The sequence below is a fragment of the Mixophyes fleayi genome, chromosome 3 (assembly GCF_038048845.1).
Source record: "Mixophyes fleayi isolate aMixFle1 chromosome 3, aMixFle1.hap1, whole genome shotgun sequence".
In the NCBI taxonomy this organism is placed as follows: domain Eukaryota; kingdom Metazoa; phylum Chordata; class Amphibia; order Anura; family Limnodynastidae; genus Mixophyes; species Mixophyes fleayi.
This window is the reverse complement of record NC_134404.1, coordinates 168,313,470-168,385,558: the sequence shown is the minus strand read 5'-3', so window position 1 is coordinate 168,385,558 and position 72,089 is coordinate 168,313,470. Positions and strand designations below refer to the sequence as shown.

The following is a 72,089-nucleotide window of genomic DNA, read 5'->3' as shown; positions in this document are numbered from 1 at the left end:
CAGTCATCATTTTTAAAACCACATACCTTAATTAATGGTAGATGAACACAAACGGATGTTATATGGTATGTATAGACTAGATTGATACTATACCACACAGTGGTTGTGCATATGAGGACGAGCAGTAACCAGAGAGAGTTTATTTTGCTTAAAGTTGTGTGTATTAAGACTTCTAAGCAATAAGACAATCTGGACTTTACCCTAGAATAATCAAAATTTTGGAATGGGTTGAAGTAGTGTTATGTCTTACCAAACTTTTAGCCATTATTATATCTAGTGTTTTTAACCAATCCAAGGGAGACAATAACTGTACTTACATAATGCTGGGCTTGATGTGCATTAAATGTATGAGTGTGAGGTATTTTGATTTTTCTTTCAATAAATTTGATTGTCGGGGTTTATTTTTAAAGATAAGTCTACCAGGACTTAATATTAGTAATAGTCTTTCCCAACAATGTATTAAAAGGATATTAGGCTTAACCATTTTGGTGATCTGAATTCTTATAAACAGCCAATAAAGAGAATGTTGATTGTTAATGTTTTGTTTATTGTATATTCTATGCCAGGTTATCCAGGAAGATATCAGCAACCTCCTCAGGAATTTCTTGCTTATGCATCTGCAAGAAAGATATCAGGATAACATTTTGTGGAAAGGATTGATCCGCCCCAATATTAACTTAATCTTAATGCAGTCAATGTCTAATAAACCAAAGCATTACAAATTAGGCTGAAATAAATATATTATGATATTAAGATGTTTCCAACTGTTCATTTCTTCTATTACAGATTAAAGTTTTCTCATATTAAGGGAAAAGGAAGATTCAATATTCTCTCATGCAATTAAAGCATGTGTGAAATCTTAATAAGCTGAGATGTTAGGAAATATATATTTCCAAACCCCACACTGCAAGTTTGCCTCTAATAATTGCTGTTTTAAATCCCGTTGGCAAAATGGCCAAAAATCTGTGATTTTATAAATATGTGTGTGTGAAAAGTGGATTTTGGAAGCTGAGTGAAAGTCAAAATGGATTCCTGAAGTTAAGATGGTGGTTAAAATAGGTTCTTATAATAGCCTCATATTCAAATGTACTATAGACACGATGAACTTGTGTTTGATAGTGTCCCTTCTAGAGTTTAAATGTTGGAAATAGTAAAACATATCCTTTTCCTCTGTATGACTATATGTATTGTGATTAACAAATGTATCCTGTTGATGTCATTCATGCAAAAAAAGGAAGAGCTTTGGTCATAAAAGGTTTTAACAAGGAACTGTTCTTACTAACTCCAGATGCTCTATACATAAACAATGTCTTAATTTAATTAACTTTAGGACTATAGAAAGCTGTCATGTGTATGTATTGTAACAAAGGGAGGAATTTAGCTTGCAATCTGCAGGGAAAGGGTGCAAGCAGAGTAACACATTTGTGCAACAGTGCACCTAGTTTGAAAATAAGTAGGTGGAGGACATGTGTGGAAAAATAATGGTATAGAGTCTGATTTAACTTACATGGTTTGGAAGTGCCTTTTCCCACAGCTACAGGGCCTGTCTGCAGTAAGAGTAATCAAACAGAAGCAACTGATGAGATCTCCCTTTTAAAGGGAAGGTGGGAGTATCATCTTCCCATCAAGCTAAGGCTGAGGGATGAGTGTCAGGTATAAAAACCTGTTTGTTTTACTGTTCAGTGTGACCGATGCTAGGAAAGCTGGTCGGTGTCTAGAGAGCTAGTCTGTGTTTATATAATGTTTAGGGTCAAAGTGATCTGTACGGAATATTTATGTTGTCAAGTACTTTACCATCCTGACATTAAAACAATGTAAAATGGCAAGAAGTTGATTGTGCTTGTTTCACCAGAACTGTGCTCTTGTCACAGTATCTTTATGGTGTGAGATCGTGCTCATGATATGGTACTCAAAATAGTCAATGAATTTCTGAATAGGCACTAAAAGTTAATTCTCTTGTAATGGTAGAAGTTATGTTTTCCTGGTTACATGTTCACTATCCTGCAGTAATGCATGCTTTGTTCGTTACAGTACTTGCTCCTGTTTCTTATTAAATTAGGATAAATGCCAGCTCATAATTGTATGTATACTCATGTTGGGATGTCTATTCTTGCTTGAACTAGACATCTGTGCAGCACATAATAAAAAAGGTTTGTCTTTCATTTGACTCTGCATCCAGGAATATAAATTTTTAGAGATGTTCACTGCCCCCGTGTTCTGGTTTTGGTTTTAGTTTTGGATCTGCATTAACTTGGTGTTTTGGTTTTGGTTTTGGCAAAATGCCCTTATGTGTTTTGGTTTTGGATCTGTATTTTTTAGAAAAATTGCTAAAATATGCTAAAATCACATAATTTTGCTCTTTTTTTGTTCCTACATTATTATTAACCTCAATAACACTAATTTTCAACTCAATAGCATTCAATTTTGACCACCTCACAGGTCACATTATTATTTTCATACACTTTCGGACAAATACTGCAGCGACCTGGCTGGATGCTAAGCGACAGAGCAATGACTCTAACACACGGCAGTTCCTAGCACATCTAGGACACATTGGCACACAGCAGTGTCAGTGAAGACAAGTGTTGCAAGATGGAATTGTCCTTGGATCATGAAATCAGTTATGTTTCATTTGACCGCTCCACCCGTTCCTTGGATAACTGTGGTAATTCTACTGCTAATACATGGCTATGAGCGCAAACCCCCCCGGGATGTGTGCTTTTATCAGACCCACACCAATCCAGGGTGCCAGACAATGCACTAAAAAGAACCATTGTAATTCCCAGAAAAAAAGCAAGTTCATCACTAAGCTTCGAATGAGCCCCAATTCCCACAAAATTATAATATAGTTAGGTATATTTCATGTAAAGTGCAGCTTACAAACACTTGATGAAACAGCAGCAAAGTGGAAGATAATACATTTACACGTCTATTTAGACATCCATGCTTGCATTACTTCTGCAAGCAACATTGTTCTTTGTTAATAAAACTGTTGTCTTTATACTGTTTAAAATAATTCTCCACCATTCTTTGGATGTTAATAGTTCATAGTAGGATCAGGTGGAGTTACAACAGAGGTGTCACTAATTCTGGTCAATTCTTCTACAGTAGACAAGACCAGATGTCAAAATGTTGTGCTGAGTCATTTGCATCATCAATGGGCATCTAAGATTTTTGCTAAGCACACAACAGTATATAGCACATGTAGGTAACATTGGCACACAGTGGTAGCTGAAATTTAAAATGGTGCAAGATGGAATTGTCCTTGGGCCCTCCCACCCATCCTTATGTTGGATCTTAAAAAGGACATGCACACTTTAACAAACCAATCCCTTCAGCCACAAAAGTGCCACTTCTTGTGGCTGAAGTGCTTGGTTTGTTTGGGCCACCACAAAACAAGGTAACAATGGGCTTAAGGCACCTAAGGTAACAGTGGTGTTAATGAACTCTACTGTGGCAAGATGTTGTCATCAGCCTCATCCTCACCTTCAGGAGTGTGTACATCATTCTCACACATAATTAATTCATCACCGCTGGAATCCACCGTTACAGAAGTCTCAGTATTTTGATGTAATTGGCGGGAAAGGTCTTCCTCTTGGAACTTGAAGTTAATTTTTATGAACATCATCTTTTCCACATTTTGAGGAAGTCGCTTCCTACGCCGATCGCTGACAAGGTTCCTGGCTGTGCTGAAAACACTTTCCGAGTACACACTGGAGGGTGGGCAGCTTAGGCAGTGCAAAGTGAGTTGGTACATGGGTCTCCAAATTCCCTTTTTTTCCTCCCAGTATGTAAAGGGACTGTCTGATGTGTCTATTTCTATGCTGTCATGAAAATAATCCTCTACCATCCTTTGAATGTTTATAGTAGGATCAGGTGGAGTTACGGCAGAGGTCTCACGTTTTTTGGGCAATTCTTTTAGACCAGACCAGATGTCAAAATTTGGTGCAGAGTCAACTACATCATCCCTGGGTGTCTTGGGAAAGCTCTGCACCACCAAGTTTATTGTGTGAGCAAAACAGGGAATGTGATGGAGTTCACCCAGCTATAATGCTCTCACAATATTGGTGGCGTTATCAGAAATGACATATCCTGAGGAAAGTCCAAGCGGGATAAGCCATGTTGCAATGACATCCCTTAGTTTTTGTAACAGATTGTCAGCTGTATGCCTCTTAGTGAAGCCGGTGATACACAGAGTAGCCTGCCTCTGACAAATGTGACGTACTTGGGTACATGCTGCTGCTTATGCTGCTGGAGAAGGCTAATCACAAACCCAGTGGGCTGTCACAGTCATATAATCTTTAGTTTGCTCAGTTCTGCTTGTACACATATCTGTGGTAAATATATCAAGCTGAGAGTTTTCCAGCAGGTTTAAAAAGTGGAGATGTTGCCTATAGCAACCAATCAGATTCTAGCTGTCATTTTGTAGAATGTGCTAAATAAATGATAGCTAGAATCTGATTGGCTTTCAAACACGTTTAAAAACTCTAACCTTGATACATTTACCCCCAGGTGTCAAAATTTTGTGCTGAGTCAGCTGCATCATCCCTGGGCCTCTTGGGAAAGCTACTTTTTTTCCTAGCAGCAGTTGAGTGAGAAACTGAAGAAGGAGATGCCGTCCTGTCACGTAACACTTGAGCTGTAATCTTGCTCACTAGGACCTCCTTGCATCTCTTCAGATCTGGGTCAGTTGGAAACAATAAGAAGACATAGCTCTTAAACCGAGGATCAAGCATAGTTGCCAAAATGAAGTGATCCAATTTCAAGATTTTGATAACTCTTGGATCCTGGCGAAGCGAATAAAGTACTTGATCTACAAGTCCAACATACTGCACGTAATTGCTTTGTTTCATCTTCTTCAGTTTCTCAAGCTGCTTTTCCAAAAGTCTAATTAAGGGAATCACTTGACTCAAGCTAGCAGTGTCTGAACTCACTTCACAGGTGACTACTTTGAATGGTTTCAGCACCTTGCACAACATGGAAAGTATTCTCCACTGCCCTTGACTAAAATACATACCCCCTCCCTTTCCAATGTCATGGTTTGTGGAGTAGCGTGGATGGCTTTTCGCTGTTCATCCATCCACAGAAGCATATACAGGGTGGAATTCTAACTTGTCACCACCTCTTACTTCAGTTGGTGGCAGGGCAAATTAAATCGTACTTGAAGCTGTTGCAATCTCCTACATGCTGTTGCCGAATGTCGGAAATGTCCAGATATTTTACGGGCCACAGACAGCATCTCCTGCACGTCCCTGTCATTTTTTAAAAAGCTCTGCACCACCAAGTTTATTGTGTGTGCAAAACAGGGAATGTGATGGAATTCACCCAGCTGTAATGCTCTCCCAATATTGGTTGCATTATCAGAAATGACATATCCTGAGGAAAGTCCAAGCGGGATAAGCCATGTTGCAGTGACATCCCTTAGTTTTTGTAACAGATTGTCGGCTGTATGCCTCTTAGTGAAGCCGGTGATACACAGAGTAGCCTGCCTCTGACAAATGTGACGTACTTGGGTACATGCTGCTGCTGTTACTGCTGGTGAAGGCGAATCACCAACCCAGTGGGTTGTCACAGTCATATAATCTTTAGCTTGCCCAGTTCTGCTTGTACACATATCTGTGGTTAAGTGTACAGTGGGTAGAATGTCATTTTGTAGCCCAATAATTACATTTTTACGAACCTTTTGGTAGAGGTGAGGAATAGCTTTTCTAGTGAAATGGTGTCGTGATGGAATTTGGTAACGAGGACACGACCTCAAGTAACTGTCTTAAACCAGCTGCATTAATACTGGATATTGGACGCAGATCTAATGCTAGCATAGTTGCCATGGCGTCCGTGATCCGCTTTGCAACTGTGTGACAGCTTTCATACTTGCTTCCTCTTGCAAAGGATTGTTTAACAGTCAATTGTTGTAAACTACTAGTAGTTTTCTTCTTGGTCTGCTTCTGGGATGAAGATTAACCCCCAGCAGCAGCAGCAGTGGGACTAACACTCAAGAGTTCTTCTGAGGAATCCAGGATAGAGGAGGAGTCTCATCTAGCCTTACCAACTTGGATGCAGGAGTAACTCCAATCGCTACTGAGGATATTGATGAAGATGGTGTTGTGGGAGTAGATTGCAGGCGTCGGGATGGAGGTGAGAGAAGGGACCTAGCTGATGATGGACTGCTTGTTGTTATTTTTTTAGCATAAGTTTTTGATTTTCCCATCAGTTTGCCATTAACTCGCTTCAAATGGTGTAACATGGATGAGGTTCCTAGATGATTTTGGTCCCTACCTCTACTGACTGTGGCTTTACAAACGCTACAAATGGCTAGACAATTGTTGTCAGGATTTGGGAAAAATAATTCCACACATAAGAGGTGGATTTTTTGGTCTTATGTCCAGGCATGACAATGGTCTTCTTCTTAACACGTACAAGAAATGCTTCTACCAGTGCAGGACTTACACAAACAACATCATCCTCATCAACATCCTCATTAGCGCCCTCGTCGGCTACACAAATATCCCCCTCATCCTGTTGCAATTCCAAAGTGGCATCCTCAATAGGTGTATCACCGGCTACACTTGAGTTGATCAGGCACACATCTGCAGAAATGCTGAAAGGGGCCTTCTTTATGGGTACACTATCAGAATGGTCAGGATTACACATAGCACTCGTGTTTAGACTCTCCTCAGCGATTTGTCTAATTTACTGAATCTGAACATACATTTTCCTATAATGCCTTACTGTTTTCAGCTTGGCATTCACACGTAAAAGTATTTAGACAACACTTTTGGAGTCTGAATGACAAGGTTTTGCTTGGTCACGAGTCACGACTGATTTTACAAGAAGAGGTCTCAGTGACAGTTGCAAAACTCACAATCATAGAGGAAGGTGAAATCCTCATTCTTTCCTTGCCACTGCGTATGTAGAGTGGCATGTTGGCAATTTTTTTTTCTGCAGATAACTTTGCCTGGATTACAGGTCTTTTATTGCTTGACCAAGGTGAAAGGTGTTTTTTTACATTTTGGTTTCCCTGACTTACAAACAATATGCACTTTAACATAGGCTTTAGCAGAAGATGTAGAGGGTTTACTATAATCATGACTGGTGCCAGCAGCTGCTTGGTGCTCCTGCTCTTCTGTGTACTGCTGTGAATCCATTTTGATAACACCGTACACTGCAAATTCAGAAGACCAAGCCTGCCAGCCCTAGTATTTGTATTTCAGCAATGACAATGAGAAATGGAGCTCTCCTCTTTGTGTGTAACATATTTAATACTGTACAATCTGACTGCAGATTTACACCAAGCCTACCAGCCCTAGATTTTTTGTATTTCAGCAATGACATTTAGGAATGGAGCAATGGAGCTCTCCTCTTTGTGTGTTACCTATATAACACAGTACAATGTAACACACACAAAGGTTATTTTTTGTCAGAAGCCAATTAACCAGCCAATATGTCTTTGGAGTGTGGAAGGAAACAGCAGCACCCGGATAACACCCACGCAAATACAGGGAGAAGATACAAACTCCACACAGCCATGGTCAGGAATTGAACTCATGACCCCAGTGTTGAAAGGCAGAAGTGCTAACCACTGTGCAACCGTATTGCACTTAGATTGGAGGAGCAGTGAGACATGCCTTTACTGAGAGCGTACTTCTCACAGCACTGAGGTCTCCAAAGCCGTCTGTGCACAATAATGGACCTCCATGCTTATCCCATCATTGGCATCCATCCATTGAGCCCACACTTGATTTAAGCAAACAACCAACCTAACAGACCGTCTCCTAACTGGAGTGACTTGTAGGGATCTCCCGCTCCCATCACACCTCTGCTAAGCCGCAGCATATCAAGCTTGGATCTCCTCTTGAATTAGTGGAACAGATACAGCCAGCAGCATGACCCACACTCAGTGGATTTCCTTCTATGCCATCCCCTGGCATAATAGTAGATGTAGACTATGCCCACTTGCCACTAGAAGCCACCATTTTAAGTTCCCTATGGACTACACATTCAACCTTCCGGGTACCAGGGACTTGCTAGACACTAACAGGGGTTTCCTGAGTCAAAACTTATAGTAGATGAGTGGCTATTTGTTTGCACTGAACATGGGTTTAACTAATTCATTGCTGCTTTAGTGTTCATATCAACATCGCTTTAACAGTCCTGCATCTGTTTTCTCTGCAGTAATCCACTGTATGCAGACTGGATTTCCTCAGTGAGTCATTTTAAAGTCCCAGCCTTTATCAACCCTCACTGACTATTAAATTTGACTTTAAATCATTTATATAGCTCTGCTTCCATCTAGGGGCCAGCAACAATATTGCACACTATGGGCCTTATTATTATTATTATTAATTATTATTAATTTTTATTTATAGGGCGCCACAAAGTATCCGTAGCGCCGTACAAGGACAAACAATGGCACAGTACAAGTACAAAGAAAGTAACAAAAATAAATTTTGCAACTTGGCAAAACCATGTTGCCATGCAAGGGGTGCAAATTAGTTTATTGTTTTGCACATAAGAAAAATATTGGCTGTTTTTTTCACAATGGACACAAATATTTGAATACAAATACTTGCTTTATTTTTACACTGACATTTAAAGTTGAACTAGGACATGTCCTGCCCCAATTATAGCTAGCACTATGTGTAGACCCTAGACCTGCTTTGTGTGGGCACCTCAATATATAAATATAAATAAATACATATAAATATATATATATATATATATATATATATATATATAATAGAATATATGGAATAGGAGTGGGAGGTGAGACTTATAAACTATCGCTAATTGCTGATGATATATTGCTCATCTTAATCCGTAGATCCCCCTTCTAAATTGAAATAAAGTCTCAATTCGTATTTAGCTATCTAGAGGTATAAATTAAATGACTAAATCTAAAGCTCTTCTACTACATATCTCAGATAATGATAAACATCTGTTGTAATAAAATTATAATTTTAATTTGTGAACAAAAACAGAATACTTAGGTATTTACATCACCGCCTCCTATTCTTCGCGCTATAAAGAGAATTTTCTCAGGTATGAGGGAGGTACGTTATCTTTTGGTTGGTGCTGTTGTATTTCTGCTTTTAAAATGAACATCCTACCTCAAGTTCTATATGTATTCCAGAAAATCACTGCGTGTGTCCCACGCAATGCCCTTTAACAAGTATAGAAATCCATAAATAATTTATAGGGACAAATAAACCATCCAGGCTGAAGTTCTCCACTCTTATTAGATCACCTAAAGACTCCTGGATATATCTAAGAATTATTACACTATTCACCTGTGTCAGCTATTGACCTGGTTTTCATATATATATATATAATACACACACACACACACACACACACACACATACAAATTTTGGAGGTGTGCTCCCTCACACATATTGAAAAACTTAGATTTTAAAGGCAGTAAATATATTTGGGGGGTGGGGGTGCTGCTCACAGTCAAGCAGCACTCTGTTTTTTGTCCACTAAGTATTTCAGATGTCAGTGACACTGACCATCGCACAATTACCTTCCATTTCATTTTAAAAGCAAAAAATGATGTTTTTTGTCCACTGATAATTAGTTTAATAATATACTATTACTACCAGTAGTCACTGATTGTCTGCTCTTCACTCTCTCACACCCAATCAGCACACAAATCCAATCTGTAAATAAACTGTTATGATTTGTCCAGTAAAATCACAGCTATTCAATATACATTGTCTCTCTCACCTTGTCCAATTGCTCTGACCTCCCCACTTACTATCAATTCTAAAATGGCAGCTGAGGAGCGAAGGGAGGAATATGTAGAGAAGATATATAGAGAAGTGTGACCTCACATCAGAAACTATTAACATAATTACAAACCCTAATGTTATCCTATTTGAACTTATCTTGGATACTGAGTTTTACAGTAAATTGTATCAACTTCTGGATACTATTTACTTGAAATTCTTACAGCAGTGAGGAGTATTTTAATAAAGCAAGAAAATATCCATGATTCCATACAAATTAATTTATTAGAAATATATTAACAGGGACCATAAGGTGTACTCAGTACGTTTTAAACTCACTTGTTCACAATTTCACTAAGTATTATTAATAAAAGTTATTTATTAAATACGATAATTGGGATTTTCGGCCAATGAGTCACAGGACAGGAACTGAGACAACTAGTGCACCACATTAAAGCCAATTTTTTTTCTTCACCTTTTAATAGATTAAAAACTCGCAAGAATCGACATTCTCCTGGAAATTATGTTTTTCCTTGTTTTCGGATTCAAATTCGATTCTGTTTGATTTTTCAGAATCTGAACCGCTCATCTCTACTCGGAACATCTGTGTCATTCTGCTTCCACGTAACCTTCACACCAAGCTCAACTCTGCTTAATATTGAACTTAACTAAGAAATGCCATGGGACTCCACATCCTCCCCCTCTCAAGAATGGTGTCCCTCCCACTCAGTGTTATACACTTTAAGGCCACAGGGGGCATTACACTTAGAAAAGGAAGTATAAAAAATGTCGTACTTAACACACATCCACACATTTCTATACTGTTATTTTACTATTTATTAAATTACAAAACACGTTACATGCTTTTATCATTTATTTTATGATTAATAAATTAGTTTATTTTTCTTTGTGTTTCTTAGATTGATTTGAGCTACATCCCACACAACGTTGTAGGATATCACTAGAACACCTCTTTCTGGTGGCTCGAAGAGACCGGTCTGATTGGATTTACAATTCTGATTTCCCAAGATGCTGGGCGGCATTACTGGGATCTAACAGCATCCTTGTTTCGCAGAAGTCCCTGGTGTGTGTATCAGACTTCACATGGTCAGCTAGGCGAGACACTCTTCTACACAGCAGGTTCAGTATAGAATCACATTCTGCAAAGTGCCTATCAAAGGCTTGAGACATATACATGTGCACTATGTACTGTAGCGCTTCATATGCATTCCTAGTAAAGCCATAGCCACTGTCTGCAGTAGGTCCTTGGTGCTCCTCTCTTACTGGTTGGCTAAAGGTATTCACAAGTTCTTCAGCTTTTTCACTATTTTGAATATTTCGATCTGCTTTAGAAGCAACATCTTCCTTTACGTCAGACATCTCCTGAAGTCTATTAGCGCTGTCCTCGTTCTGCTGAGGAACTATGTACATAATAAATATCGTTTTACTTACAGAAGCCATTGGTTATGTATTGTTTTTATATAGGTAAACTGTCATAATAACATTCAGATAACTATTTCTAGGAGCATTTACTGTTATTATTTTTATTATGACTGTAAGATACAATCTTGTATATAATTCGGAATACTGATTTACCCTATAGTAAAGTATCTTATTCAGCAGCAGACCCTCTGGTATCAAGACCACACTAATATGCAGAGACTTATAATTGTAAGATGAATCATACTATATTAAGAATGTATTGAAGTTCTACAGTTAATAATATGGTCATAGCACAGAATTGGAAGTCACATGACCAAACATTCTACATTATAAATATGATGGATTTTATTGTGATGGGTAAGTTGTAATGATTGTTGATATCAATTCTCATCATCAACCATCTTATATTTTGGAATGCATCCATATGTCACTGTCCATAACTTCTTAATCAGTAAAAGGCATGGTAACTACTAAATTAGGAATGATAACCTTAAAATAGTAATTTTAAAAATAACTACATTTTTCAAAGAAAACATAGTGATAGGTTAATTGGTTGCTATTAAATTGACCTTAGTCTCTCTGTGTCTGTGTGTGTATGTTAGGGAATTTAGATTGTAAGCTCCAATGGGGCAGGGACTGATGTGAGCGAGTTGACTGTACAGCGCTGCGGAATTAGTGGAGTTATATGAATAGCTGATGATGATGATGAAATCAGCAGCTGGATGCACATCACCTTTAGGCTAGTGACACATTGGTAATTTGAATGCCTACATATATCCACACCCTGGAACACAGTGCTTACATATACTAGTTGCACATAGCAGGCAGTGTAAACGCCCTTTGACTGTTACACCACCACTGATACCACTTATGAGCGCTGCTGGCAGTGTGTATAGCGCGTACCAGGAACTCAGGGTTTACAGTGCTTATTACATACAGGTAAATACAGAGGGTATGTGCCAAATTCCAGGAGGAGAAAGTAGGCAGGCGTTCAAAGTGCCCGTGTGTCACTAACCTTAATCCTCACTTTTCTCTTTCCTATGTGATAAAGGATGACATAACTTCAATATTTACCACAAAAGAATAATTATAAGTAAGATAACTGACTATCTAATTCTGCATTACATTGCTCGGCACTCCTTAGGTTATATACTCCTGTGTTCCTGTGTTCTAGTGTCACTAGATGAGAATATACAGAAGAAATATCCAGTTACTCCTGTGTGTATGGCTGTGGTAGAGACAGAAAAGCCGTCTACTCTTTGTTTAGGATAAAATGTAGAATTCACATTTCAAACAGATATTAAATACAAAAACGGCTGTAATATAATTTCCCCAACTATCATTTTTCTTGATTCTGCTTTCACAATCTATCCCGACATGGAAAAAGATGACTCCATCAAAGTCCATCACTCCGGAATACGGCTACTAAATAAAATGCTACACATTGAAATAGTCCAATTTGTGATATCATTACTTTAGAAATGGCTTAAAAAAGTAAATCAACTAATTCCCTTTGTAAATGCTGGTTTAACATCAAGCTACCTTAACCTACCTTGTAAAATATCGTAAGTATTAGCCATATTTAAGTTGCTTTTTGGAATATATAAAAAAATACAAGATACCATTATATACAATCCCACTTGTAGTATTGGCAGATTCGGCATTATTATGTGAGTCAATCTTACCAATCCTCAGTTCAGAACCGATGTCATTTCAAGAAGGGTAAAAAATATAGAGTCATAAAGTACATACTATTAGCTTTGAAATAGTAAAAAAAAAAAGCTTAACCCTATTCTGGAAATTTCATATCAACGTCCCCCCTTCTGGACCTATGTGCTCTTACCAGTTGATGAACTCAGAGATTACTGGCAAATTAGAAATCAAACAGTATTATAATGATTTGTTCAGAGCATTTATCATAATAGTCATTATTACATCACCATTCCGTTCCAACCATTCCTTCATGCAAGATAGAATGTTTGGTCATGTGACTTCAAATTAAGTACTATATGCACATGTTATTGAATGTGGTAGTTCAATAAATTGTAATTCACTTTTTATTACTTGACAATGTAAGCTTACAAGACTGGAATGGACTAAAGTAAGATATCTTGAAAGATATGTCCATGTAAACTGATTATTTTATATATACAGTATATATATATTATACTTCCTCTGTATCTGATCACCACAACACTTGTTGCTGATCTTCACCTTTCAGATCAATAAATCTCCTATAATATATGGCAGGAGAATGTTGAAATTCTGTGTTTCTGACACACATTGGTTTTTCATGTGTCACAAGCCCTAACCAATCAGTGCTTTAAACACTATTATTAAAATTGTTACAAATAGAGATGTGCGCAGACCCCTGAGATTTGGTTCTGCTTCTAAAACAATCTTCATGTTTTGGTTTTGGCCAAAAAACCTCATGTGCTTGGTTTGGATATAGATTTCATAAACAAATTGTGAAAAACAGATAAAATCATGTAATTTTGAGCTGTTTTTGTTGCTACATTAGTATTTATATAATTATCATTCATTTACAATCTCTTTTTTAATGGCCACCTCACCACTGTCATTATTTTCACTATTTTTGGCCAAAGGCTGTGACCTTTGACAGAGCAGCAGCTCAAATACCTGGCAGTTTAATAAAAGATACAATCTCTATGAAACACGTCGGCACAGTAGTGGCAGATAGGATGGCAGTTTACCAAACAGAAAAGAAATAGGTCCACATTAGGCAAGGACTCACTTCAAATATTATATATAGCAGCTTATTAATATCCCCAATCCAGAAAAAAATCCTATCTTGTTCTACAATTCTAAAACCACTTTTATTGGTAATAAATGTAAAAATGTGCTCACACTTCTACATTCACCAGGTCAATTACGGTGAAATATTAAAGTAAAGATTAAGAAAGTGAAAGATTAAGAAAGTTAAAATTTATTTTGTCAAACCCTTAAATGGGGCCGGACTAAAAGTTCTGGTAGGTTGGAGTCCTCATAAGTTTACTTATAATCATATATCATTTATACTTTCACCAATCTATTATCCCTATGTTAGAGTTGTGATGTGTATTTGTCTAATAAACTTGATCTATTTTACACTATCTCATGTCTATATTTCTTATCCATGAATACACAATACCCTCAGAACTTTTCTTGTCATCATCAGTCTACTCCCTTCCTTATTTCAGACGAATATAAAAGAAATCTAATAGGAATAGTAAACGCTCCCTGGGTTTTCAGACTAAAGATTTCATGTATTTAGACCCACAAACCCCATCTATTTATATATAGTTTGATTGTCCATTGTGCTTATTGGAAATTTCTAACACTGTCAGATAATCCACCATTGCGCTTCTTATCCAATTTGTCTGACTATAAAACAAATCAGATATCAGTTCTTATACTAAATTTGAATTGCTGTTTATGATATTATTATAGTCATATAGGGCCTGATTCATTACTGATCTTATCTGTCGTTTTTTGAGGATCTTAAGAAAATCTTCACTGAGCATGCCTAGAAAAGGGAGATAAGAAGGAACTTTCACTGTGCAACTTAAGATTTTCTTAAGTTAAGATGAAATCCAGATAAAAATTATGACAATAACAGCTTATTTCAGAATTGAAAATGATTATAATTACAATAGTCCAATATAGTTCACACCCGAACACCTCCTTAATGACAAAGTGGCAGCCTCCCTTCAAAGTTGGATGGTAAGCTAAGTAGGGTTGAATAGTGACGGATAAGAAGGGGTATGGCGCCTTTGGTGTATTATTATGGGTAAGGTAGCCCAAAACACCAAGGTATGTGCATGTGCGTACCAGCTTTTTACTTGAAAACAACTCATCAATGTACTGGGTAGACAGTTCTGCTGTGGTCACGTAGGTCCGCTGTATCTCATAAGTCCATGCAAGGACAGAAAAACCCCAAATAGTGTGATACCATTACGGAAGTATTTGCGTTATTGTACCACCACCCAGATATATGCGTAGCAGATAATATCATATAAGTATGACCATAAATATTCTCTTCTACATGGATTCAAAATTAAAAAGACGAGATAAAAGCACCATGTGGCCGCGTACCGAATATATAAGAAAAACAGCTTATCTGTAACTTAATTCCGTGACATCCGTCTCAGCTCATCATGGTGTGGAGACAGCTTGTCTATTACTTGGTAGTTCTTTATCACACTCAGCCGCAGCTAACAGGTATCACTCAGCAGGTATATAATAAAAGTAGAAACACTATATAGTGTATTTTATCAAACGTAGCATTTATTAAACAAATAAAAGTGCACACTCACATTGTGTGAAGTATTACATGTTCATCTTAAGGCCATACATGTTAAGTGCAATGTTCAATCTCTCAGAAGTTCGTGAGATAGCTGCCAGAGGCCTCCACACAAAAGTTACCAATCGGTTTCAACTCATGAACCGGATAGAGAACAATTACCTTAATCATATGGCAAACAGGCTCAGTCTCTCATATGGAAAACAGGCTTAGTCTCTCAGTCTCAACGTGTTTCGTCCTCAAACAGGACTTCATCAGGAGAATCAATGTTGTGTGTAATAGTATAGCATTTTATAGTGTTGCGCGCCGCCATTTTGTGCATGCGAAGTAAGGGTTGTACCGTGCATGCGCGGAATGTAGCGCACATCGTGCATGCACGGCACTCATACCGCTGCGATATGCGGTTATTTGGCTCCAACTGAGTTCCAATGGGTCTATGTATGTACATAGTTTGACCGAGGGATAGGTGATGTGGGCTTGACTATTTGGTATAGAGACAAAAACGGAATGTATAATATTGGTCGACCATCTTTATCTGATGGGAGTGACTACGGTGTCCATGTGGCTGAAGGAAAGATGGACTTATAAGGCGGCCATCTTACTAAAGGATATTACAAGGATGGGACAAATATTGAGGTGATGAAAAAGTATAAACTAATCCTAAAGAGTACTGTGTACATCTTTGTGACAAAACAAGTGTGATACGCTAACCATTCTGTGTCTCATTTCTCACATAATGTGGATTATAGTACTTTTTATAGCCCTTGCTTTTGTTCCCCAGCTCACCAGACTACAACTGCATTGTTCAATTACATGTGGTTAAGGGGACATTGTAGTTCAATGTAAATATGTATATTGTGTATTATATATTGATGACTTGCAGTAATGTTATTCATTGTCCTTAAACTGAAGCCAGGAGGGTTATGGGTAAATATCAGGTGGTGTCCAGGATACAGGTGAGAGGGCTGGAGCTGCATTCATTCTCCCCCCTCCTTCCTCTACAGGAAGCATGGAACAGCTGGGGACCCTGTGACATCACAAAGTAGTGTAAGGGGTTAATTATAGCAGGGGCTCACTGCTACCTTATGCTTGGAAGTAGGGGAAGCCAATTAGCATCAATTGTTCTCCTTAGGAGTAGTCCAGACGTTCTGTCTGCATCCCAGCAGGGTGCTTCTGTGAAAGGACAGCTCATCTTCACTGCCCTGTCCAAACCCACTAGTCCTGCACTGACCAATGGTTAAAAAGAATAGTCCCAGGGGTTTGCCCAGGGAGGGGAAAGACTGTGGAAATTAGACCTGAGATATAAGGAACGACTCCAAGGGGAACGGGTGTCCATTCTGGGATTTCATTCATGAAGGTGCAAGATCTAGTTTTGAGTTGTCGTTCTCTAACTGGAGTCTATATATGCAGCTGAGAGAGATCCATCCATGGGTCGTGAAGTCTGGACAACCAGGTAACTATAACTCCTTAAAAGTATAAAACATACAAATAAAATACATATCCCAAATAGGGTATTAAACCACAGCCCATGAGGGGTGAGTGTATTGAGTTGGTGAATGCAATACATTTCTCTTTTTGATAGCTTTGTTTGGATATCACCCCCCCTGGGACCTAGAACCACATGTTCAATCCCTTTAAATATAACGTTACTGGGATCTGCATTATGTGTGGTCAGAAAATGTTTTGAAACTGAATGACTTTTTATTTTATTCTTAATGTTATGAACATGCTCCTGTATTCGTAACTTTGTAGGGCCCCCCGCGAGGAAACAGGGACTGACGCAACACAAAAGAACTTACCTTGTAAACGATGGTCACCTCCAGTCCTCCTCCGATATCCCAGCTGCAATCCGATCCCAGCAGATCCGCAGCCGCAACCCTTGTCACCTCCAACCACGTCCCTCTAAGAAAGAGACAGAGATTACGGCCGTGCCTACCAGGTAAGGGCTGTCCGAGAATACGGCAAAGAACGAGGACACAGTCAGTCCAAGCTCACTTGCCGCCTCCTCACTTTGCTCTTGCCAAGATGCGGGGGACTACAGGCACTTAAGACCAGGACTAGTCCCAGGACTAATCCCGCCTCAAGTACCTCACACACCTGCCGGTGAGGGCCTAACCGAAAGGGGGAATAGAGCGTGATACTCACCAGGACACTCCCACTTCAGATCCGGTTCTCCTGCACCTCTCCGACACCTGCGGATGACAAGGAACACACAGCCTCCCTCTGCACTGTCAGTGAGACTAAAATGGCACCTACAAACTTAACTGACTACAACAGCGACCCGACCCCAACAACACTCTAATGGTCGGCAACGCAACTAAGTCAAACAACTATGGCTAACTAAGTGTGGTGCACTAACGGAACTGCTCACTACACACTACGGGGAACACCAGCCGGTGTTCACGGACTAAACCGGAGGGCGGTTCCTAACCCCCTCACCCAAGTCTAACCAAGGAGACTGTCTCCTCACTATGGGGTCACCCACAGACCCTAAGGACCGGTTGCTTCAAGCCCGGCCAAGGCTCAGTGGAACAGCCCACTAACCCGCGGGCCGACTGCCGCACGGAACAGCCGATCGAAACTGAACCGCCCGACCGCCTGTACTCGGGTATCTCACACGTGTCCTTACGTCCGGAGCCACAGGTCCACCTGCACGGAACCGGCCTTGGGGACCCTCAACCAGAACCACGGGCCGCCCCTGGAACTGCCTTAATGTGTGCTGCACTGCCACCAACTCACTTAGCCACCCCCTCTGGGAACCAGTGTGACCCCGGGGACCTAAGGGACAGGAAAACTACGTGTGTTCTCCCCTGACTATGTGTACGCTGGTAACTACACTTGTCCCCCCACAGCACGGGTTAGCACAGAAAAACACAGGAACAAGAGCCTACCTTTAATGGGGGCCTGACATCTTGCCCCTGGACACAATTATGTAGCACACCCCAAAATACCGTAATACAAACAATACTCGCCAAACAGACTAAATAAATGCAGTATACAGTACTTTACATGCTACTCACCCGAGCACACCGCTGCTAGCCAACCAGCCGGTTGCTACAGCACCACAGGAGCCTCCGCTCTACTGTACCTCCTAACTCCGTGTGCTCACCTCACACAGGACCGCGCCTACACTCACGAGGCTCTCACGCCTCTACCCCACCACCGGGGCCGTCTGCCCTTCACACCATGGGCCTCTTGCCCAGTTGCACACAGAGCCTTGTGCTCTGATTAATGGGCCTCAGCCCCCTCTCTAACTCAGGGCTCTGAGCCCACTAACTAGGGCCTTGTGCCCTGCTACCTAGGGGTACTAGCCCCGGCCTACTCAGGCCTTGTGGCCTCCCTAGCTCTCTACTAGGGCCTTGTGCCCTTTATAGCCTATGGGCTACCAGCCCCTACACAGGCCCTGTGGCCTTCCTATGACCACTAGGCCACTAACTGCCTAAGGGCCTTGTGCCCTTGTACCTGGGGCTCTCACGCCCCCTGCTTAACCAACTAACAGGGCCTTGTGCCCGTTAACAAAAGTATTGTGGCCTACTGGCCCACTAATTTCATCGGGGCCTAGTGCCCAAGTCCCTGGGCCTTGTGCCCCTAATTTACTCCGTCCCACGGACCTTGTGCCCGAACGTGGCCACGGGCCTAGTACCCGAATTTAACATTGAGACTACTTACCTGCTCTGCGCAGGAATCTCAACTTGCCACGCCGTCTTCTTCCTTCTCCGGGTCTTCCAGACCCTCCAGCCGGCGGCGCCACTTCTCCTCTTTGGCGCTGGGTCTGCTGCTGCTGCTGGGGCGGGGGTGCTCTCAGCCCTTACAAGGGCTCCCCGCCGACGATCTCCGCTCCGCCGGCTTCTTTTCTTCAACTCCGGACGTCCCACGACGTCCTTCTCCCTCCGCCGCCGACTCTCTTCTGGCAAAATGGCGCCACCCGGCGACTTATAAAGTTGCCGGCGTGACATCATCAGCCGGCGCGAGCGCTGATTGGCTCACGTCGGCGCCAATCTTTTGAACGGCCGGGCGCGAGCCGCAATTGGCTCGCGTATCCGGCCGCTGATTGGCCAGCGCGGAAAGATGAGCCCTGATTGGCTCATCCTTCTTCCGCGGACGGGAACTGCAGGAAAGAAGCCACGATACTCACCGCTGGATCGATTGACGGGTGAGTAACCTCCTTCTTCTTTCTTCACCCTCTTGCTGGGCACAGGAAACAAAAACATCTTCAGCCCCTCCAGGGGCGCAACGACACCGGAAGTCTTCGCCCTCTTCACGGGCACCGGGCACATCTCTACAACTTGAGTGACCTTTCAGTTTTACCTATATATTTAAGTCCACATGGACACTCCAGAAGATAGATCACAGACGAGGTTTGGCAATTCATACAGTGTTTGATGTTATATTTAACACTTTTGTCAAAATTGTAAAAAAACTTTCTTATCAGGGCTTGTGTATTTGCAAATATTGCAATGGTTGCATTTAATAAATCCATGAAAATCCAAAAAGGTCTTATTGGTGTCATTGCGTATTTTAGGTAACATGCTTGGGGCTAGAATGTCTTTTAAATTTCTATTTTTCCTGAATATAATATCCGGTTTATTAGGTAGGATGTTTTTTAAAACAGGATCCATTTTCAGGATCTGCCAGTGTTTGGTAAGTGTGGACCTAATCCTATCTTCACAATTATGGTAATTGGTGATGAAGGGAATGCTATATTTCTTTTTATCCTTTGTCTTATGTCTTTTTATCCTTTGTCTTTCCTCCTTCTCTATGTCAAGATTAAAACTTTTCTAGCCTACATTTTTCTTTCATGTTTTATGTTTACTTCGGAGAATAACTATTTTCTAATCATTTAAAATTATTTTCAGTTTATACTTTTCTATGTCACAATTAAGCACCCCCAAACATTTTGCACCCCCCCCCCCCCACACACACACACAAAGCCTTGCTCTATAGGCTGCAGCCTAGTCAGCCTATTGGATAATATAATCTATTTTTTAGATTCTTCTATTTATGCTTGTAATGTTTTAATATTGTTAATAAATTCTCTATAAAGCTAGTCACGCACCGTACGCATATTATAAATTTTGTTTATTATTTTTTTGCTTATAGTCAATGCAGATTCCAGCACTCTAATTACCAGTTGTTTGTGCCTCTGGAAAATTGTATTGGGTTGCTTAGCAACCGGCCTCAACACAGTACAGCTGCTTGTGATGTCACAATTAGAGGCTAGGACTATCTGGCAGCCATAGAGCAAGCAGCATAAGCAGCATTAGCAGCAGTCTCTATAGATTATATTTTAATTCATAAATACAATATAATTTATGTATTTGTTAAATACAGTGTAACATCTAATGTAGATTTCCGGTAACATCGGAGACAGGACTATGGCAATGGGTATCAGTCTTTATGACTTGGCAAATTTGTCCATTGGTACCCCAGAAGTTGGGACTGTTAATTTCACTGCCCTTCATACTCTGCTTCATGCCATACTTAAGCATCTGAACATCAAAGATGTCAAAACTGAATTCCAAAAAGGAGATAGAGGTATGTACAAGCAACCCGGGGGGTTGGTTACTGTGGAAGAGGGGCAGAATAGCAGGGTGGTCAATGACTTCCACCAGCTAGAGCACAAGGTCCTAAAGATGGAAAGGCAGCTAGAGGCATTAAATAAATTGCCCAGTGCACCAGACTTTCTGTGGAGATCAAAAGCACAGGACGAGAGCCCCACTGCAGTGGAAGAAATGCGGCAGATGAAGAAACAACTTGAAGCCAATGAGGACGAAATGTCTAAGTTAAATAAAAACATTGGTGTTCTTCCAATATTATATCCCAGCCACCCTCCAGTTCAAATGAACATATTTTGTTGAAAGGGTGGCAGTTTTCTAGGTGAATCCTGGTAAGCACTAATCCAGGTGGCAGGATAAAATAACTTGGAACCAGAGAAAAACATCTGCCTCAAAGCCTTGTCCCCCTTAACCTAGCTACATACTTATGTACAGATGCAAACAGTAATCTGGTTTAGCAATACTATATAGTGCATTTCCCTACATTGCCATGCATGTATAACCATTGAATCCTCAAACAATCATCTGCTTTGCAAAACTTGTCTGAAATGCTTTGCCCTCTGAATGTAATGCTGATCTGATGAATGAGGTAATTCAGTGTTACCATCTGTATAATTATACCTTACATTCCTTTATGGCCTTTTGGGTCTGCTTTTGAATTTCTACTTGTGGGCGCTTATAAGCACAACTTACATTTAGGGTCTGTGAAGGATCCAATGAGTATAAATAGACAATGTGTTTCTTATAGCGATCCACAGATCACAATTTTGAGGTCCGCTTAAACTGCAGGCAGACCTATATTTACCTCTGACCCTTAGTACCCTCTAATAGTACCATATATCATTATTTTGAGGGACTCTATGGTGTATTACTAGACATACTAGAGGCAAATGGCAAACTCTGCTAAGCAGTAGAAAATTGCAAAGACGGCATTTTCCTTTAAATGCTAGTGCGCATGCGCCGACCGAAAGTATTGGGCATGTGCACAGAAAGCCCTGTTCCTGTGTAATATCAAGGAACTATTATCATGTCACATGGAGGGATCACATGATCCCTCCACACATGGGCTGTCCAGCTCTGCTCTTCGGAGCAGAGCTGACAGCAATGAACGTTTTCAAGTACAAAACTGTACGCCAGCTTCAGCTGAAAAAAAGAGAAATAAATGGCTACGATATCTGCTGCGATGCAATGATCATAAATGTCAATTTAGCTTAATTTTGCAGTTAGTATACAAAAACTAATGATCTAACAGAGGGATACTGTTTGATAAATAGGCCCCAATATGAAAGACTTTGTGACAGACAAGAGAAAAATTAGGACAATCTTAAATATCACAATTACAGTCTGAACCTCTCAGTAAGCTGACAATCCATAACACAAACCTAACAAATGTATTGATTTCATTGCGTGATTCTGAGGAACCCAAGTAATTAATAAATAATAAATTGTATTTGTGATACTTTAATTTGTTACATGTACCATTGTAGTAAAAATAATAAGTATTCCCTATATTGCCTCAATATACCTGTGTATGTCAACAGTTAGCCAACATGTCACAGAGCCCAGTTCCTGTAGGACATTGCATATCATCATGTAGTCTTTTAAGAGATGGTACATGTAACAAATTAAAGTATCACAAATACAATTTATTATTTATTATTTTAAGAGATTCTCCAGCTTATAAAGGTCATCATTACTCACATTTGCCTGGGGTGACATGCCTCATGTGCCCCCAAAATCATAGCCCAGGGTACCAATGTTACGGTGCCAGTTGTCGAGAGTTCAGTTGAAAATATGACTTTAGGATTGTGAAACCAATCATAGTGTTACAGTGCACCTTCCTCAGGTCAAACCCTGTTTTTTATACCATTGACTGGAGCTCACTGTGTAATGACATCTGGTCACTGTGTAACATGGTTCCAAGCTGTCAGGCACACGGTGGGACTGTATGATTGGGAAGGTTACAACATTTTAAACAACCTAAATTATTTGTGCATTGACCAAGAAGTTTCATGTTTATCCAGAAAAGTAAAAAAAAATAACCTGCAGACCTTAAATAATAAAATGTTCACCTGTGGTTGCTGCTGCTGTACATTTATACACAAGTGTCTACTAGCACTATCAGTGTATTCTCTCGGAAGTAAGGTGCGACTTCTTATCCCATCAATCTATAGACTGCATGCATTAATTATCCAAGCTGTCTATAGAGGGGCAGGATGATAATTTGTTGTTGAAAGTAAACCTCTCTTTTCTAGTTTCACCTAATTGACATGCTTGGAGAATACATGTCCCAGGAGTACCACTAGATACTGGAATATGAATACAAAGGGCAGCCATATGTGGTTTCTATGATCTAATATATATAAGCCTAGCGGCGTGTGTTAGTCTGTGTGTGGAAAAAACAAAACAAGCTGCAGCGCCAACTGCTGGGTGGAGTTATACACTGACCTACTAAATTCTTAGCATTATCTAATATATAAAAGTAAAAGCCTAGCGGCGTGTGTTAGTGTGTGTGTGTTAATGTGTGTGTGTGTGGAAAAAACTATTTTCTCAGAAAGGGCTCATCCCTGAAATTTGGTATACTTATTTGAGAAAAAAATTAGAATAGTGAAGTCAGTTAACTTCCATCATCCCCCCGTCCCCCCGTGGGAGAGGTAGTAAAGGCTAAATTTACAAGTTGAGGGCTCAAACTCATTTTCGTGAGGTAATTTTACCTCATGAACACACATGTGTAGCGGCGTGTGTTAGTGTGTGTGTGTGGAAAAAACTATTTTCTCAGAAATGGCTCATCCAATTGACCTGAAATTTGGTATACTGACATTATTTGACAAAAAAATTAGAATAGTGAAGTCAGTTAACTTCCATCATCCCCCCTTTCCCCCGTGGGAGGGGTAGTGAAGGCTAAATTTACGAGTTGAGGGGTCAAACTCATTTTCATGAGGTAATTTTACCTCATGAACACACATGAAAAAGGGCGCTTGCGTCGGGAAGTAACGCTCTTCCCCTGAGGAGGCCTGGGCTAGGCCCAAATGCATGACAAGAACCTTTTTAAGACCTTAAGTAGCTTGATTTGACTAGAATGCATGAGTATCATGCACGGGATAACTTGTTATACTATATACTGTCTTTGGTGACTACATAAGTACTTTTTAATTTCTTTTGTGGAGAAGCCCTTTAAAATGAAGAAAACCTCTGTGATTCAGCATGTACTCTAGTACGATGACTAGCATTCTCAGATCCATCAGAAAGATAAATATTCAGTCCATCACCACCAGTTATCAAGTCTACTGCTTAATTAAGCCTGAAAACCTTTCTGATTTAGGTGGGTCGGCGAGCATGTGTAGATTCACCAAGATAAGGCAACATTTTCTCTGTAAATCATGACAATAGAAAACCAGCCTTATCGCCATATTTTAGTAACTGGATCTGCTAATGTTAGAAGACTGCAAAACCGTAAGGTTGTGAAATACAAGTCTGTAGGGCAATATGTTACTGTTCAACAATAGGAAAAATACTTGCACTTCTGGCTATACACTGTGTATTTTTCAGTGGTATGATCTAAGTTGAGCTTATTATGTTATCTGAACCCAGCTGGAGAAGCTGGAGCAGCGAATGAGTCACTTGGAGTTGAAAACAGCAGGAGAGAGAGATGTGGACACGTTTCAGATTGATTTGGAGTCTATTAAGAAGTGTGTGGTAAGTAGACAAGTGTTTCTCTGAGTGGCATAAAAGAGCACAGGAAATCCTGCAGCAGTTTCTGGATTTTATGATTTTAAGTGCAGATGCAAGTGAGGCCCTGCTCTTCAAAATAGGATTTAAAAAAAAAAGAAAAGGAGTGGAGGAAGGGGAAGGAGCAGGACAGGAGGGAAGGAGAGAAACAGAATGTGAGGGGAGGAACTGAAGGTTTCTACCATCTGCATTTAAAAGTAAGGTGAGGTGTGTGCGTGATCAGGGGAGGGCTGGTAATTTTTTTTTGCTGGGGGACAAGACTCGGCTCAGCAGTCTATTAGGAACACTTTAAACTAAAAAAAATGCAGGTGGCCCTGTGACCCAGCCCAAGGTAGCCTAATATGGGACCGGCCTGGGGGAAAGTTGCCCCCTTGCTCCCCAGCCCAGCCAGCCCCTGTTTGGGATGAACAACAAGTTGACTGTATACCATCAGCAGGGGCATCATGTTCTAGACTAATACCCCATTCATACTGCACCAAAATCCCGGGTTTTTGCCGGGGCAAGCTCAAACGACCCGGGTCTTGGTGCAGTATGAATGGTACAAGTCAAAAATCCCGGGTCTAAAAACCCGGGTCTTCAACCCGGGATTTATCGAGCGGTAATTCCCCGGGTTGCACAGAAAACAAGCTGATTGGCTGTCTGCCTGTCTCTGGAGGATGATGTCATCGGTGGGAGCCCGTGGAAGATTGGAGAAGGAGTTTAGGAGAAATGGTGGATGGTGGAGTGCAGATCAAGCTGAAGCTGAATCAGAGATTGTTGGAGAAAATTGCTTTTATTTCACTGAAAAAGTGTGTATTAACAGCAATTATGACACACTGGATGGAGGAAGAGGTGCGTGAGCTGCTGAATGTCAGAGTGGAGGAAGAAATTTGAAGGCAAGTGACTGGGACTGTGAAGGATGCCACAGTGTACTACAACATCGCCAAAATACTCACACAACGTGGCATAAAGAGGACACAGCAACAAATCCTGAACAAATTGAAGTCCCTGAGGAAGCAGTAGACTAAAGTCCATGACCACGTGACATTCTAAAGTGTTGCATCCACTGCTGTTCCTCAAACGCTTCCACAGTAGACCAGAAAGCTTCTCCGTGGCTACGCTCTCTGGCACGCATGGTTCGGTTACTGGCAGCACTGAATCTCAAAATTGAGGCAATGCTGGCCCTGAGAAAAGCTCTCCTCCTGCGCATATACAGACACCGAGTTTTCTTCTGTTGTGCCATAAACTTCGCCTTCCTCCTCCTGAACTGGGACTGTGCAAGAGTGCACAGTGTCAGCAGCTGCAGCAAACTCTCATTTGCTGCATAAAACAGCAAAAACACACTAGTAAACATGAACTCTGGGCTACACAAAAGTGAGTCGTTGGCCATGATGAAAAGTAATGTGGTAAACAATCACCACCCACTTTTGCATCATCTTTATGCATCAAAAAACCAGTCACCTTTCAATGACATCACCATTTTTCAGCCAATGAAAACTGCTCTGGTGATGACTCCCACAAATTGCCAGGGCACAGACTTGTGCAGTATGAATGGGGTCAACCCGGGAAATTCCCGGGTCCGAGGTGCAGTATGAATGTTGTTTCTGAGCTGGGACGCTCCGAGCCCCGGCAAAAACCCGGCTTGAAAAACTCGGGATATTGCCGGGGCGGCAGTATGAAAGCGGTATAATAGACAGAAATAACAAATAATAAAAACTAAAAAGTCTTATACTTTATTATTATTTAGTAACGATATACAATCAATCTTATGAATCCCCATTAAATATAATAGGGAAATATTTGAAAATTGAAATATGTCAAAATGTATTCATTAAAAGTTTCTTCTTGAATATTTTTGAAGGAAAGGGACCCTCACCTTCTTTTAATTTATAAATATTAAGACATTATTTTCACTTTTCTCTTTTTTCACAAGCACATTTACCATATGTGAAGCCATTGGTTTTCTAATATTTTATTAATATTTGTAATGAGGACTCATAAGATTGATTGTGTATGATATATTTATATTTAATAAATATTAAAGTTTGGGACTTTGATTTTGTTATTGGTATTCACAAAGAGTCTAATGGGTATATTTACTAAACTGTGGGTTTTGAACAAGTGAAGATGTAACCTATAGCAACCAATCAGGTTCTAGCTGTCATTTTGTAGTAATAAATGCTAATTGGCATCTGATTGGTTGCTATAGGCAACATCTCCACTTTTTCAAACCCGCAGTTTAGTAAATATATCGCCCTAGTGCCTTCAATAGGAATACATGTGTTTTTTCTTCCTCTTTTGTGAATGTTAAATGGATTCAGCACAGCACCCCCACATTATAAATTAGATTAATTTATTGTGGGGTAAGGTTCTATTCTAGGGCGGGTATACTTTTGTTTTTCATGTGTAGACAGGGAAAACAATGAAAATAAATTAAAGTTTTGTTCATTTTATTGCTCCTCTACATTACTGTTAATTCACCAGTCAGATATCTTAAAGTACCTGACACACCTACTCACAATGTAGCCAGTGATTCAGGAGAATGCAGCAAATTAAATTATAGGTGTTTCAGCATTCTGAATTAGAAAATCTGGACAAATTAGGGTGACAGCTCCACCTGCAAAAACCGCTCCCAGATATGCCCAAATTGTGACATGATCTACCCATGCCATGACCATTTTGGATGTCCTCGTATTGCCAGACTCTGTCCCTCCCCAGCCACAAAGTAGTGTTTTTAATGTGCTTGTTACAATGAATGTATCACATATTTTTACATTGACTATATTGGTGGATCTTTACAGGTACATGGACATTGGTATCCACCGGTTATAGATCATATTCTCCATGTGTAACCCAATTACTTAGTGGAGAGAGTGTACTGGTGTAATTATTTATATTGTGCATTGCAACAGGATAGTTTTCAAATGATAGGTTTCCTTTTGAAAGCGAGAAGGTGGAGGGTTGAGGGAGAGCACCATCAAAAGGAGAAATATGGTGATTTATGGAGGATGAGAGAAATGCAGCATTCAGAAATAGTAGAACTCATAGATAGATAAATGTAATCACATTGGACATAGCTCATTTATAAATTATCTTCATTTCTGTGTTAATAACATGTAGTAAAAACTATTCTCTGCCCTGTGTGTGTTATTGTAGAAGGTCCTGGAGGACAGCTTCGCTAAGTTCCCCAGTCCAGATGAACTGAATAGTATGGTCCATTGGGAAATCCTGCGTGAGCTTGATGTGAAACGCCCAGTAAGGGAAAAAAATTACAGTTATACCTTTAACTACATGTAGGAATGCAGAATGTCACCCTTATTTGCCCTAACCTTAACCAGATCTTAAATCTGAGAATCGGGGACATTTATAATAATCACAGTCCCATTAGTTGTAATTCACTGAACGACAATGAAGTAAAGTGTTATATTTAATGACATCAGCGCATATTAGTAGCTGCTATTACTAAACTGCATCCTGGATTCAGTTCAGAATTTGACCATATAATAAGGGAATAGTGTGCCTGCAGGCTCCAAAGATGGACATCTGGCCCTGATGCAGATAGAGAATATATTAAAATAGATACCTCTTTTATGTAATAAGTCTCCCAAATTACACAATATAAATAATTGTCAGTAATGGTGATCTCTCCTTCACACTGCCTAAAGAACTGTATACTTTAAACTTTCAGCTGCAACAGTTGCAGAAAACAATGGATACGGGAGTGAGCCCCATATCAGAAAGCGTTAGCCAGAGAGATGAGAACACCAGTGGTATCACTCTACAGCTAGGGTACATCAGGTGAGTGAGGAGACCGGGGGCACAGAGTCTTTATGAGAGAGTGGTGCTATGTAGTCAATTGGAAATGTGAAGTGAAAACAGGAGAAATGATAATAAAAATTGGACAATATAATAGTGTAACATAAAGTCAGATATAGAACAGTTAAGAAGTGCGCGAGAGAATGAAGAGAGCCGGGGAAGCCGTATTTGTACATTGGGAGTATCTCTAAATACAACTTTGTTTCTCCATCCTAGTGTCTGATACCCATTCTAGTCATTCACTGTGTTGCATGGTGCTTGTGAATCTAAGAAAATTAAAGAGATTGCAGAGAGTATATTTCCTTAGAATTGTTTAATTGGACAATATAGATTATTTTCTGTTCTGTCACCAAGTGCTAACATTCAAGACACTGAGAAGGAGCTGAGGGAGCTGCGTGACAAGAAGGAATATGAAAAAGCCAGCGTGGAGCAGTCTGCAGCTGATAAACCCCTACACCTACAACAACAGGTCAGAACAGTAATACAAACAATAGACAGTAGGGGGTAAATGTACCAAGCTGCGAGTTTCTGGTGGGTTTGAAAACTGGAGATGTTGCCTATAGCAACCAATCAGATTCTAGTTATCATTTATTTAGTACATTCTACAAAATAATAGCTAGAATCTGATTTTAAAACTCTGTTCTACATAATCTACAAATGTGTTTATAGCTTTTAAGATACCGAGGTCCAGCACCACAACTAAGGGCACTGCTGTCATCAGGGCCGGATTAACCCTAGGGCTAACTGGGCTACAGCCCAGGGACCACGGGCATCGAGGGGGCCCTTGAAACTGCTCAGCAGCATTATTGCGGTCCTTCCCCGGCGCGCTGTAGTCTCCTTACTGAGGAGATCTCGTGAGTCTTACTCTCACGAGATCTCCTCAGTAAAGAGCGTACAGCGCGCCGGGGAAGGAGGGGAAGGAGGTAAGTGCCGGGGAGAGGGGCGGCTCAGATCACCGGGGGGGAGGGGGTGGCGGCTCAGATCATGGGGGGGGCCCTCACGGGGGAATGGAGGCCCCCTTAGCCCATGGGCCTCCATTCCCTTAATCCGGCCCTGACTGTCATACACAGGCACATGCTATAACATTAAAAGTACATCAGTTCTTGAGCCTTAAGGGTAAATTTATCAAGCTGCGCATTTTCGGCGACCAATCAGATTCTAGTTATCATTTATTTAGTACATTCTACAAAATGATAACTAGAACCTGATTGGTTGCTATAGGCCACATCTCCACAAACCCGCTGAAAACTCGCAGCTTGATAAATTTACCCCTCAGACTTTTCAGGATAAGGGTTTTTTTTCCATTGTTTGGCGCGCTTTGCCTAAAATATAGTAAAATACACGGCATCCTCATATTGCTTCTGTATAAACCCAAGGACTTACTATACAATACATAAGTTATATACTGCATTAGCTTGATTGAGAAAGTAGTATGAAAGTTCCACATGGTTCCATGCAGTTATTCAACTTCTCCTTATTTCTCTATTTCCCATTTCCTCTTTTAAATGTGTCTAATGTTTCCCACCATTTAATTTTGATGTTGCATTCCTCATTCTTCCCATCTTCTCTCTGGTTGGTCAGAAAGCCGACAAGTGTGCACTAGACAGTGATATGAGCCGGGAGGAGTTTGATGCCACCACAGTCCAATTGAATAACTTAATCAAGAATGTGATAAGCAGAGAGATTGGCCAGGAGCAGGACTGGCAGAAAGTTCTGCAAAAAATAAATTATGAAATGCAGAAGAAAGTGAGTACATCTATGTGTATGTATAGTATCTTGGGAATTGCTCATCCTGTTAGGAGTTGGACACTAAAGCAAATTGTAAGTTTTTTTTCTAAGATTATAGCACATTTAAAAGTGACTGGTTGTGATGACAGACAAGGATTATCCCAACAATGGGATTTGAATAATTGATTTAGTAGTGTAATAATGTATATATAATTTCCAAGGGTATATTAATTATGATCACTTAGCCTGTGTATGGGTAATGTTAATTCACAATGGAATCTGTGCTGCTTTTCTAACACTGGGGCAAACTGGAAGTGGTTTGTTTTGCATATGTTAAAGCTGGACATATACTGGAGTAAATGACACCAATTTAATTGCAATAATTCCTTATTGGAAATTTATTCTTACAACATATTGAGAATTTCATCCAGTATAAATAACAAATAAAATGATCAGCTTTAAAAGAGTAAACCTTCCTTGCAACAAATGCAGACACAGTCTTTGGAAATTAAATGAGTATGTACCACTTAGCTTTCTAACATTTATTAAATACCATTAACAAAATGTTAGCAAATCGAATGTTTATTTAATTTGATTTAATCTCATTTTTTGTTATGTTGGAATGACCCACTCTGTCCTCCTGAATATCCCCCGTAGCTATTTCCACTTCAGTTTCCACACCTCTCAAGATGTCAGTTATCTAGTGGGAGTATTTGCTCCTGGTTGTTTTACTGTAGAACTTGTGATGAGTTGCTCATAGAGCTGGTAAAGTGTAACCGGCACATTGGTGTTCTCTTGAAGTACTGACAGCAGCCATCGTGGTGTTTTCAGCGGGTTAAGAAGAGAAGGTCTGTCCTTGTTCTCATCTTTATTGTAGAACGTGCCTTGCTAAATTGTGGGATTGAGAGTAGTGACTGTTATATTTTAATGTCTCTGAACCAAACACCAAGGGAAGGTAGAGAGGAAGGTCCAAGTTTATCAGTATAGAAGAGTGTATGTCAGTGTCTATCCTAGTGCTAATACTGTATGTGCTATGTAGACTGATACACTGAAAGGATTATGTTTGTGACTGACGTTTAGAGTTACATCCATTATAAAATATGGTTGGTAATTAGGACATTTGGGGCAGTCCCCTGTCATTTCTGTCTGGGAATAAAGATCTGATGAAATAGCAGAAAACAGGATTCCTGCAATTCATGTCATATTCATATCTGAAGCTTTATTTCATTTGTCTACTTGCATATTCAGGATGTTGTACATCCACCTGCCTATATAACATACACAAAGATACCTGGATACAGATATGTGCCTATTGACTATATTATTCCACTTTACAGTTGGACCGCATGGCATTTAACACTATGAAAAAAAATGTAGAAAAACAGTGGAAAAAAATCTTCCATCTGCTCAAGAAGCGCCCTCCACAATATGATAACGATGAGGCTGCCGGTATCCGCAAGTAAGTATTGCTGTGTGTAGACAGCTAAGGATAATCCTGAATTTGCAGGGGGTGCTGCGGCTATGAAGCCCGGCAATAACGCCCCCGCTCCTTGCAGAGGCCTTGTTTCATGATACGCCAGTCCAGTCTATGCGATCTGGGCATATGCACATGACCATGCATGCTCAGAAGAGGCCCCCACTTCAATGTAATGATGCTCAGTGGGGATCCTGTGGAAGGGGCACTTGCCGCAGCCCATTGCTCCCCTGCCTATAACACTGGGAAAGCAGGGCTAGACAGTCACTGAGCTAGTTATGTCACCTATTAATTAATTGTATTTACTTCTGTCCTCACTCTGCACCATAGGTTGGTGTATAAAAATGGCAGAAGAAATTAAAAGTAATTACTAACTAGATGACGTTCTACACTCAGCATTTACTTAACCCCCAGCCTGTGATATGACAGTCACACAATAAGCATCTGTATTGAATGCAGGGATCTGGCAGTCAGCGACTTATAATTACAGTTGTAGCAACATTCCGATCAGTATAAGGGAAGTTCTCCCTAAAATGCCCAGGTCCCATACAGAAGTGGGTTAATATATAGCATAGAATGTGTAATATATGATTCAGTAGGAATTAGGAAAGGAGGTTTAATAATATTACACGACCAGCAGAGGCTGTTATTGTACACTGTCTATGGATTAACTTGACACACAAGCACTTATTTACAGGCTTTCCAATTAGTTGCAATGTAATGTTCAGTTTGCACTGAACTACAGCAACCAATCAGACACATGCATTCATTGTCTAACGGGTGACAGGTAATTGCTGATTGGTTGCTGTTTCAGCACAAACCTTGGACCTAATTGCAAGTTTACTAGTTAATTTGTACAGTCTGTGGCTAGCACATGGTTATATCAAATATGCCTTCCACTTAAATTTTACTGGTTTATTTGGGTTTCTTTGAAAAGTTTAATTTGTAATAAACTGATCTTAGAACCTACAACTATAACCACCTGGTCCTCTACTCACAGCACTAACTTGCAGCTAGTATTGGGCAAATCTCCTGAGGTTCCATTTTTATTCATTTGTGATATGTGAACAATAATTAAGTTGTGGTAATTCTTGATAAACAGAATTAGTTATTTTTGAGATATTTTATTTATCTTTTTTTTCTACAATTTGATTTCAACAATTTTTCCACTGCAATGTTTATCGATTCCCCTCTGGATGCATTTTTTGCTATTTAGGTCTTAATTGGATCAAGGACCAATTATAATTGTATTTGTTAATATTAGAGCCACCATATTGCAGACATAGAATGGCAGCTCCACAGTCTGACACCTAGGGACAGATTTAGTTGATCGTGATGTTAAAAATTAGTGCTCATTTATGCTTGCACCTCTATGTGGTGCGAGTAAATATGAGCGTTATTCCTGTAAAAAAAAAATCTGCGCAAGGTGTCTCGTGGCTGTTCCAGAGGCACCTTGCGTGGATATTTCTACAATTGAAATCCCCCTTTAGTGTTCAAATTACCATGAAATATGGAAGACAACTTCCAACACCTTTTGAACTTTTCAAACATGGAAGAAATTAAAGTTTTCAACATGATATCACTTGATGTAGGGAAAAAGATTAGGTGTATATGTCTAAAAACAATGTAACGTGGATTGGCCTGTGGAGGATAATCATACAATCATACGCTATCATTTCATACTTAATTGAGAGCAGTTGGGGTTGCACAATGTTTTAACCTCTACATCATTTACCCCCAGGCAGTTGATTGCAAGATTTAATTGTGACCACCCCGTGAAAATGGCGGTGCTAGGGCAGTAAGTGTTTTTTTGTAGACATTTAAATTATTTAACATAACACGTGTTCTGCCTGTGACCTATGCTGATTAACATATGTATTCCCTTGTTCGACTCATTTTTGTGAACAGGCAGATACTACCCATCCCAAGCCTTGCTCGGCTACAATCTCGTCGTTCCAGCCGGCTATACACATTATATGACCTCGAAGAAGTCCAGCAGCATGGCCGCAGGTTAGTAGAGGGAAGAGGCATATGTCACATGATCAGAGGCGGAACTAGCAAGCTGTGGGCCCCGGTGTGGGGTGAAGGGAACCGGGGCCCCCGAGCATCTGCATCTGCCATGCAGCAGGCCCCATTATCTCGATGGGGCTTGGTGCACAGCACCTGTCCCACCAATGGTATTTCCGCCACTGCACATGATCCATGACATTTTGCTGCTTGTAAGTAAACCCCGTCCCCTATTATTAGCTGTAAATGATTGGCTGATTAATTATCAGATTCTGATTTTTATGAAGATCAGAAGTGGATAAAGATATTCATATATTACTTTTTATAAATTACCTCAATACACAAAGCTATTGATTTATTCGGTGAATATTTCATGGTATAAACAAATACCCTAAAAGCCACAGGAGTTCCGTGCCCATATTAACGTAAAAAAGCTCAGGGCGCAGAACCCATAACCTCACAAATTACAATGATGTGGGCATCACTTAAATGGTCCTAAACTCACCAGTTATACAGATTGATACAGGTGATATAGATAAACACACATGGGACATTATTATATGTATTATATATGCTCTATATGGAGATATACATCATTTTTACAATAAACTATTTTTTTCAGCATTAGCAGTAACATGTTTTCTTTGCATCAGGTTCTGAGTTGGAGAACTCTTATCCTGCAGTAAATGTTCTGTCACTGAATTAAAGCCCCTCCTGTAGATTTCATCAATTTTTCAGAATGTTTTTTACCAAGATTTATTTAGATGATTAAACGTTTTTGGAATTTTATTGTGAATTGTATTGTCAGAACGGTATTTATTCCAGATTTTTAAGCATACCAGTTCTACCACTTATAATATTATATTGTACCCACGCATTAGATCCCTCCTTCTGTCCTGTGCCCATACATCATTCCTGAAGCAGATGTCCCCACCTATAGTAAATATGAGGGGAGAGGGGATTATATGTTGCAGTATGTTCTCACTGACTTTTTTTGTTTGTATGTTCATGTTTAAGAAGTTACATAATTTTACATGATAAATAGCAACTTCAAATCATTGAAATTTCTTTAATAAGATGAAATACAGTGGAGCATAAAGCAATTGTATAGAATCCATGACCGTATGCGCCAGGACATGGAGAAAGTTTAGCTACATTACGGGTGATCCATTAAGGCCAGCACTAGCAGCATTAGAAATCAATTGTGTGCCCATTGGGCAATACTTTTAGTGAAATGCTTTTTACACCATCCACATGAATTTTATAGTGGAAAATTTACTGCGGCTAAATGCCCCTTCCCAGCCCTGATCACCCCCCGAAATCATAGGCTGTAATAAGTGTCCTTTGGGTATGAAGACGGAGCAGACAGGGCTGTGCTTTCTGGTGTATGGGCCAGTTCTGGGCATGCGCAGACTGATTTTGAGTATGATACGCTCAAAATCGGCAGATACGTGCCTTTATGACTTGCGTCCAGAGTCTTATTTAATTAGAAGGGACAATTTGTACGTAAATGTACTGTGACCATAGTAAGTAAGTAGGCCAGTCCTGCTTGTAATAGACTGTCCCATCAGTCAGATCTTTTGTCCTGACTACCGGAATTCTAGGAGGTATATGGGACTGGATCATGTATAAATAACTTATGGTATAAATTTATTTAAAGGAAGTAGTGCAGGGTGCTTATTTATATAATTGCACATGCACTTATTTTTGATATTCTGTATATTTTGGTAAGGGAAATCGTTATTTCTGACACCAGGGTAGAAAATTAGTTTTTCCTGTTTTAACCTTTCTAAAGCAAATGCCTAATTCTGATGTATATATCTGATACAATGAGCCTTTGTGGATGGAAGCCTTTTGTGTATTGTAATGTGGGAAAATGGCTTGTTTTGGTTTGTGATGTTCTGTGGGAATGTGTATTCTGAAGAAAGACCCCATATGTTAATTGGGTCTTTTGATGTGTGAGGTTTCACTTGGAGACAGGAAGGTTTCATTTAAAATGTGCTGCTAGATTTCCTGCGTCTAAAACAAAGATGCAGGACATCACAGCATTTCTAGAATTTCACAGATAAGTGTAAATATTAGTAGCTTTGCAATGCATGTAAATATATGTTTTGGTAAACAGGTTAAAACCTGATTCTAAAAATAACCTGTGTCCAAAGCTGTATAAAAAGCACTGTACTGTACACTGAAATGTTTCATTCTGATGTTCCATCTGACCTAACCACTGATACCTTTAATCAGTGGAACTGTCCTTCTCAGGGCACTTGAGGGCAATAAAACATCACTCTTTGCTTCAAGACCTTGCTTGACAACTTCTTCAATATTGCTGTAATCCTGTGACCTGCAGTTTACACCCTAAATCCAATCCGTTCACTGGCTGTTCCTGTGGAAGGACCCAGCTCTCCAGTACCACCGCTCTTCCGCTACCCTGCAGCTCTGGTCAGAGTGATAGGCCAGCGGGGATCCATCCACAGCAACCCTGATCCATAATAAGAGGTCTGGAGTTACCAACCCAAATGTACCAGCACAGGAGTACACTAGCAGTGAGAGTTACCCAGAAGGAACGTGGTTCTGAGCGCCATAAAGGAGCTCAGTGGTGGCAGCATTGTAAGCCCCTCCTACTGCGGCAAGAGGGCGCATTTGGGATAACGTAAGGAAATGGTGGCAAAGTAAGCCCAGCCGCTTCCCAGCAACAACAGACTGGGTGGCATAGGCGGTTCATCCTGTCACAGTATATATTTTATCAAAATAGAGGACAATTAGAAAAATACCTATTATTTTCAAACCACGTAATGCTCCAGCATACTGCCTCAAGCAATTTGTATGATCAACAGCACCAATTTGGATTTTTAATGGGGGCCACATGTTGTAATTTATAGATATCTGTGAACTGAGGGTCTCTGCTTATTTGATTTCAGGATGCGGCTTGTGGTAATGTATTGTGTATGGGGAGAAAGACTGGATCCTTACCCACATTTAACTGAACATATTCTGTACTCTATAAAATCTCATACCACAATCTAAGATGATACCATTGATTCTTCTATTCCTCTCATCCTTTGACATTTATTAAGTGGCTCTACTGAATATTTTCCGTCCTCTGCCTGAACTTTGCACCTCTCCACAATGGCTGCAAAGCTCTTGCACACATGTTGCTGTGATTTTGACCGTCACTAGGCATGGCTAAGTAATATACAACAGTATGAGTGTGCTGGAACTATGAAGAGGACTGTATGAAGTGGTGGGACTCATTTCATCCTCTCTGTCTTTTATCTATTACATAGTGGCGATTATGGATATACATCAAGCGCCCGCAGCTGTGGTGGAAAGCACACGCTAACCTTTTCGCGTTGTACCAGACTGCAGGGCATCAACACCCCACAGGGCCCTCAGGAGAAAGAAAGTGTGGTGGGTGGCCTGAAGGTAAGTGAAAGGAGAAATGAGTGAAATAATGATAATATAGACTTGCTACCATAAACTGAAACCCACGTAAAAACCTGTTACAATTTACTCGCTATACTCTTTTATCCCTGTTTCTTTACCATATTTCTCTAACTTATTATATGTCTTTTCTTGCCCTGCTTTTAAGGCATATTTTATCTACTGCATCATAAACTAGAGCTGCTACGATTTATTCCCCCACATCCTGCGTTATCCTACTCACTTCTCTCTGCTGCCCAAATTTTCTCACATATACTCTTTGCTCTTTATTATTTTTTTTTAATTCCAAAATTCCACCAGCAAAGGGAGGCAAATATTCCCCGTTTGGATGGGCAGAAGTACCATGGCGGGAAGGATATGCATTTTCCAGACATTTGCACCAAGGATGGTAAGGAACAAACTAATTTTTACTCATCGTTAAGAGAGTTCAAAAGGTGGGAATGGTGTGCTAGGGGGAAACCTGGAGGGAGGAGAACATTTTTACCACTGATTCTGCAGACTCCCTCTGTGGTAGGAAGGAAGTTACATAGTAAGATTTAATTTCCGAAAATGTAGAGGCTGATATAAATTGTTGTCCTATGGCAGCAACTAAACAACAACTTCTATGTTAGTTTGACTGCATTTTGGCTGGTAAACTGCTTAGAGCTGCTACATTAGGAATAATTCCGTAATATGATCTCGAGGAGACAGAAGTGTGAGATGAATCAGGAATCCATGCTGTGGTGTTATTGGGTAAATGCAGATGAATATATTAGAGAAAATATGAAAAAATCATATAAAGTTATTATTGTGTTTTATTTATATATAGATCAGACATATTACGCAGCTCTGTACAATGAGGGGATATAAATAAGCTAGTTACAATACTATGAAACAGAAGGTAAAGATGGTTCTGCCAAAATGAGCTGGTGAAAGTTTGTATGGCTAATGTAAGGTAGAAGCATTACCAGACACCGGTATTGAAGCAGCCATTGGTGACTGGCATCTACCGGTGGTGTTGTATGGTATGGTTAGAATGAGCAGCGAGAGTGGAAGGTGGAGACATAGGGTTGTGAAATGGAAGAGTCAGAAGACCACAGACAAAATATTTGTGTAACCTAGATGTCTATCCTGGTTCTTCTTTTCGCTCAAATGCCAAACTGGAAATGATCATAAATACATGTAACCCCTTTACCTTAACCAGGGAGCTTAAGAGAGTGGTGGACCACATACGGGGCTGTTTCTGCTAATTCAGTTACGCATCTCAACATGGATCACAACTTTTCAGTGAATGGTTGAAACATAGAAATAACAGGGTGTTAACATGTAACAGGCAATCAATGTATTTATAATCCAAAATGTTATAGATATGAAGACCACACAGAAGTATATAAGCAGCTCAACCTCAAGCCAGTCACTCATGCAGCAGAATCAAAATAGATCTGGAAACAATTTGAAAATAGAGGGGCTCTTTCATAGTGTAGTAATCTCTGGATCTTCTGTCATGTAGACTATGCAATATTAGTTATGTCAATGCGATCAGATATGATTTAGAGCAGAGATGTCCAAATTCAGTCCTCAAGGGCTACCAACAGTTCATGTTTTCAGGATTTCTGTCTGTAGAAACAGGTGAGATACTGACCCAGCCAAATACATTAACTCACCTGTGCATGATTAAAGAAATCCTGAAAACATTAACTGTTGGTAGCCCTTGAGGACTGAACTTGGACCACCTACCTATTAACACCTACCACTTAGTAAAACCTACCACCTACCTAGTAACACCTGCCCCATACCTACTAACACCTACCACATATCTGCTAGCTGAATGAGCTTGCATCTCAGATTAGGATACAGATGGTATGTCACACGGCTCTGTGCAGATGGATCTTTGGTAATGTGTGTGACATGAGTGACAGAACAGAAGCTGGTAATAATAAAATATTATTTGTTTTTCTTTAGGCAAAGAAGGAGTGACTTGAAATATTTTGAGATTATCTGGGGGGAATTCAATTATATTAGCACCCCAATAACTTTATTATCGTTATTTTGGTAAATTCAACACGGCTTTCTGCTGGCGGCTCAGGGAGCTGCGAGCAAAAAGCCGGCGTTGAAATTACCGTAATAACGATAATAGTGCGCAGGCCACGTTGCTTTTTACAGTAACGCGGCCAGTTGAATTCAGTGTGGCTTACATATTACTTCTTCAAAATATACAAGTTGTTTAAATAGGCTTCTGACTATCAGACAACTGCTCTCCTAAAATAATCTTTGGTTGGTTAAACAGATTGTCAATATTATTAATGTTACATTTTTTGATCATTATCTTGATTTAAATGTCATAGGAAATTCCAAATCCCGTCGCAAATGTTCTCAGGGATCCCAAATAACTCTGCCCGCATTGGGTGGCAGTACTTCTTCTGACAGCCTTCATCAGAGTGACAAGTCCAAGAGAAACAGCTCAGGTATCTTATTTATGTACAGATAATGTAATTAAAGAAACAAGTTTACTGCAATTGAAGAGAATGTAGCATAACAGTCATTTAGATTTCAACGTGCAACTGATTTGGTAGTGGAAACAGCTTAGAGCCAATATAGAAACAGTGTGTAATAAGCACCCTGGGGGGAGAGAGCACTGTTTAAATACAAAACAGACACCAACTTCAACTTCTGCAAGATCTAGGTAACGTTCTTGTCCAAACTCTGCACAAACCCCTAGACCACTTGGTGGCTCTTATTATCCTTCACACCTCTACTTTCTCACACAAAAACACCACATGCTGTCTTCCTTTGGACCTACCTCATATTGTCCCTATTATGTTCACTCCCACTCACACTGCTCTTTTCTGTTGAGGAAGCAAGGTGGACATTCAGTCATCATTTTTAAAACCACATACCTTAATTAATGGTAGATGAACACAAACGGATGTTATATGGTATGTATAGACTAGATTGATACTATACCACACAGTGGTTGTGCATATGAGGACGAGCAGTAACCAGAGAGAGTTTATTTTGCTTAAAGTTGTGTGTATTAAGACTTCTAAGCAATAAGACAATCTGGACTTTACCCTAGAATAATCAAAATTTTGGAATGGGTTGAAGTAGTGTTATGTCTTACCAAACTTTTAGCCATTATTATATCTAGTGTTTTTAACCAATCCAAGGGAGACAATAACTGTACTTACATAATGCTGGGCTTGATGTGCATTAAATGTATGAGTGTGAGGTATTTTGATTTTTCTTTCAATAAATTTGATTGTCGGGGTTTATTTTTAAAGATAAGTCTACCAGGACTTAATATTAGTAATAGTCTTTCCCAACAATGTATTAAAAGGATATTAGGCTTAACCATTTTGGTGATCTGAATTCTTATAAACAGCCAATAAAGAGAATGTTAATTGTTAATGTTTTGTTTATTGTATATTCTATGCCAGGTTATCCAGGAAGATATCAGCAACCTCCTCAGGAATTTCTTGCTTATGCATCTGCAAGAAAGATATCAGGATAACATTTTGTGGAAAGGATTGATCCGCCCCAATATTAACTTAATCTTAATGCAGTCAATGTCTAATAAACCAAAGCATTACAAATTAGGCTGAAATAAATATATTATGATATTAAGATGTTTCCAACTGTTCATTTCTTCTATTACAGATTAAAGTTTTCTCATATTAAGGGAAAAGGAAGATTCAATATTCTCTCATGCAATTAAAGCATGTGTGAAATCTTAATAAGCTGAGATGTTAGGAAATATATATTTCCAAACCCCACACTGCAAGTTTGCCTCTAATAATTGCTGTTTTAAATCCCGTTGGCAAAATGGCCAAAAATCTGTGATTTTATAAATATGTGTGTGTGAAAAGTGGATTTTGGAAGCTGAGTGAAAGTCAAAATGGATTCCTGAAGTTAAGATGGTGGTTAAAATAGGTTCTTATAATAGCCTCATATTCAAATGTACTATAGACACGATGAACTTGTGTTTGATAGTGTCCCTTCTAGAGTTTAAATGTTGGAAATAGTAAAACATATCCTTTTCCTCTGTATGACTATATGTATTGTGATTAACAAATGTATCCTGTTGATGTCATTCATGCAAAAAAAGGAAGAGCTTTGGTCATAAAAGGTTTTAACAAGGAACTGTTCTTACTAACTCCAGATGCTCTATACATAAACAATGTCTTAATTTAATTAACTTTAGGACTATAGAAAGCTGTCATGTGTATGTATTGTAACAAAGGGAGGAATTTAGCTTGCAATCTGCAGGGAAAGGGTGCAAGCAGAGTAACACATTTGTGCAACAGTGCACCTAGTTTGAAAATAAGTAGGTGGAGGACATGTGTGGAAAAATAATGGTATAGAGTCTGATTTAACTTACATGGTTTGGAAGTGCCTTTTCCCACAGCTACAGGGCCTGTCTGCAGTAAGAGTAATCAAACAGAAGCAACTGATGAGATCTCCCTTTTAAAGGGAAGGTGGGAGTATCATCTTCCCATCAAGCTAAGGCTGAGGGATGAGTGTCAGGTATAAAAACCTGTTTGTTTTACTGTTCAGTGTGACCGATGCTAGGAAAGCTGGTCGGTGTCTAGAGAGCTAGTCTGTGTTTATATAATGTTTAGGGTCAAAGGGATCTGTACGGAATATTTATGTTGTCAAGTACTTTACCATCCTGACATTAAAACAATGTAAAATGGCAAGAAGTTGATTGTGCTTGTTTCACCAGAACTGTGCTCTTGTCACAGTATCTTTATGGTGTGAGATCGTGCTCATGATATGGTACTCAAAATAGTCAATGAATTTCTGAATAGGCACTAAAAGTTAATTCTCTTGTAATGGTAGAAGTTATGTTTTCCTGGTTACATGTTCACTATCCTGCAGTAATGCATGCTTTGTTCGTTACAGTACTTGCTCCTGTTTCTTATTAAATTAGGATAAATGCCAGCTCATAATTGTATGTATACTCATGTTGGGATGTCTATTCTTGCTTGAACTAGACATCTGTGCAGCACATAATAAAAAAGGTTTGTCTTTCATTTGACTCTGCATCCAGGAATATAAATTTTTAGAGATGTTCACTGCCCCCGTGTTCTGGTTTTGGTTTTAGTTTTGGATCTGCATTAACTTGGTGTTTTGGTTTTGGTTTTGGCAAAATCGCCCTTATGTGTTTTGGTTTTGGATCTGTATTTTTTAGAAAAATTGCTAAAATATGCTAAAATCACATAATTTTGCTCTTTTTTTGTTCCTACATTATTATTAACCTCAATAACACTAATTTTCAACTCAATAGCATTCAATTTTGACCACCTCACAGGTCACATTATTATTTTCATACACTTTCGGACAAATACTGCAGCGACCTGGCTGGATGCTAAGCGACAGAGCAATGACTCTAACACACGGCAGTTCCTAGCACATCTAGGACACATTGGCACACAGCAGTGTCAGTGAAGACAAGTGTTGCAAGATGGAATTGTCCTTGGATCATGAAATCAGTTATGTTTCATTTGACCGCTCCACCCGTTCCTTGGATAACTGTGGTAATTCTACTGCTAATACATGGCTATGAGCGCAAACCCCCCCGGGATGTGTGCTTTTATCAGACCCACACCAATCCAGGGTGCCAGACAATGCACTAAAAAGAACCATTGTAATTCCCAGAAAAAAAGCAAGTTCATCACTAAGCTTCGAATGAGCCCCAATTCCCACAAAATTATAATATAGTTAGGTATATTTCATGTAAAGTGCAGCTTACAAACACTTGATGAAACAGCAGCAAAGTGGAAGATAATACATTTACACGTCTATTTAGACATCCATGCTTGCATTACTTCTGCAAGCAACATTGTTCTTTGTTAATAAAACTGTTGTCTTTATACTGTTTAAAATAATTCTCCACCATTCTTTGGATGTTAATAGTTCATAGTAGGATCAGGTGGAGTTACAACAGAGGTGTCACTAATTCTGGTCAATTCTTCTACAGTAGACAAGACCAGATGTCAAAATGTTGTGCTGAGTCATTTGCATCATCAATGGGCATCTAAGATTTTTGCTAAGCACACAACAGTATATAGCACATGTAGGTAACATTGGCACACAGTGGTAGCTGAAATTTAAAATGGTGCAAGATGGAATTGTCCTTGGGCCCTCCCACCCATCCTTATGTTGGATCTTAAAAAGGACATGCACACTTTAACAAACCAATCCCTTCAGCCACAAAAGTGCCACTTCTTGTGGCTGAAGTGCTTGGTTTGTTTGGGCCACCACAAAACAAGGTAACAATGGGCTTAAGGCACCTAAGGTAACAGTGGTGTTAATGAACTCTACTGTGGCAAGATGTTGTCATCAGCCTCATCCTCACCTTCAGGAGTGTGTACATCATTCTCACACATAATTAATTCATCACCGCTGGAATCCACCGTTACAGAAGTCTCAGTATTTTGATGTAATTGGCGGGAAAGGTCTTCCTCTTGGAACTTGAAGTTAATTTTTATGAACATCATCTTTTCCACATTTTGAGGAAGTCGCTTCCTACGCCGATCGCTGACAAGGTTCCTGGCTGTGCTGAAAACACTTTCCGAGTACACACTGGAGGGTGGGCAGCTTAGGCAGTGCAAAGTGAGTTGGTACATGGGTCTCCAAATTCCCTTTTTTTCCTCCCAGTATGTAAAGGGACTGTCTGATGTGTCTATTTCTATGCTGTCATGAAAATAATCCTCTACCATCCTTTGAATGTTTATAGTAGGATCAGGTGGAGTTACGGCAGAGGTCTCACGTTTTTTGGGCAATTCTTTTAGACCAGACCAGATGTCAAAATTTGGTGCAGAGTCAACTACATCATCCCTGGGTGTCTTGGGAAAGCTCTGCACCACCAAGTTTATTGTGTGAGCAAAACAGGGAATGTGATGGAGTTCACCCAGCTATAATGCTCTCACAATATTGGTGGCGTTATCAGAAATGACATATCCTGAGGAAAGTCCAAGCGGGATAAGCCATGTTGCAATGACATCCCTTAGTTTTTGTAACAGATTGTCAGCTGTATGCCTCTTAGTGAAGCCGGTGATACACAGAGTAGCCTGCCTCTGACAAATGTGACGTACTTGGGTACATGCTGCTGCTTATGCTGCTGAAGAAGGCTAATCACAAACCCAGTGGGCTGTCACAGTCATATAATCTTTAGTTTGCTCAGTTCTGCTTGTACACATATCTGTGGTAAATATATCAAGCTGAGAGTTTTCCAGCAGGTTTAAAAAGTGGAGATGTTGCCTATAGCAACCAATCAGATTCTAGCTGTCATTTTGTAGAATGTGCTAAATAAATGATAGCTAGAATCTGATTGGCTTTCAAACACGTTTAAAAACTCTAACCTTGATACATTTACCCCCAGGTGTCAAAATTTTGTGCTGAGTCAGCTGCATCATCCCTGGGCCTCTTGGGAAAGCTACTTTTTTTCCTAGCAGCAGTTGAGTGAGAAACTGAAGAAGGAGATGCCGTCCTGTCACGTAACACTTGAGCTGTAATCTTGCTCACTAGGACCTCCTTGCATCTCTTCAGATCTGGGTCAGTTGGAAACAATAAGAAGACATAGCTCTTAAACCGAGGATCAAGCATAGTTGCCAAAATGAAGTGATCCAATTTCAAGATTTTGATAACTCTTGGATCCTGGCGAAGCGAATAAAGTACTTGATCTACAAGTCCAACATACTGCACGTAATTGCTTTGTTTCATCTTCTTCAGTTTCTCAAGCTGCTTTTCCAAAAGTCTAATTAAGGGAATCACTTGACTCAAGCTAGCAGTGTCTGAACTCACTTCACAGGTGACTACTTTGAATGGTTTCAGCACCTTGCACAACATGGAAAGTATTCTCCACTGCCCTTGACTAAAATACATACCCCCTCCCTTTCCAATGTCATGGTTTGTGGAGTAGCGTGGATGGCTTTTCGCTGTTCATCCATCCACAGAAGCATATACAGGGTGGAATTCTAACTTGTCACCACCTCTTACTTCAGTTGGTGGCAGGGCAAATTAAATCGTACTTGAAGCTGTTGCAATCTCCTACATGCTGTTGCCGAATGTCGGAAATGTCCAGATATTTTACGGGCCACAGACAGCATCTCCTGCACGTCCCTGTCATTTTTTAAAAAGCTCTGCACCACCAAGTTTATTGTGTGTGCAAAACAGGGAATGTGATGGAATTCACCCAGCTGTAATGCTCTCCCAATATTGGTTGCATTATCAGAAATGACATATCCTGAGGAAAGTCCAAGCGGGATAAGCCATGTTGCAGTGACATCCCTTAGTTTTTGTAACAGATTGTCGGCTGTATGCCTCTTAGTGAAGCCAGTGATACACAGAGTAGCCTGCCTCTGACAAATGTGACGTACTTGGGTACATGCTGCTGCTGTTACTGCTGGTGAAGGCGAATCACCAACCCAGTGGGTTGTCACAGTCATATAATCTTTAGCTTGCCCAGTTCTGCTTGTACACATATCTGTGGTTAAGTGTACAGTGGGTAGAATGTCATTTTGTAGCCCAATAATTACATTTTTACGAACCTTTTGGTAGAGGTGAGGAATAGCTTTTCTAGTGAAATGGTGTCGTGATGGAATTTGGTAACGAGGACACGACCTCAAGTAACTGTCTTAAACCAGCTGCATTAATACTGGATATTGGACGCAGATCTAATGCTAGCATAGTTGCCATGGCGTCCGTGATCCGCTTTGCAACTGTGTGACAGCTTTCATACTTGCTTCCTCTTGCAAAGGATTGTTTAACAGTCAATTGTTGTAAACTACTAGTAGTTTTCTTCTTGGTCTGCTTCTGGGATGAAGATTAACCCCCAGCAGCAGCAGCAGTGGGACTAACACTCAAGAGTTCTTCTGAGGAATCCAGGATAGAGGAGGAGTCTCATCTAGCCTTACCAACTTGGATGCAGGAGTAACTCCAATCGCTACTGAGGATATTGATGAAGATGGTGTTGTGGGAGTAGATTGCAGGCGTCGGGATGGAGGTGAGAGAAGGGACCTAGCTGATGATGGACTGCTTGTTGTTATTTTTTTAGCATAAGTTTTTGATTTTCCCATCAGTTTGCCATTAACTCGCTTCAAATGGTGTAACATGGATGAGGTTCCTAGATGATTTTGGTCCCTACCTCTACTGACTGTGGCTTTACAAACGCTACAAATGGCTAGACAATTGTTGTCAGGATTTGGGAAAAATAATTCCACACATAAGAGGTGGATTTTTTGGTCTTATGTCCAGGCATGACAATGGCCTTCTTCTTAACACGTACAAGAAATGCTTCTACCAGTGCAGGACTTACACAAACAACATCATCCTCATCAACATCCTCATTAGCGCCCTCGTCGGCTACACAAATATCCCCCTCATCCTGTTGCAATTCCAAAGTGGCATCCTCAATAGGTGTATCACCGGCTACACTTGAGTTGTTCAGGCACACATCTGCAGAAATGCTGAAAGGGGCCTTCTTTATGGGTACACTATCAGAATGGTCAGGATTACACATAGCACTCGTGTTTAGACTCTCCTCAGGGATTTGTCTAATTTACTGAATCTGAACATACATTTTCCTATAATGCCTTACTGTTTTCAGCTTGGCATTCACACGTAAAAGTATTTAGACAACACTTTTGGAGTCTGAATGACAAGGTTTTGCTTGGTCACGAGTCACGACTGATTTTACAAGAAGAGGTCTCAGTGACTGTTGCAAAACTCACAATCATAGAGGAAGGTGAAATCCTCATTCTTTCCTTGCCACTGCGTATGTAGAGTGGCATGTTGGCAATTTTTTTTTCTGCAGATAACTTTGCCTGGATTACAGGTCTTTTATTGCTTGACCAAGGTGAAAGGTGTTTTTTTACATTTTGGTTTCCCTGACTTACAAACAATATGCACTTTAACATAGGCTTTAGCAGAAGATGTAGAGGGTTTACTATAATCATGACTGGTGCCAGCAGCTGCTTGGTGCTCCTGCTCTTCTGTGTACTGCTGTGAATCCATTTTGATAACACCGTACACTGCAAATTCAGAAGACCAAGCCTGCCAGCCCTAGTATTTGTATTTCAGCAATGACAATGAGAAATGGAGCTCTCCTCTTTGTGTGTAACATATTTAATACTGTACAATCTGACTGCAGATTTACACCAAGCCTACCAGCCCTAGATTTTTTGTATTTCAGCAATGACATTTAGGAATGGAGCAATGGAGCTCTCCTCTTTGTGTGTTACCTATATAACACAGTACAATGTAACACACACAAAGGTTATTTTTTGTCAGAAGCCAATTAACCAGCCAATATGTCTTTGGAGTGTGGAAGGAAACAGCAGCACCCGGATAACACCCACGCAAATACAGGGAGAAGATACAAACTCCACACAGCCATGGTCAGGAATTGAACTCATGACCCCAGTGTTGAAAGGCAGAAGTGCTAACCACTGTGCCACCGTATTGCACTTAGATTGGAGGAGCAGTGAGACATGCCTTTACTGAGAGCGTACTTCTCACAGCACTGAGGTCTCCAAAGCCGTCTGTGCACAATAATGGACCTCCATGCTTATCCCATCATTGGCATCCATCCATTGAGCCCACACTTGATTTAAGCAAACAACCAACCTAACAGACCGTCTCCTAACTGGAGTGACTTGTAGGGATCTCCCGCTCCCATCACACCTCTGCTAAGCCGCAGCATATCAAGCTTGGATCTCCTCTTGAATTAGTGGAACAGATACAGCCAGCAGCATGACCCACACTCAGTGGATTTCCTTCTATGCCATCCCCTGGCATAATAGTAGATGTAGACTATGCCCACTTGCCACTAGAAGCCACCATTTTAAGTTCCCTATGGACTACACATTCAACCTTCCGGGTACCAGGGACTTGCTAGACACTAACAGGGGTTTCCTGAGTCAAAACTTATAGTAGATGAGTGGCTATTTGTTTGCACTGAACATGGGTTTAACTAATTCATTGCTGCTTTAGTGTTCATATCAACATCGCTTTAACAGTCCTGCATCTGTTTTCTCTGCAGTAATCCACTGTATGCAGACTGGATTTCCTCAGTGAGTCATTTTAAAGTCCCAGCCTTTATCAACCCTCACTGACTATTAAATTTGACTTTAAATCATTTATATAGCTCTGCTTCCATCTAGGGGCCAGCAACAATATTGCACACTATGGGCCTTATTATTATTATTATTAATTATTATTAATTTTTATTTATAGGGCGCCACAAAGTATCCGTAGCGCCGTACAAGGACAAACAATGGCACAGTACAAGTACAAAGAAAGTAACAAAAATAAATTTTGCAACTTGGCAAAACCATGTTGCCATGCAAGGGGTGCAAATTAGTTTATTGTTTTGCACATAAGAAAAATATTGGCTGTTTTTTTCACAATGGACACAAATATTTGAATACAAATACTTGCTTTATTTTTACACTGACATTTAAAGTTGAACTAGGACATGTCCTGCCCCAATTATAGCTAGCACTATGTGTAGACCCTAGACCTGCTTTGTGTGGGCACCTCAATATATAAATATAAATAAATACATATAAATATATATATATATATATATATATATATATATTATAGAATATATGGAATAGGAGTGGGAGGTGAGACTTATAAACTATCGCTAATTGCTGATGATATATTGCTCATCTTAATCCGTAGATCCCCCTTCTAAATTGAAATAAATTCTCAATTCGTATTTAGCTATCTAGAGGTATAAATTAAATGACTCTAAATCTAAAGCTCTTCTACTACATATCTCAGATAATGATAAACATCTGTTGTAATAAAATTATAATTTTAATTTGTGAACAAAAACAGAATACTTAGGTATTTACATCACCGCCTCCTATTCTTCGCGCTATAAAGAGAATTTTCTCAGGTATGAGGGAGGTACGTTATCTTTTGGTTGGTGCTGTTGTATTTCTGCTTTTAAAATGAACATCCTACCTCAAGTTCTATATGTATTCCAGAAAATCACTGCGTGTGTCCCACGCAATGCCCTTTAACAAGTATAGAAATCCATAAATAATTTATAGGGACAAATAAACCATCCAGGCTGAAGTTCTCCACTCTTATTAGATCACCTAAAGACTCCTGGATATATCTAAGAATTATTACACTATTCACCTGTGTCAGCTATTGACCTGGTTTTCATATATATATATATATAATACACACACACACACACACACACACACACATACAAATTTTGGAGGTGTGCTCCCTCACACATATTGAAAAACTTAGATTTTAAAGGCAGTAAATATATTTGGGGGGTGGGGGTGCTGCTCACAGTCAAGCAGCACTCTGTTTTTTGTCCACTAAGTATTTCAGATGTCAGTGACACTGACCATCGCACAATTACCTTCCATTTCATTTTAAAAGCAAAAAATGATGTTTTTTGTCCACTGATAATTAGTTTAATAATATACTATTACTACCAGTAGTCACTGATTGTCTGCTCTTCACTCTCTCACACCCAATCAGCACACAAATCCAATCTGTAAATAAACTGTTATGATTTGTCCAGTAAAATCACAGCTATTCAATATACATTGTCTCTCTCACCTTGTCCAATTGCTCTGACCTCCCCACTTACTATCAATTCTAAAATGGCAGCTGAGGAGCGAAGGGAGGAATATGTAGAGAAGATATATAGAGAAGTGTGACCTCACATCAGAAACTATTAACATAATTACAAACCCTAATGTTATCCTATTTGAACTTATCTTGGATACTGAGTTTTACAGTAAATTGTATCAACTTCTGGATACTATTTACTTGAAATTCTTACAGCAGTGAGGAGTATTTTAATAAAGCAAGAAAATATCCATGATTCCATACAAATTAATTTATTAGAAATATATTAACAGGGACCATAAGGTGTACTCAGTACGTTTTAAACTCACTTGTTCACAATTTCACTAAGTATTATTAATAAAAGTTATTTATTAAATACGATAATTGGGATTTTCGGCCAATGAGTCACAGGACAGGAACTGAGACAACTAGTGCACCACATTAAAGCCAATTTTTTTTCTTCACCTTTTAATAGATTAAAAACTCGCAAGAATCGACATTCTCCTGGAAATTATGTTTTTCCTTGTTTTCGGATTCAAATTCGATTCTGTTTGATTTTTCAGAATCTGAACCGCTCATCTCTACTCGGAACATCTGTGTCATTCTGCTTCCACGTAACCTTCACACCAAGCTCAACTCTGCTTAATATTGAACTTAACTAAGAAATGCCATGGGACTCCACATCCTCCCCCTCTCAAGAATGGTGTCCCTCCCACTCAGTGTTATACACTTTAAGGCCACAGGGGGCATTACACTTAGAAAAGGAAGTATAAAAAATGTCGTACTTAACACACATCCACACATTTCTATACTGTTATTTTACTATTTATTAAATTACAAAACACGTTACATGCTTTTATCATTTATTTTATGATTAATAAATTAGTTTATTTTTCTTTGTGTTTCTTAGATTGATTTGAGCTACATCCCACACAACGTTGTAGGATATCACTAGAACACCTCTTTCTGGTGGCTCGAAGAGACCGGTCTGATTGGATTTACAATTCTGATTTCCCAAGATGCTGGGCGGCATTACTGGGATCTAACAGCATCCTTGTTTCGCAGAAGTCCCTGGTGTGTGTATCAGACTTCACATGGTCAGCTAGGCGAGACACTCTTCTACACAGCAGGTTCAGTATAGAATCACATTCTGCAAAGTGCCTATCAAAGGCTTGAGACATATACATGTGCACTATGTACTGTAGCGCTTCATATGCATTCCTAGTAAAGCCATAGCCACTGTCTGCAGTAGGTCCTTGGTGCTCCTCTCTTACTGGTTGGCTAAAGGTATTCACAAGTTCTTCAGCTTTTTCACTATTTTGAATATTTCGATCTGCTTTAGAAGCAACATCTTCCTTTACGTCAGACATCTCCTGAAGTCTATTAGCGCTGTCCTCGTTCTGCTGAGGAACTATGTACATAATAAATATCGTTTTACTTACAGAAGCCATTGGTTATGTATTGTTTTTATATAGGTAAACTGTCATAATAACATTCAGATAACTATTTCTAGGAGCATTTACTGTTATTATTTTTATTATGACTGTAAGATACAATCTTGTATATAATTCGGAATACTGATTTACCCTATAGTAAAGTATTTTATTCAGCAGCAGACCCTCTGGTATCAAGACCACACTAATATGCAGAGACTTATAATTGTAAGATGAATCATACTATATTAAGAATGTATTGAAGTTCTACAGTTAATAATATGGTCATAGCACAGAATTGGAAGTCACATGACCAAACATTCTACATTATAAATATGATGGATTTTATTGTGATGGGTAAGTTGTAATGATTGTTGATATCAATTCTCATCATCAACCATCTTATATTTTGGAATGCATCCATATGTCACTGTCCATAACTTCTTAATCAGTAAAAGGCATGGTAACTACTAAATTAGGAATGATAACCTTAAAATAGTAATTTTAAAAATAACTACATTTTTCAAAGAAAACATAGTGATAGGTTAATTGGTTGCTATTAAATTGACCTTAGTCTCTCTGTGTCTGTGTGTGTATGTTAGGGAATTTAGATTGTAAGCTCCAATGGGGCAGGGACTGATGTGAGCGAGTTGACTGTACAGCGCTGCGGAATTAGTGGAGTTATATGAATAGCTGATGATGATGATGAAATCAGCAGCTGGATGCACATCACCTTTAGGCTAGTGACACATTGGTAATTTGAATGCCTACATATATCCACACCCTGGAACACAGTGCTTACATATACTAGTTGCACATAGCAGGCAGTGTAAACGCCCTTTGACTGTTACACCACCACTGATACCACTTATGAGCGCTGCTGGCAGTGTGTATAGCGCGTACCAGGAACTCAGGGTTTACAGTGCTTATTACATACAGGTAAATACAGAGGGTATGTGCCAAATTCCAGGAGGAGAAAGTAGGCAGGCGTTCAAAGTGCCCGTGTGTCACTAACCTTAATCCTCACTTTTCTCTTTCCTATGTGATAAAGGATGACATAACTTCAATATTTACCACAAAAGAATAATTATAAGTAAGATAACTGACTATCTAATTCTGCATTACATTGCTCGGCACTCCTTAGGTTATATACTCCTGTGTTCCTGTGTTCTAGTGTCACTAGATGAGAATATACAGAAGAAATATCCAGTTACTCCTGTGTGTATGGCTGTGGTAGAGACAGAAAAGCCGTCTACTCTTTGTTTAGGATAAAATGTAGAATTCACATTTCAAACAGATATTAAATACAAAAACGGCTGTAATATAATTTCCCCAACTATCATTCTTCTTGATTATGCTTTCACAATCTATCCCGACATGGAAAAAGATGACTCCATCAAAGTCCATCACTCCGGAATACGGCTACTAAATAAAATGCTACACATTGAAATAGTCCAATTTGTGATATCATTACTTTAGAAATGGCTTAAAAAAGTAAATCAGCTAATTCCCTTTGTAAATGCTGGTTTAACATCAAGCTACCTTAACCTACCTTGTAAAATATCGTAATTATTAGCCATATTTAAGTTGCTTTTTGGAATATATAAAAAAATACAAGATACCATTATATACAATCCCACTTGTAGTATTGGCAGTTTCGGCATTATTATGTGAGTCAATCTTACCAATCCTCAGTTCAGAACCGTTGTCATTTCAAGAAGGGTAAAAAATATAGAGTCATAAAGTACATACTATTAGCTTTGAAATAGTAAAAAAAAAAGCTTAACCCTATTCTGGAAATTTCATATCAACGTCCCCCCTTCTGGACCTATGTGCTCTTACCAGTTGATGAACTCAGAGATTACTGGCAAATTAGAAATCAAACAGTATTATAATGATTTGTTCAGAGCATTTCTCACAATAGTCATTATTACATCACCATTCCGTTCCAACCATTCATTCATGCAAGATAGAATGTTTGGTCATGTGACTTCAAATTAAGTACTATATGCACATGTTATTGAATGTGGTAGTTCAATAAATTGTAATTCACTTTTTATTACTTGACAATGTAAGCTTACAAAACTGGAATGGACTAAAGTAAGATATCTTGAAAGATATGTCCATGTAAACTGATTATTTTATATATACAGTATATATATATTATACTTCCTCTGTATCTGATCACCACAACACTTGTTGCTGATCTTCACCTTTCAGATCAATAAATCTCCTATAATATATGGCAGGAGAATGTTGAAATTCTGTGTTTCTGACACACATTGGTTTTTCATGTGTCACAAGCCCTAACCAATCAGTGCTTTAAACACTATTATTAAAATTGTTACAAATAGAGATGTGCGCAGACCCCTGAGATTTGGTTCTGCTTCTAAAACAATCTTCATGTTTTGGTTTTGGCCAAAAAACCTCATGTGCTTGGTTTTGGATATAGATTTCATAAACAAATTGTGAAAAACAGATAAAATCATGTAATTTTGAGCTGTTTTTGTTGCTACATTACTATTTATATAATTATCATTCATTTACAATCTCTTTTCTAATGGCCACCTCACCACTGTCATTATTTTCACTAATTTTGGCCAAAGGCTGTGACCTGTGACAGAGCAGCAGCACAAATACCTGACAGTTTAATAAAAGATACAATCCCTATGAAACACGTCGGCACAGTAGTGGTAGATAGGATGGCAGTTTACCAAACAGAAAAGAAATAGGTCCACACTAGGCAAGGACTCACTTCAAATATTATATATAGCAGCTTATTAATATCCCCAATCCAGAAAAAAATCCTATCTTGTTCTACAATTCTAAAACCACTTTTATTGGTAATAAATGTAAAAATGTGCTCACACTTCTACATTCACCAGGTCAATTACGGTGAAATATTAAAGTAAAGATTAAGAAAGTGAAAGATTAAGAAAGTTAAAATTTATTTTGTCAAACCCTTAAATGGGGCCGGACTAAAAGTTCTGGTAGGTTGGAGTCCTCATAAGTTTACTTATAATCATATATCATTTATACTTTCACCAATCTATTATCCCTATGTTAGAGTTGTGATGTGTATTTGTCTAATAAACTTGATCTATTTTACACTATCTCATGTCTATATTTCTTATCCATGAATACACAATACCCTCAGAACTTTTCTTGTCATCATCAGTCTACTCCCTTCCTTATTTCAGACGAATATAAAAGAAATCTAATAGGAATAGTAAACGCTCCCTGGGTTTTCAGACTAAAGATTTCATGTATTTAGACCCACAAACCCCATCTATTTATATATAGTTTGATTGTCCATTGTGCTTATTGGAAATTTCTAACACTGTCAGATAATCCACCATTGCGCTTCTTATCCAATTTGTCTGAATATAAAACAAATCAGATATCAGTTCTTATACTAAATTTGAATTGCTGTTTATGATATTATTATAGTCATATAGGGCCTGATTCATTACTGATCTTATTTGTCGTTTTTTGAGGATCTTAAGAAAATCTTCACTGAGCATGCCTAGAAAAGGGAGATAAGAAGGAACTTCCACTGTGCAACTTAAGATTTTCTTAAGTTAAGATGAAATCCAGATAAAAATGATGACAATAACAGTGGCGCTTATTTCAGAATTGAAAATTATTATAATTACAATAGTCCAATATAGTTCACACCCGAACACCTCCTTAATGACAAAGTGGCAGTCTCCCTTCAAAGTTGAATGGTAAGCTAAGTAGGGTTGAATAGTGACGGATAAGAAGGGGTATGGCACCTTTGGTGTATTATTATGGGTAAGGTAGCCCAAAACACCAAGGTATGTGCATGTGCGTACCAGCTTTTTACTTGAAAACAACTCATCAATGTACAGGGTAGACAGTTCTGCTGTGGTCACGTAGGTCCGCTGTATCTCATAAGTCCATGCAAGGACAGAAAAACCCCAAATAGTGTGATACCATTACGAAAGTATTTGCGTTATAGTACCACCACCCAGATATATGCGTAGCAGATAATATCATATAAGTTTGACCATAAATATTCTCTTCTACATGGATTCAAAATTAAAAAGACGAGATAAAAGCACCATGTGGCCGCGTACCGAATATATAAGAAAAACAGCTTATCTGTAACTTAATTCCGTGACATCCGTCTCAGCTCATCATGGTGTGGAGACAGCTTGTCTATTACTTGGTAGTTCTTTATCACAATCAGCCGCAGCTAACAGGTATCACTCAGCAGGTATATAATAAAAGTAGAAACACTATATAGTGTATTTTATCAAACATAGCATTTATTAAACAAATAAAAGTGCACACTCACATTGTGTGAAGTATTACATGCTCATCTTAAGGCCATACATGTTAAGTGCAATGTTCAATCTCTCAGAAGTTCGTGAGATAGCTGCCAGAGGCCTCCACACAAAAGTTACCAATCGGTTTCAACTCATGAACCGGATAGAGAACAATTACCTTAATCATATGGCAAACAGGCTCAGTCTCTCATATGGAAAACAGGCTTAGTCTCTCAGTATTAACGTGTTTCGTCCTCAAACAGGACTTCATCAGGAGATCAATGTTGTGTGTAATAGTATAGCATTTTATAGTGTTGCACGCCGCCATTTTGTGCATGCGAAGTAAGGGTTGTACCGTGCATGCGCGGAATGTAGCGCACATCGTGCATGCACGGCACTCATACCGCTGCGATATGCGGTTATTTGGCTCCAACTGAGTTCCAATGGGTCTATGTATGTACATAGTTTGACCGAGGGATAGGTGATGTGGGCTTGACTATTTGGTATAGAGACAAAAACGGAATGTATAATATTGGTCGACCATCTTTATCTGATGGGAGTGACTACGGTGTCCATGTGGCTGAAGGAAAGATGGACTTATAAGGCGGCCATCTTACTAAAGGATATTACAAGGATGGGACAAATATTGAGGTGATGAAAAAGTATAAACTAATCCTAAAGAGTACTGTGTACATCTTTGTGACAAAACGAGTGTGATACGCTAAATATTCTGTGTCTCATTTCTCACATAATGTGGATTATAGTACTTTTTATAGCCCTTGCTTTTGTTCCCCAGCTCACCAGACTACAACTGCATTGTTTAATTACATGTGGTTAAGGGGACATTGTAGTTCAATGTAAATATATATATTGTGTATTATATATTGATGACTTGCAGTAATGTTATTCATTGTCCTTAAACTGAAGCCAGGAGGGTTATGGGTAAATATCAGGTGGTGTCCAGGATACATGTGAGAGGGCTAGAGCTGCATTCAATCTCCCCCCTCCTTCCTCTACAGGAAGCATGGAACAGCTGGGGACCCTGTGACATCACAAAGTAGTGTAAGGGGTTAATTATAGCAGGGGCTCACTGCTACCTTATCCTTGGAAGTAGGGGAAGCCAATTAGCATCAATTGTTCTCCTTAGGAGTAGTCCAGACATTCTATCTGCATCCCAGCAGGGTGCTTCTGTGAAAGGACAGCTCATCTTCACTGCCCTGTCCAAACCCCCTAGTCCTGCACTGACCAATGGTTAAAAAGAATAGTCCCAGGGGTTTGCCCAGGGAGGGGAAAGACTGTGGAAATTAGACCTGAGATATAAGGAACGACTCCAGGGGGAACGGGTGTTCATTCTGGGATTTCATTCATGAAGGTGCAAGATCTAGTTTTGAGTTGTCGTTCTCTAACTGGAGTCTATATATGCAGCTGAGAGAGATCCATCCATGGGTCGTGAAGTCTGGACAACCAGGTAACTATAACTCCTTAAAAGTATAAAACATACAAATAAAATACATATCCCAAATAGGGTATTAAACCACAGCATGTTCTGGGTATATGCTGAGCACAGAATACAGCTGGGTTACTGCTGAAGGTGGAATGGATTTTGATATTAAAATATTCCCATCCTAAGTAGATAGCATTAACGATACAATTTAGAGGATTTCAATCTTGCTAGTACCAAGTAAAACCCATAATATACCATATTAAGAAAAATTAATCATAATAGTATTAATATAGTGTACAAAAAGCTTATAATCACAATAGAAGTTAGTATGTCCTTGTGGATCATTGGGGAGTTATTTTATAACTGTGAACAATATTACGCACAGTAAAATATCTAATTAAGAGACTAATATTGCATAATACGGATATAGAACTCAAATATTGGTAATACGTATAAGGATAAAAAATGAAAGTATAAAAAAGGGGGGAGAGGTGACAAAGAGTACAGGAAACTTATAATAACGGGGCTATCTCATAGCCTTCATTCAGCCCATGAGGGGTGAGTGTATTGAGTTGGTGAATGCAAAACATTTCTCTTTTTGATAGCTTTGTTTGGATATCACCCCCCCTGGGACCTAGAACCACATGTTCAATCCCTTTAAATATAACGTTACTGGGATCTGCATTATGTGTGGTCAGAAAATGTTTTGAAACTGAATGACTTTTTATTTTATTCTTAATGTTATGAACATGCTCCTGTATTCGTAACTTTGTAGGGCCCCCCGCGGGGAAACAGGGACTGACGCAACACAAAAGAACTTACCTTGTAAACGATGGTCACCTCCAGTCTGCCTCCGATATCCCAGCTGCGATCCGATCCCAGCAGATCCGCAGCCGCAACCCTTGTCACCTCCAACCACGTCCCTCTAAGAAAGAGACAGAGATTACGGCCGTGCCTACCAGATAAGGGCTGTCCGAGAATACGGCAAAGAACGAGGACACAGTCAGTCCAAGCTCACTTGCCGCCTCCTCACTTTGCTCTTGCCAAGACGCGGGGGACTACAGGCACTTAAGACCAGGACTAGTCCCAGGACTAATCCCGCCTCAAGTACCTCACACACCTGCCGGTGAGGGCCTAACCGAAAGGGGGAATAGAGCGTGATACTCACCGGGACACTCCCACTTCCGATCCGGTTCTCCTGCACCTCTCCGACACCTGCGGATGACAAGGAACACACAGCCTCCCTCTGCACTGTCAGTGAGACTAAGATGGCACCTACAAACTTAACTGACTACAACAGCGACCTGACCCTAACAACACTCTAATGGTCGGCAACGCAACTAAGTCAAACAACTATGACTAACTAGGTGTGGTGCACTAACAGAACTGTTTACTACACACTACGGGGAACACCAGCCGGTGTTCCCCGAATTAAACCGGAGGGCGGTTCCTAACCCCCTCACCCAAGTCTAACCAAGGAGACTGTCTCCTCACTATGGGGTCACCCACAGACCCTAAGGACCGGTTGCTTCAAGCCCGGCCAAGGCTCAGTGGAACAGCCCACTAACCCGCGGGCCAACTGCCGAACGGAACAGCCGATCGAAACTGAACCGCCGACCGCCTGTACTCGGGTATCTCACACGTGTCCTTACGTCCGGAGCCACAGGTCCACCTGCACGGAACCGGCCTTGGGGACCCTCAACCAGAACCACGGGCCGCCCCTGGAACTGCCTTAAGGTGTGCTGCACTGCCACCAACTCACTTAGCCACCCCCTCTGGGAACCAGTGTGACCCTGGGGACCTAAGGGACAGGAAAACGACGTGTGTTCTCCCCTGACTGTGTACGCTGGTAACTACACTTGTCCCCCCACAGCACGGGTTAGCACAGAAAAACACAGGAACAGGAGCCTACCTTTAATGGGGGCCTGACGTCTTGCCCCTGGACACAATTATGTAGCACACCCCAAAATACCGTAATACAAACAATACTCGCCGCACAGACCAAATAAATACAGTATACAGTACTTTACATGCTACTCACCCGAGCACACCGCTGCTAGCCAACCAGCTGGTTGCTACAGCACCACAGGAGCCTCCGCTCTACTGTACCTCCTAACTCCGTGTGCTCACCTCACACAGGACCGCGCCTACACTCACGAGGCTCTCACGCCTCTACCACACCACCGGGGCCGTCTGCTCTTCACACCATGGGCCTCTTGCCCAGTTGCACACAGAGCCTTGTGCTCTGATTAATGGGCCTCAGCCCCCTCTCTAACTCAGGGCTCTGAGCCCACTAACTAGGGCCTTGTGCCCTGCTACCTAGGGGTACTAGCCCCGGCCTACTCAGGCCTTGTGGCCTCCCTAGCTCTCTACTAGGACCTTGTGCCCTTTATAGCCTACGGGCTACCAGTCCCTACACAGGCCCTGTGGCCTTCCTATGGCCACTAGGCCACTAACTGCCTAAGGGCCTTGTGCCCTTGTACCTGGGGCTCTCACGCCCCCTGCTTAACCAACTAACAGGGCCTTGAGCCCGTTAACAAAAGTATTGTGGCCTACTGGCCCACTAACTTTACCTAGTGCCCAAGTCCCTGGGCCTTGTGCCCCTAATTTACTCCGTCCCACGGGCCTTGTGCCCGAACGTGGCCACGGGCCTAGTACCCTAATTTAACGTTGAGACTACTTACCTGCTCTGCGCAGGAATCTCAACTTGCCACGTCATCTTCTTTCTTCTCCGGGTCTTCCAGACCCTCCAGCCGGCGGCGCCTCTTCTCCTCTTCGGCGCTGGGTCTGCTGCTGCTGCTGGGGCGGGGGTGCTCTCAGCCCTTACAAGGGCTCCCCGCTGACGATCTCCGCTCCGCCGGCTTCTTTTCTTCTCCAACTCCGGACATCCCACAACGTCCATCTCCCTCCGCCGCCAACTCTCTTCTGGCAAAATGGCGCCACCCGGTGACTTAAAAAGTCGCCGGCGTGACATCATCAGCCGGCGCGAGCGCTGATTGGCTCGCGTCGGCGCCAATCTTTTGAACGGCCGGGCGCGAGCCGCGATTGGCTCGCGTATCCGGCCGCTGATTGGCCAGCGGGGAAAGATGAGCCCTGATTGGCTCATCCTTCTTCCGCGGACGGGAACTGCAGGAAAGAAGCCACGATACTCACCGCTGGATCGATGGACGGGTGAGTAACCTTCTTCTTCTTTCTTCACCCTCTTGCTGGGCACAGGAAACAAAAACATCTTCAGCCCCTCCAGGGGCGCAACGACGCCGGAAGTCTTCGCCCTCTTCACGGGCATCGGGCATATCTCTACAACTTGAGTGACCTTTCAGTTTTACCTATATATTTAAGTCCACATGGACACTCCAGAAGATAGATCACAGACAAGGTTTGGCAATTCATACAGTGTTTGATGTTATATTTAACACTTTTGTCAAAATTGTAAAAAAACTTTCTTATCAGGGCTTGTGTATTTGCAAATATTGCAATGGTTGCATTTAATAAATCCATGAAAATCCAAAAAGGTCTTACTGGTGTCATTGCGTATTTTAGGTAACATGCTTGGGGCTAGAATGTCTTTTAAATTTCTATTTTTCCTGAATATAATATCCGGTTTATTAGGTAGGATGTTTTTTAAAACAGGATTCATTTTCAGGATCTGCCAGTGTTTGGTAAGTGTGGACCTAATCCTATCTTCACAATTATGGTAATTGGTGATGAAGGGAATGCTATATTTCTTTTTATCCTTTGTCTTATGTCTTTTTATCCTTTGTCTTTCCTCCTTCTCTATGTCAAGATTAAAACTTTTCTAGCCTACATTTTTCTTTCATGTTTTATGTTTACTTTGGAGAATAACTATTTTCTAATCATTTAAAATTATTTTCAGTTTATACTTTTCTATGTCACAATTAAGCACCCCCAAACATTTTGCACCCCCCCCCCTCCCCACACACACACACACACACACACACACAAAGCCTTGCTCAATAGGCTGCAGCCTAGTCAGCCTATTGGATAATATAATCTATTTTTTAGATTCATCTATTTATGCTTGTAATGTTTTAATATTGTTAATAAATTCTGTATAAAGCTAGTCACGCACCGTACACATATTATAAAATTTGTTTATTATTTTTTTGCTTATAGTCAATGCAGATTCCAGCACTCTAATTACCAGTTGTTTGTGCCTCTGGAAAATTGTATTGGGTTGCTTAGCAACCGGCCTCAACACAGTACAGCTGCTTGTGATGTCACAATTAGAGGCTGGGACTATCTGGCAGCCATAGAGCAAGCAGCATTAGCAGCAGTCTCTATAGATTATATTTTAATTCATAAATACAATATAATTTATGTATTTGTTAAATACAGTGTAACATCTAATGTAAATTTCTGGTAACATCGGAGACAGGACTATGGCAATGGGTATCAGTATTTATGACTTGGCAAATTTGTCCATTGGTACCCCAGAAGTTGAGACTGTTAATTTCAGTGCCCTTCATACTCTGCTTCACGCCATACTTAAGCATCTGAACATCAAAGATGTCAAAACTGAATTCCAAGAAGGAGATAGAGGTATGTACAAGCCACCCGGGGGGTTGGTTACTGTGGAAGAGGGGCAGAATAGCAGGGTGGTCAATGACTTCCACCAGCTAGAGCACAAGGTCCTAAAGATGGAAAGGCAGCTAGAGGCATTAAATAAATTGCCCAGTGTCAGAGGGGAGGAAGAAATTCGAAGGCAAGTGACTGGGACTGTGAAGGATGCCACAGTGTACTACAACATCGCCAAAATACTCACACAACGTGGCATAAAGAGGACACAGCAACAAATCCTGAACAAATTGAAGTCCCTGAGGAAGCAGTAGACTAAAGTCCATGACCACGTGATTCTGAAGTGTTGCATCCACTGCTGTTCCTCAAACGCTTCCACAGTAGACCAGAAAGCTTCTCCGTGGCTACGCTCTCTGGCACGCATGGTTCGGTTCAAAATTGAGGCAATGCTGGCCCTGAGAAAAGCTCTCCTCCTGCGCATATACAGACACTGAGTTTTCTTCTGTTGTGCCATAAACTTCGCCTTCCTCCTCCTGAACTGGGACTGTGCAAGAGTGCACAGTGTCAGCAGCTGCAGCAAACTGTCATTTGCTGCATAAAACAGCAAAAACACACTTGTAAACATGAACTCGGGGCTACACAAAAGTGAGTCGTTGGCCATGATGAAAAGTAATGTGGTAAACAATCACCACCCACTTTTGCATCATCTTTATGCATCAAAAAACCAGTCACCTTTCAATGACATCACCATTTTTCAGCCAATGAAAACTGCTCTGGTGATGACTCCCACAAATTGCCAGGGCACAGACTTGTGCAGTATGAATGGGGTCAACCCGGGAAATTCCCGGGTCCGAGGTGCAGTATGAATGGTGTTTCTGAGCTGGGACGCTCCGAGCCCCGGCAAAAACCCGGCTTGAAAAACTCGGGATATTGCCGGGGCGGCAGTATGAAAGCGGTATAATAGACAGAAATAACAAATAATAAAAACTAAAAAGTCCTATACTTTATTATTATTTAGTAACGATATACAATCAATCTTATGAATCCTCATTAAATATAATAGGGAAATATTTGAAAATTGAAACATGAAATATGTCAAAATGTATTCATTAAAAGCTTCTTCTTGAATATTTTTGAAGGAAAGGGACCCTCACCTTCTTTTAATTTATAAATATTAAGACATTATTTTCACTTTTCTCTTTTTTCACAAGCACATTTACCATATGTGAAGCCATTGGTTTTCTAATGTTTTATTAATATTTGTAATGAGGACTCATAAGATTGATTGTGTATGATATATTTATATTTAATAAATATTAAAGTTTGGGACTTTGATTTTGTTATTGGTGTTCACAAAGAGTCTAATGGGTATATTTACTAAACTGTGGGTTTTGAAAAAGTGAAGATGTAACCTATAGCAACCAATCAGATTCTAGCTGTCATTTTGTAGTAATAAATGCTAATTAGCATCTGATTGGTTGCTATAGGCAACATCTCCACTTTTTCAAACCCGCAGTTTAGTAAATATATCGCCCTAGTGCCTTCAATAGGAATACATGTGTTTTTTCTTCCTCTTTTGTGAATGTTAAATGTATTCAGCACAGCACCCCCACATTATAAATTAGATTAATTTATTGTGGGGTAAGGTTCTATTCTAGGGTGGGTATACTTTTGTTTTTCATGTGTAGACAGGGAAAACAATGAAAATAAATTAAAGTTTTGTTCATTTTATTGCTCCTCTACATTACTGTTAATTCACCAGTCAGATATCTTAAAGTACCTGACACACCTACTCACAATGTAGCCAGTGATTAAGGAGAAAGCAGCAAATTAAATTATAGGTGTCTCAGCATTCTGAATTAGAAAATCTGGACAAATTAGGGTGACAGCTCCACCTGCAAAAACCGCTCCCAGATATGCCCAAATTGTGACATGATCTACCCATGCCATGACCATTTTGGATGTCCTCGTATTGCCAGACTCTGTCCCTCCCCAGCCACAAAGTGGTGTTTTTAATGTGCTTGTTACAATGAATGTATCACATATTTGTACATTGACTATATTGGTGGATCTTTACAGGTACATGGACATTGGTATCCACTGGTTATAGATCATATTCTCCATGTGTAACCCAATTACTTAGTGGAGAGAGTGTACTGGTGTAATTATTTATATTGTGCATTGCAACAGGATAGTTTACAAATGATAGGTTTCCTTTTGAAAGCGAGAAGGTGGAGGGTTGAGGGAGAGCACCATCAAAAGGAGAAATATGGTGATTTATGGAGGATGAGAGAAATGCAGCATTCAGAAATAGTAGAACTCATAGATAGATAAATGTAATCACATTGGACATAGCTCATTTATAAATTATCTTCATTTCCGTGTTAATAACATGTAGTAAAAACTATTCTCTGCCCTGTGTGTGTTATTGTAGAAGGTCCTGGAGGACAGCTTTGCTAAGTTCCCCAGTCCAGATGAACTGAATAGAATAGAATGAAGAGAGCCGGGGAAGCCGTATTTGTACATTGGGAGTATCTCTAAATACAACTTTGTTTCTCCATCCTAGTGTCTGATACCCATTCTAGTCATTCACTGTGTTGCATGGTGCTTGTGAATCTCAGAAAATTAAAGAGATTGCAGAGAGTATATTTCCTTAGAATTGTTTAATTGGACAATATAGATTATATAGGCTTTTCATAATCAGGTATTCCCAATGCAGGTGCTCTAGTCAGACTATCTTTGAGATTAAAGAACGCTTGCTCTGACTCTTCTGTGTGTACAACACGTTCTGGTTTTGACGAAGAGACTAGCTCCTGCAATGGTAATGCCAGAATAGAAAAACCTGGGATCCAGGATCTACAGTATCCACACATCCCCAGGAAAGTACAAATCTGCTTCTGGCTCTGCGGCAGAGTCATGTGTTGTATGGCCTCAATCCTGTCGGTTGTCAGGTGTCTTAGCCCCTTAGTGAGGTAGTGTCCTAAGTATTTGACCTTAGTCTGACATGGCTGTAATTTATCCTTTGCCACCTTGTGCCCTGTTTGTGAAAGATGAAGCAACAACAATTTAGTATCATGTAAACATGACATAAAAGAATCAGAGCACAGCAACAAATCGTCCACATAGTGAATTAGAACAGACCCATTGTGGGGTTGAAAGGATTGCAAACAGTCATGTAAGGCTTGGGAGAAAATACTGGGGCTGTCAATGAACCTCTGGGGAAGTCTGGTCCATGTGTATTGCACTCCCCGGTAGGAGAATGCAAAAAGGTATTGGCAGTCAGGGTGAAGAGAGACTGAGAAGAAAGCAGAACATAGATCTATGACAGTAAAGTGACTAGCAGACGGTGGAATCTGCATGAGGATGACAGCTGGATTCGGCACTACGGGGAATTGGCTCTCAACAACTTTATTAATTCCCCTTAAGTCCTGGACTAATCTATAGCCCCTCCCCCCACTCTTCTTCACAGGGAAAATGGGACTATTTGCTGTACTGGCTGTACGAATTAAAATCCCTTGTTGTAACAGCCTTTCAATAACAGGATATACCCCTAGTTCCACCTCCGGTTTTAATGGATACTGTGGGATTTTTGGAGCTATCCTACCACTTTTTAGATTGACCATGATAGGGGCTACGTTTGCCATCAGTCCAGTGTCCTGTCCATCTCTGGTCCATAGTGAACCTGGTATTTCCAGCAACATCCCCTTTACTTGAGATGGACTGTGTTCTATAACAGTAGAGTGTAACATTAACCTTTGAGGGGTGTCCAATATGTCCTGTACCTCATGACCGACCTTCTCGGGTATATCTAGGAACACACCATCTGAAGTACAGTGTATGACACATCCCATTTTACATAACAAGTCTCTCCCTAGCAAGTTAGTAGGAGCCGCTGCAGCCAAGAGAAACGAATGCTTAGTATGCAGAGGCCCGATAGTAACTTCAGCGGGTTTAGTTAGAGGATAATGTAACACTCTTCCCGTTACCCCCATAGCTGGAATGGTTTTACTGGTCACCTGTAGATTAAAAGGAGATATCAGATGGTGCGAAAATAGGACATCTCACACGTCCTCCTTTCGTCTTCCTCGTTTATTGGCTTTTCTTCAAGATGGTCTGGAAGCAGGCCTTCGTTTAGGTTCCCTAGAAGTTCGGGTATCGGCACTTTCAGTCTTTTTTTCACCTGAAATTAGCGGATTTGCCAGATATTAGGACTTTCCTTCAGGGAGTCTTGTATATTCAGTCTCCCTATGTTCCGCCTACAGCACCGTGGGATCTCAACCTGGTGCTGGACATGCTTAAAGGGCCTCCCTTTGAGCCATTATTTGTGGCAGATTTGAAGTGGTTGACCTGGAAGGTCCTCTTTCTTTTGGCTATTGCATCTGCGCCTAGGGTTTCAGAATTAGGAGCTCTGTCTTGCCGGGGACCATATCTGGTTTTCCACAAGGACAGAGCAGTTAAGAACCCTCCCTTCCTTCGTTCCTAGAGTAGTTTCGGCTTTCCATCTGAAACAGGAAATTGTAATTCCGGTCTTTTCTCCCATTTCCCATTCGGATTCAGAGTCTATGGAAAAGTTAGATGTGATTAGGGCTTTCCGCGTTTATGTCAAATGAACTTCTCTAATGAGGCGTACTGTTTCCTTGTTGTTCTTTATGATGCTAATAAGAGAGGCTAGCCAGCATCAAAACAGTCCATTGCAAAATGGATTACGGCTACCATTAGGCAAGCTTACATAAGGCTAACCGTCCGGTGCCAGAGAGACTTACGGCCCATTCTACCAGATCGGTAGGGGCGTCTTGGGCAGCGAGATATGGGGCTTCTGCAGACTAGCTTTGTAGGGCAGCCACCTGGTCCTCTCTCCACACCTTTACAAAGGTTTTCCAGTTGAATATATTTTCTTCCGCGGATGCAAATTTCAGGGCTTTCAGAGTAGTCCCACCCTTAGGGAGCTGCTTTAGAACGTCCCCATGGTAAGCAGTGTCCCCCAGACTGGATAAAAGAGAAAAGAGGATTTATGTACTTACGTTAAATCCGTTTTTCTGATTCCGTCTGGGGGACACTGCGATCCCTCCCTTCTGCCTTTCCTCTATATGCTCTTGGTTGATTGACCTATCTCCTTGGGGCTTTTTAAATAACTGAGGAGGAAGAGGCGGGGGGATTGTAGAGGGGAGGGGTCTGTAGGCAGTACTAAAGTTAACTAGTTAGGTACCAGCTCCCCTCCACAAACCATGGTAAGCAGTGTCCCCCAGACGGAATCAGAGAAACGGATTTAACGCAAGTACATAAATCCTCTTTTCTCCTTGCTAGATCAGGCCCAAATTTTCTATCTATCTCTCCCTGCGCTATACCTTTGATTTATATCTTCACACCAGTTCCCTGTCTAACAAACAATAGCACAAAACTCAGTATCTGTAAGTAGATAATATGGTAATCAAATACTACTTATTCCACTGGTCTCCAGCTTCCACGGTCAGCATGCCCTTTCTCCACGATGTGGAGTCTGGAAGCTGCATTCATTCTTCTCTAAATGGTCTTCTCCACTCCCTGTCTCCGGTATTGCAATAACCAAATCCGCTTCTCAGCTCTAGAAGGTCTTTTCTCTCCCTCATCGTCTGTTGTCTCTCTGACTGGCTCACATTCGCTCCTCTCTGCTCTCTCAGGCTCCTCCTCTCTTCTTCCCAGCAGCCTGCTGTGGTTTTCACCACTTCTGCATAACTGAGTGTGAGATTTCATCCTCAAGCATGCTGGCAGATGTAGTCTACGGATAGCACCTCTATGTTCCATTGCCCATGCGCTGCTCATCACAGACACCGGTGCTACTATACGATAAAAAATGGTCGTGGGAGAGTACACTTATAATATCTGAATAAACGGTCGTGAATTGGGTGATCTGCACAATAATTGCATAGATGTGTATCCAGCTTAAGCCTAGCCATTGATTCGACCAATGATCTACTTTGTGTCTGGACTTAGTCATAACTGATGATATTCTGAGTGCAGCACATCCCAAATGGTCAATTCACGTGTATAGGTCAGGGGGAGGTGGGGTAATTTTCAGCCTTCAAAATATTATTGTGCTCTGCAAGTTATTACTTTAGTTAATCACTTTCCATTAGACATATTAACATTGACATACTTTAGGAACTTGTCAGATTAATCACTTATGATTTTGACCATGGCATGTTTATTATGCACCTCCCAAACATTTCATTAAAGTAATTAGAATGGCAGTTCCATACAATGTAGGAGACATCCACTAAATATAATAAGATATATTTAGAAATGAATGTGCTGACACAAAAGTATATCAAACAGAAAAGGAAAGAAGTGTATTGTCACGGCTACATACAAGAGTACAGCTAGGAGCCACGAATATGGTGAAAACACTGTTTATTTGCAGAAAAGTATAAATAACAGGTAATCAAGAGTAGTAGTAAATACCAGGTGCAGGCTGATGCAGGAAGTAATATGAATGTTCAGAAACCAGCAGGTACACAGCTAATGCAGGGAAGCAGGAGGTATGAACAGATTCCAAGCAGCATGTAACCAGAGGAGCAAGGCAGGAGGAAGAATCCACAGGGTGCAACAACAGGATATGACAACAATGTGTGCTGGGAGTGACAGGTATATAAGGAACACACCCAGGTGCAAGGAATAATGAGTGAGGAGTGTTAACTCCTAAAGCACAAGAAATGCACAATAGCAGCACCTCAGAGGTACTGCTACAAACACATAAAAAGAACAAATACAAATAATAAAGTCCAACAGGTAGGAGCTGCCAGGTGGATCGTGACATGTATATAGGGACACTCCTGGACATATAAGCAAATTATAATAAATATAAAACTTTATTAGTACACTAAAAATATCAGTTCATCCTAATCAATGGAAAGCTAGCAAAATATTAAAAAAGGATGAAAAGTGAAAATGTGTAGGACTAGAAATTGTAGATTAACCGCAATAGCCCTTTTGTCTTAAATAATAAATTGATATTGAAATAAATATATTTTTCAATAATGTTTGTGTCCTACTATTACATACATCTTTGTTCATAATTCATTATACAGTAATTGTTGTAGGGATATAGTATTGTTTATTCAACCAATCCTTTTAATAATTGGTGCAATACTATCACATAAAATTAATTGATCGGAATAGATGCTAGGAGTGATTTCAATGAACATCATTTTGTTTTCACATATAGCAATTTTATATCTAACTGTATTATATTCCCCCATAAGGGTAAGTTGGAATGCAGTTGTTCTATAAAATAAGAGATTGAATTGTTAATGAGTGTTTATTAGCACACCAGCAAGATCTCCTCTGGTTCTGAAAAAAAACATAAATATCTTACTATATATCCCCCATCAGAAGTGTTATAGGGGTCACTTTTTCTTCTAGTCATCTAGATAGAGCAGTATTTCCTAAGCTAGCTCATATCTGGTAACATACAAGTTTAGATAGATGTCAGCTAATTGCCACATAGGATTAGCAATATTTACTGCCTCTCTGTTTAAACCGTCAATGAGTCATAAATTACTATTTCACTATGGTTTACGGCATATGGTGCAGAGTCCCTTGTAGATAGTACTGTACTCCCTACAATGTACACTATAGGCATGGACAGCAGGGCGAAGGATGATCTGCAAGTTTTAGACCTACACATTTTTACTTTTTTATCATTATGCTAGCTTTCATTGATTATGATGAACTGATATTTTAAGTGTACTAATAAAGTTTACTTTTTATTATAATTTGCTTATACAACCAAGAGTGCCGCTTTATAAACTTCTTTCCTCATTCTGTTTTGTTTGATACTATGTATTAGGGTGCACCATACAGGAAATCAATACATTTTCTGTACCCTGAACATATAGGATTCACATGGGTGAACCTATATAGGATGTATATATACCTAGTGCAATTTCTAAAGATATGTCTGCACTAATTGGAATATTTTTTTTTGTTTGTTTTTGGGATCTTTTTATCAGTAACATCAGAATCCTTATTAGTCCTCTAAACATATTTCTTCAAAACTAAAACAAAAATGTATACTTTTCGAAATTTTTTAAATTTCCTTGATTCCAAAAGCAACACACAAAGGTTTGTATTTATCCCCTTTTTAAGATAGGATAGGTAGAAGACAAGAAACTCAAGTATAATTAGCAGTGGTCTATAATAATTCTCTTCTCGACCAGTTGGAGACCCTCCCACTGTGCATGTATGTATGTATTATGAATGAGTCCAGGATTTATGAGCAACATTGAACCTGCATAATGTAAATACATAGTAAAAGCCATGCAATAAGGCTTAGATAGGACATACGAAAGTATTTAATGTTTACCCATTGATCAGACTAGTGAAGAGAAAACTCCACAACCATAAATGCAGAGAACTGAGTAAGGTAGGAGGTGGCTGACAGAAGTACATGACTGAAGCAGCAAGAAACTGAAGTGTGGAAATGGTAGCACGTTCTATCCCTTAATCTTCTATTCCAGGCCTGGATTACATTATACAGGCTGTGAGTCCACCCATTGCCACTTTAAAACTGCAGTTATTATGATGTCCATTAAAAGTGACGTGATTTTTTACTGTATGGATTTTGCAGTCGCATTTTACATTTGAAAGGGATTTTAGCTGCTGAAAATACTAGTTGTCAGTTACATGGTTAGTCGATATCATTATATTATTGCTGTTATCCTTATTGTGATTTTTTTTTTGTCAGTGTGGTGTGTGTCGGATTTGTAAGTGCCGGGTTACCCTACCACACCCGGTTAATTGCCTTCAGCAGCAGCATGTACCGAACAACGCAAGATTATTCCATAGCAGGCTACTCCATGAAGCCGCTGATACACAAAGAGGCATACCGATGACAACCTGTTTGAAAAACGAAGGGATAACAAACCCGAGGATACCACAATATACACCCACTGGCGCGCCCTTAAGGCCATTATGAGAGGTGCAGTAATACAGGCTCCAGTGACAATTAGGAAAAGGCAAGCAGAGGTATTGACCTCTTATGAGTCCCAATTAGTGTTTCTAGGAGTTCTCCACAAGCGTAACCCCCAGGGCATTAAGGTCAAGGCTGAATTAGCGAACCTGCATAGGAAAATTAATTAAATCTCATTGCTACAAATTAATAATGCTCTAGCTAAACTAAAACAGAGATTATACACTTAAGGTAATTGAGCTAGCAAATTGTTGGCTCGCAAATTAAGCGGGAAGAATGCTATTAACAGGATCAAATCTATACGTAATCCACAGGGCACCCTTATTTCTAACCCCCTCTCAAGAAGCAAACCTGTTCACTATAATTATGAAGATCTATAGAACCTAAAGACAAATGTACCTCTGACCCAACCATCCATTGAGTCAATAATTTTATCGCCTCCATCTTACTCTCCTGAGGATGCCGGGGCTTTGTGTTCGGACTGGATGGAGGAAGAGGTTAAAGTCGCTATGAAGCATGAGGAGGCTCCTGGCCCGGATGGTTTCACTCTAGACTTCTTTTCCTTCTTCCAACCTGAGCTAACCCTGGTTCTTACCAAACTGTTTAACTCAGCCACTAAAGATACATTCCTTCCGGCAGAAATGCTTGAGGCGCAAATAGTCACCATCCCAAAACCTGGAAAGGATCCCTCGCATTGTCACAGCTATCGGCCTATACTGCTTCTCAACTTAGATCTTAAATTATTTGCTAGGTTGATTGCCAATCGGTTAAATCCTATGCTATTGCAGTTAATCCACTTAGACCAGGTGGGTTTTGTACCTGGGAGACAGGCCCCAGCTAAGACAAGGAGGGTTCTGAACATCTTAGAGACCCACTCAGCTAGCTCTGTTCCCCTACTATTATTGTCATTGGACGCAGAGAAAGCGTTTGACAGAATGCACTGGGAATATATGACTGCTGTCCTCGCTAAATTTGGTTTTGGAGGGTCTTTCCCTCAAGCCATAGCTACTTTGTACACTATCCCCTCGACCAGGTTCTTCAGCAATGGATTTCTCTCCTCTGCCTTCCTGATTATTAACGGCACCAGACAAGGCTGCCCTCTCTCCGCTCTGACCTTCACTCTGGCTATAGAACCCCTGGCTGCTAAGATCAGACTGGCTGAAGATGTGGAGGGCACCGTCATTGGTAATTATCACCACAAGATTTGTCTTTTTGCTGATGATGTACTCCTATTTATCACAAAACCTCTATACCTGCTGTATCTCGAATCCTGCAAGAATACTCAGAGGTATCCTATTATAAGCTAAATACTGTTAAAACAGGTTTTGGGGGTGGTCCTAACGCAGAACACACTGAAGTCTCTAAAAGCACTTTAGAAATTTCAGTGGTGTTCCCTCCACATGACATATCTAGGCATATGTATACCTATGGACCCTAACCTAGTTACCGAGTGTAATTACCAGCCATTGTTGGGACAGTTTGATAAGCTTACAAAGTCATGAGCAGCGCTCAAGATGATGCTGCTCACAAAGATCCTGTATTTGTTTCGCTCCATCCCCTATATAGTGCCTATGTCCCTCCTCAAGAAAGTTTTACACCATTGAGTTTAACTTCATCTGGAATAATAGGAGGCCTAGGCTCTC

General features: G+C 40.2%; 2 protein-coding genes across 2 annotated transcripts in view; both read left to right on the top strand.

Moving 5' to 3' along the window:
- LOC142143200 (uncharacterized) overlaps positions 1-753 on the top strand; it is a 21,991-nt gene extending 21,238 nt beyond the window's left edge. The window contains exon 13 of the mRNA XM_075200912.1: positions 567-753. Within this exon, the coding sequence (XP_075057013.1) occupies positions 567-640 (74 nt within the window). The 3' untranslated portion in view covers positions 641-753. The remainder of the gene's footprint in view (positions 1-566) is intronic.
- A 29,384-nt stretch (positions 754-30,137) lies between these two features.
- On the top strand, positions 30,138-40,806 carry LOC142142813 (glutamine-rich protein 2-like). Its single transcript, XM_075200624.1, has 8 exons — positions 30,138-30,299; positions 31,619-31,740; positions 33,497-33,553; positions 33,664-33,765; positions 37,047-37,185; positions 37,504-37,591; positions 39,528-39,647; positions 40,620-40,806. The coding sequence occupies exons 1-8, from the start codon at positions 30,165-30,167 to the stop codon at positions 40,691-40,693; spliced, it is 837 nt and encodes a 278-aa protein (XP_075056725.1). The 5' UTR covers positions 30,138-30,164; the 3' UTR covers positions 40,694-40,806.
- The last annotated feature ends 31,283 nt before the right edge of the window (positions 40,807-72,089 follow it).

Coding starts and splice junctions, on each gene's coding strand:
- LOC142142813 (XM_075200624.1), top strand. CDS start 30,165: ATGAGCCGGGAGGAGTTTGATGCCACCACAGTCCAATTGAATAACTTA. Junction 31,741..33,496: donor GAGGCTGCCGGTATCCGCAA/GTAAGTATTGCT, acceptor ATTTACCCCCAG/GCAGTTGATTGCAAGATTTA. Junction 37,592..39,527: donor AGACATTTGCACCAAGGATG/GTAAGGAACAAA, acceptor TAAATGTCATAG/GAAATTCCAAATCCCGTCGC.